The sequence below is a fragment of the Symphalangus syndactylus genome, chromosome 11, assembly GCF_028878055.3.
Source record: "Symphalangus syndactylus isolate Jambi chromosome 11, NHGRI_mSymSyn1-v2.1_pri, whole genome shotgun sequence".
NCBI classification, from domain to species: domain Eukaryota; kingdom Metazoa; phylum Chordata; class Mammalia; order Primates; family Hylobatidae; genus Symphalangus; species Symphalangus syndactylus.
In genome coordinates, this window is record NC_072433.2 from 54,515,979 (window position 1) to 54,582,262 (window position 66,284).

The window sequence follows — 66,284 nt, forward strand, 5'->3', positions numbered from 1 at the left end:
ACAAAAAATTAGCCGGGCATGGTGGCGGGTGCCTGTAGTCCCAGCTACTCGGGAGGCTGAGGCAGAAGAGTGGCGTGAACCTGGGAGGTGGCGCTTGCAGTGAGCCGAGATGGCACCACTGCACTCCAGCCTGGGCGACAGAGCAAGACTCCGTCTCAAAAAAAAAAAAAAAAAAAAAGAGAGAGATGGAGGTCTAGGCAGGGCTTGGTAGCTCACGTCTGTAATCCCAGCACTTTGGGAGGCCAAGGCGGATGGATCACCTGAGGTCAGGAGTTCAAGACCAGCCTGGCCAACATGGAGAAACCCCGTCTCTACTAAAAATACAAAATTAGCCATGCACGGTGGTGCATGCCTGTAATCCCAGCTACTCGGGAGGCTGAAGCAGGAGAATTGCTTGAACCCAGGAGGCGGAGGTTACGGTGAGCCGAGATTGTGCCACTGCACTCCAGCCTGAGCAACAGAGAGAGACTATGTCTCAAAAAAAAAAAAAAAAGTGCACACCTCTCTGGTTTTTAGTATGTGTACTACGTTACGCAGCCATCATCACTACTTCATTCCAAAATATTTAACATTTCCATCACCCCCAAAAGAAACTCGTTATATCTATTGCTGTAGTGCCAGTTCCTCAGCCCCTCACCATCCCCTGGCAACCACTACTTAGATGTACTTTTTATGTCTATGGGTTTGTTACTGTAATTTTTAAATTTATTAATGTCACCTTAATTTGGTTTCATTTCACACACAGTATATACGGCCAGGCCCCGTGGTTCACACCTGTAATCCCAGCACTTTGGGAGTCCAAGGCGGGTGGATCACTTGAGGTCAGGAATTCGAGACCAGCCTGGCCAACATGGTAAAACCCTGTCTCCATAAAAATACAAAAATTAGCTGAACGTGGTGGTGCACGCCTGTAATCCCAGCTACTCAGGAGGCTGAGGCAGGAGAATCACTTGAACCCGAGAGGCAGAGGTTGGAGTGAACCGAGATTGAGCCACTGCACTCTAGCCTGGGAGATGGAAGTGAAACCCCGTCTCAAAAACAAAAAAACAAAAACCCTCATATACACAAAATATCTTTGGAGGCCTCATTTTTAAAAACTGTAGTGGGATCCCAAGGCAAAACGTTTCAGAAACACTGATCTAAGATTTGTGTTTTTTGTTTTGAGACGGAGTCTCTGACGCCGTGGCTGGACTGCGGTGGCACCATCTCGGCTCACTGCAACCTACACCTCCCGGGTTCAAGCGATTCTCCTGCCTCAGCCTCCCGAGTAGCTGGGACTACAGGCGCGCCACCACCCCCGGCTAATTTTTGTGTTTTTAGTAGTGACGGGTTTTCGCCATGTTGGCCAGGCTGGTCTCGAGCTCCTCACCTCAGGTAAGCCTCCCGCCTCAGCCTCCCAAAGTGCTGGGATTACAGGACTGAGCCAACGCGCCCGGCCTGTGTTTTGTTTTGTTGTTCAATAGGGTGAAACATAATGCCTAAACCTGGGCCCTACCTACCTGGTGCTCAAAAGTGGAATGACCGTCCCTAGCCAACCTTTCAAAAAGGACAGAGAGCTACTCAACGGACCGCTGTACCCTTAAAGACTGGGAACCTGAACCGTGGGCGACTGGGACTGAATCACAGACTAAGCGTTTTCCACGCTTCGCCGACGTGCTGAGTGCAAAGTTATAAAGACAGGAACATCCAAGCTGCTCTCCTGGGCTGACATGGACGCGAGGGGACCTACAGTGGCCTTGGGCCCAGCAGGCAGCGAGTGCAACGTGACTGCCCACAGTCCAGCCCCTGAGGCCCAGATCTACAGAACCAACCAGACGTGATAGCCCTTTGGCTGGGGCTGCAGTCCCACGATCCACACAACGACCCTGGCTCCGCAGACGCGCCAACCACCCACGGAGGCAAGAAACTGCAGAAAGTGAAGGGCAACGGAGCCCAGTGCCGGGCGGCGCTCAGCAGCTCCCCCAGCGGTGGCCGCCAACAGCTCCGCGTAAGGGTTTGTATCGCAGCGCGCTTCCAGACATCAACCGCTGCGCGGCCCACGCGCGCGCATGCGTCCTGACCAGGGGAACCTTTTCCTGGGGACCCGGAGGCGAGCGCTGGAAGGCGGGATAGTGGCGACCCATACGCAGGAGCTTCCGGCGGCGCGTAGTCGTGATTGGTGGAGCCTGGGAGAGGGGGCGGGGCACCGGGGAATTCGAATGGGAGAGGCGGGCCCAAGGAGGGAGTGGAATGGCCGCGGGGGGCTCTACGCAGCAGAGGCGACGCGAGATGGCGGCAGCTTCAGCGGCGGCGACCTCAGGTACTTGAGCCCGGTCTGGGCAAGGCGGGCACCGACGTCTGGAGCTTAGTGGGAGTCATGTGTCGGAGTGTGGTCCAGGCTTTGCGGGTTGTCGCGGAGAGGCGGCCATGGCGCAGGGGCGGGGAGAGGGGGACGGTGAGAGTGTGGGGTCGCGAGCCGGTCGCCCCGCCTGGCTCCTGCCTTCTTCCTATTTCCTGCTCTCCCCTTGGGTCAGTAGACTCGGGTCTCCGGCCCAGGCTCTTGGCTTGAACCCCGCGCACTTTTCCTTTATGAGCTTCGGTTTCTTCGTCTGTGAAATGGGGTCATGGCCTCATCCCTGGAGATCACCTGAATAAGCAAGAGAAGAGTGGCGGACGCTCTAGCCACGAGGACGAGAAGAAGGGAGCCGGAGGCGTGTTTTGGGAAGGGTTCTGTATGGGACATGGTGTTTGGGTTGCAGAGACATCCCTGAGAGATGCAGGAGGGCAGGCTGAGGATCAGACCCGGCTGCTGCTGGGTTTGAGTTGACAGCGTAAGATGCTCTGCGATTACAGGAAAACGAAATAAAAGACTAAAGTTTCCTTTCACTCTAGCATGGAAGTGAATGCTATTTTAGGGTTGGAAAGGCTGTTAGGACACCCAAAATCTTGTATGTATTTGTTTACATGTGCCTCTCTAACCCGGAGACTTAATCCTGGTTAGTGATGATGGCGTGCGCCATAGTAATTCATTGGAGCCCTCGTTAGCCTCGTGGGGAAACAGACATTTAGGAGAATGCCTAACACATGTAGAGCTCTTGCTATGTGCCAGGCACAGTTGTAGGCATTTTATGGTGGTGAACCATTTATTGACAACACAATGCTATGAGGTTGTTACTATTACTGTCTTTGTTTTACACAGGAAACTGAGGTTAGTTTGTTCAGAGTTAACACAACTAGTAAATATTGGGGCTTGAATTCGCTCTCAAGGAGTATGAGTGTAGAGCCTCTGCTTTTAACCATTATGCCCAAGTATATGCTATCCCTGCTGGCTGAGCACAGTCTCCCTTTACCCTTCCAAGATGCACTGTGTCCAGTGCATGGTAGATATGAAAATGCCTGAATGAATAATGTCCCTTCCTCGAGGAATTTACAGTCTGTTTCAGTAGAGTGTCACATATGCAGATGTAATACGAAACACAATGAGAGATGTGTATAAACTGAGTGTGTGGAATCTGAAGTAAACCCTTGAGTATTCTGGGAGGACTTCATTAAGGGTGTGAGTGATACTTGAGATGGGTTTCAAAGGTTGGATAGGAGTTTGCCAGGCCTTGACTAAGAAGACAAGAACAGCAAGTGTTTTCTTATTTATGATGTAAAAGAGGCCAAAGATGCTCTCTTAGCTCAATTTCCTCATCAATAAAAGGGAGAAGAGTGAATGAAATTTAGGAATTGTGAAAGAAGGGAAAATCAATAATTGCTAGCCTGGTCCAAGCTCAAGGTTGCTTTTATCATGAGAGGGCTAGACTCTTGTGCTGTAAATAATTGTTTACATGTGGCCCTCCCCTCTTCCCTCCTACCCTGGACTGTGAGCTCTGGGGCAGGAAGGGCAGTGAGCCACTTTCATGATGGAAATGAACAAGCCAGTGATTAGTAGTTTATTCACTAAATCTTAATTTTTTCAGCAAATACTTCTTGAGGGCCTACTCTGCGCCAGGTGTTGGGGTTAGAAAGGTGAGCAGGATAAAACTTGTTCTCACAGTTGGCAGTCAGGTGGAGAAAGTGACAAACACGCAATAGTGGGGTGTAACAAATGCTTATGGAGGGGCTAACAAGAGCTGTGGGTGCACCTGATAAAGCCTTAATGTCTACCAGGAAAGGGTTTTTGGCTTTGTTTTTTAAGAGGAATTAAAATGTGTTTACCTCAGTCACTCCAGGGTGGGGTGGGGAGCAGTGCAGATATTCTAGGGAGAGAGATTAACGTAGACAAAAATCCAAAGGTGCAAGAGAACTTGGAGTTTTGTAGGAAGTGAAGGAAATTCATCACGACTGGTAACTTACACTGCAAGGAAGGAAACAGAGGGAATGACTAGAGGGCAGGGAGACAACCTTGCTACCACCAGCAAGGAAGGCTGTAAAGACCATGATCTTGGGCAGAGGTAGTGCAGTGGGAGTGGAGAGAAGTGGACTTGTTCAAGAGAGATTTAAAGAGATAGACTTGACAGATGTTAATGATGAACCAATATGTGAGGTAAGAGACGTTGGAGTTAGACTCCCACTTTTGGGGTTGGTGCCATTCATTTACATCAGAGATCAAAGGAGGAGGCTGCAGAGAGATGGGGAAGGAGGGTTCAGTATAGGACAGGTGGAGTTTAAGAGGAGCCGTCTGCCAGGCTCACACCTGTAATCCCAGCATTTTGAGAGACCAAGGTGGGCGGATCATGAAGTCAAGAGATCGAGACCATCTTGGCCAACATGCTGAAACCCTGTCTCTAAAATTAATCAAAAATTAGCTGGGCGTGGTGGCACGCACCTGTAGTCCCAGCTATTCGGGAGGCTGAGGCAGAAGAATCGCTTGAACCAGGTAGGCGGAGATTGCAGTGAGCCAAGAGCGCCACTGCACTCCAGCCTGGCGACAGAGTGAGATTCTGTCTCAAAAAAAAAAAAAAAAGGAGCCGTCAGGGCAGCCGTTCAGAACGTGGGTCTGCAGTTGAGAGCTCTTGTGCAGAATGTGCAATAGGACTTATCAGCTGTAAGATGTTACTGAAGCCAAGAGGGCGGGTGACCTGCCTGTGAAATGAATCTGAGTGGTCTCAGCTCGGGGCAACTTTGTCCCTCACAGGACATTTGGAGATGTCTGGAGAGATTTTTAGTTGTTACAACTTGAGGGTGAGGGTGGAGAATGCTACTGGCATCTAGTAAGCGTGTGCTAACAGTCTAAATGCACAGGACAGCCCCACAACAGGAATTAGCCAGCCCAAAATGTCAGTAGTGCTGAAGTTGAGAAATGCTGGTCTAGAGAAAGGATAGACGGATCCTAGGATGAGGAGTGAACAGAAAACTAGGTAAGACAACCAGGAAGGTGGGGGGCATGGAAATGAAGGGAAAAGCGTGTTTCCCAAGAGTGTCGCATACTTCTGGGAGGTCCAACAGGATTGAGGCTGAGTATGCCTACTGGATCTAACATTAGGGAAGTCATGGGTGACCCTGCTGAATAGTGAGGGCAGAAGCAAGTTGTGGGGATGGAGGAGCGGGTAGCAAGAGAAAGGGTGTAATAATAACAGCTAAGGACTGAGCAGTTGCTGCCAGGCACTGTGCTAAACATTGTATGTACATTATTACTTTGAATTCTCATATTCTTATGAGATGCAAAGATGAAGGGGCTAAGGAGGCTGAGGAGGATTCAATAAAGCACTTTGGAGTTAGATCTTCATTTGAAGCTGTCACTCACTAGCTGTTGACTCTGGGTCAGTCAGCTAACCCCTCTATACTGAGGTTTCCTCATCTGGAAAATGGGAGATGGACATTAAAAAGCACTTACTGGCCTTTCACCAAATACCAGATAATGTTCTAAGCACTTTTACATGAATCACCTTAATTACTCTCCTAACAACCTAACAAGGAGGTATTTTTATTCCCATTTTGCAGGTAAGGAAATTGAGGCACTGGGATGGAAAATAATTTCCCTAGGTTACTTAGCTAGCTGTAAATGGCAGAGCTGGGATTTCAACCCAGGCCATTTTACCTTGAATAATGAACCTACCTACTATGTGCTAGTCACTGTGCTGCCACTTTATCTGGCACTTATTTTAATTATCTTTTTTTTTTTTTCTGAGACACAGTCTTGCTCTGTCACCCAGGCTGGAGTGCAATGGTGCAATCTCTGCTCACTGCAACCTCCACTTCCCGCATTCAAGCAATTCTTGTGCCTCAGCCTCCCAAGTAGCTGAGATTACAGGCGCCCACCACCATACCTGGCTAATTTTTGTATTTTTAGTAGAGGCAGGGTTTCACCACCAGGCTGGTCTCGAACTTCTGACCTCAGGTGATCTGCCCACCTTGGCCTCCCAAAGTGCTGGGATTACAGGCATGAACCACTGCGCCCGGCCAAATTCTCAAAAAGCCCAAGGCCCACCCCCAACCTTATTTTGCAGACAAGGAAACCAAGGTCCAAGGTCACAAGCTAATAAATGTCAGAGCTGGAATTGAAGTCCAGTTCTGTCTGACCAGAGTCTACACTCTACCTCATCACGGACTTCCCCTTTCCCTTAGATTGATCACTGAGCTTCCTTAAGTGCTTCTACATCGGCCATCTTTCTGTTCTCCCAAAACATCCTGTGAAAGCAGGCAGAGGAAGGTCCTGCACACATTTTTGACAAGTCAGTGCACCTCAGTTTTCCATCTGCACACGTGCATCTGCAGGCTTTTACCTGCTTGCTCCTGACTTTCAGGATTGCCACGAGGAAAAAATGAGAACTAGATGTCTAAGTGCTTTGCTACCATAATGTGAGAAATGGTATTAGTAGCCCCATTTATCAGATGATGGAATGGAGGTTCAATTTTTGAAACAGGCCATCTGCTTATGGGCATGCCTTACTTAGGTGTAAGATTCTTTGTGGGGGTCATCTGTCTGCCTTTTTGTCTTGCTGTTTCTGTTGGCTACATATACCAGCCAGCCTTTTGCCTTCTGTGAGGCCTATGGCTCCTAGCAACCAGCTGCTACCACCAGCAAGGAAGGGAAAGAGCTGCCAGGAGCTTTCTCAGTTGGTACATAATAAGGAAGCAATACAGCATCCTATTAAAAGCAGATTCTTAGAGGGGTAGAGATCTAGGTTTGAATTCCACTGTGAGCTACAGTATGTTATCCTCCAACATAAAATAGAGTAATACTCTCCTTAGGTATTTTCAGCTCATTTAACCCCCACAAAAATAGAGGCCTTTTCTTTTTTTAAGTTTTATCTTCATTGTGTTTTCTGATGATAAAAATAATTCTAAAAAAAAAAAAAAAAGATTTAATCATCTGAAGCAAATTCAGGGTTAAGTTTACATGAGAGAAGAATTGCACGTCGGTGGTTTTTGCAGAACCCACATAATTCCCCATCAAGAGATCATCATCATTAACAGTTTGCTGGGGTGGGTGGGTCTGTGAGTATACATACATCTCAATACATATTAGAAACCCCAGTTAAGAAATGGAGGTACAGGCTGGGCGGGGTGGCTCACGCCTGTAATCCTAGCACTTTGGGAGGCCAAGGCAGGCAGATCACTTGAGGTCAGGAGTTTGAGACCAGCCTGGCCAACATGGTGAAACCCTGTTTCTACTGAAGATACAAAAACTAGCCAGGAGTGGTGTTGGGGACCTGTAATCCCAGCTACTCGAGAGGCTGAGGTGGGAGGATCGCTTGAACTTGGGAGGTGGAGGTTGCAGTGAGCTGAGATCATGCCATTGCACTCCAGCCTGGGTGACAGAGCAAGACTGTCTCAAAAAAAAAAAAAAAACACACACACACACACACACACAGAAAATTCTGGCAGTTCGCTATCTGGTTTAGGTTTTGGTCAGATGTCAACGCTTTTAATCCTTAGAACAACCTTGTGAGGTGCTGGTCTACTTCACCCTTGGCAATTCAAAACATGTCCTGGGCCAGGCATGGTGGCTCCTGCCTATAATTCCAGCACTTTGGGAGGCTGAGGTAGGAGGGTCGCTGGAGCCCAGGAGTTGAAGACTAGCCTGGGTAACCTAGTGAGACTCCATCCCTCTCTCTCTCTTTTTTTTATTTTTTTAAGTGCCCAGCATCACCTGGGAGCTTGTTAGAAATGCAAAATCTTGGGCATCACCCCAGGGAGACTGAGACCAAATCCACTTTTCACAAGATCTTCCAAGTTATTTATGTATACATTATAGTCTGAGAAGCCTGCTATACACCCGCTGGACTTGCTTGTAGAGCAGGGAAGGCACTGAGGCCAAGCTTAGGGGTGTCCACAACATGACCAGGGCAGAATGAGCTTCTCCAACATGAGCTGTGGCCCCTGGCCCACCCAGCAAAGTTGGTCCCTGCTTCTTCTGCTACCACCATACTTCATGTCTAAAAGTGATCTTCTCTCCTCCAGGAGCTGGTCGCTGTCGGCTAAGCAAGATTGGAGCTAGTCGTCGTCCACCTCCAGCTCGCGTAAGGGTGGCTGTGCGACTGCGGCCATTTGTGGATGGAACAGCTGGAGCAAGCGATTCCCCCTGTGTGCGGGGCATGGACAGCTGCTCTCTAGAGATTGCTAACTGGAGGAACCACCAGGAGACTCTCAAATACCAGTAAGGTTCAGGCCACTTCTCTTCCCTCATGCCATCACCTCCCTCTCCTAGGCCTGCCCACGTTATCACTTCCCCAGAGAGTTTCTCCGACCTGCCTCCCCAGGATCCTTGCTCCCTTCTTAGCACTGCTTTGTTCCCTGAGCCTTCACTGTTCACTTAGGAAATGTTGACAGGTGCCCCCATGATGGGCCCTCCCTGGGATACTGTAGGGAGAGATGAGAGGCTGAATCAAACATACGTTACTGTGCACAGAGAGGGAGGAGCAATGAGGGTGAGCAGGTGAGCCCCAAGTAGAGGCTGGGGGACATATGAGGAGGGTTGGGGGAACACAGACCAGCCAGCCAGCGTACCCAAGCTGCAGCTGGGTAGTGTCAGAAGACCACCCAGATTTGGGGACAGAACTCACGAGGGCAGCTACTTTATAATCCTACTGGGGATTTAAAGTTCAAACTCCTTGGCCTGTTTTTCTAGGCAGGGGCTGGCAAACCATGGCCTGCAGGTCAAATCTGATCAGGAGTAAGATTTTCAGTAAATAAAATTTTATCGTTTATTTACATATTGTCTATAGCTGCTTTCTGAGTACAGTGGCAGAGTTGAGTAGTTGTAAAAGGAACACATGGCCCACAAAGCCTAAAATATGTACAATCTGCCTTTTTACAGAAGTTTGCTAGCTCCCATACTAGACTGTTAACAATTTGGGCTTCAGTTTCTTTCCAGCCTCATTCCCTCAACATATACTAAACTCTCTGCTGTGGCCTAAGCTGCAGCTTCTCCACCAGAATGCAGTGAATAGGTGATTAGTGTATGGAGTCTAGTCCAGTCGTAAGCAGCATCCTCTATTTTCCCCATTATGGTGTAAAATACAATGTTCTACACATGTAGCCATTTGAAAAAGATTGGGAAGCCTTGCTTTTGTGCTATTCTTGATTCTCAGAATTTCTTTCTTCGGTCAAAATCTTCCTTCCTTGAGCAGAATCAGTTACTCCTTTGAGAGTGTGTTCTTATCTTCGTTTCCTAAGTCACAGCGAAGAGTGGATATCTATTCTACCAGACTGCAAACTCCAAGAGCAGGGATATCAGATCCATCTCTGTATTCCTAACATCAATAGAGAGATGAGGACGGAGTAGGTGTTAGGTGGATGCTTTTTAAGGTCTTTGTACAAGAAAGGGGATAGAGACGTTCTCTTAAATCCAAGGTCCAGATGAGAGTAGAATCCCTTACCCACCCCCACCCCACTCCACCCCTTACACACACACACACACACACACACACACACACACACACACGCACGCTAATTTGTTTCTTCCTGCAGGTTTGATGCCTTCTATGGGGAGAGGAGTACTCAGCAGGACATCTATGCAGGTTCAGTGCAGCCCATCCTAAGGCACTTGTTGGAAGGGCAGAATGCCAGTGTGCTTGCCTATGGACCCACAGGAGCTGGTGAGGGAGCCAGAAAAGCAGCAGCTATGGGTCAGAAAGGGCTGGGGAAACGGAGAGGAAAACCTCACAGTTTTCTCCACTCTCTTCCCAGGGAAGACGCACACAATGCTGGGCAGCCCAGAGCAACCTGGGGTGATCCCGCGGGCTCTCATGGACCTCCTGCAGCTCACAAGGGAGGAGGGTGCCGAGGGCCGGCCATGGGCCCTTTCTGTCACCATGTCTTACCTAGAGATCTACCAGGAGAAGGTGAGGCCCCTCACTGGTTGGGAGAGGAGCAACAAACGGTCAAAGTAAGACCTGGTTCTAGAACATGAAGCTCTGCTGTAGCAGGGAGGTAAGGTGAGACCTAGAAAGACAGAGACTGGGGTAGCAGATGGTACAACTCTGAGAATAGAACAGAGAAAGGAAACTGATCCCCAGGAAGAAACAGCCTCTCTATGGAGAATTGCCCTTCCCCTTCACTGCTTACACAGGTATTAGACCTCCTGGAGCCTGCATCGGGAGACCTAGTGATCCGAGAAGACTGCCGGGGGAACATCCTGATTCCGGGTCTCACCCAGAAGCCCATCACTAGCTTTGCTGATTTTGAGCGGCACTTCCTGCCAGCCAGTCGAAATCGGACTGTAGGAGCCACCCGGCTCAACCAGCGCTCCTCCCGCAGTCATGCTGTGCTCCTGGTCAAGGTGAGGCCACAGACGGGTGAGGACCTGGGAAGCCCAGGAGCCTGAGCTAAGCATGAGACCTTTGTTCTTACCCCCAGGTGGACCAGCAGGAACGTTTGGCCCCATTTCGCCAGCGAGAGGGAAAACTCTACCTGATTGACTTGGCTGGGTCAGAGGACAACCGGCGCACAGGCAACAAGGGCCTTCGGCTAAAAGAGAGCGGAGCCATCAACACCTCCCTGTTTGTCCTGGGCAAAGTGGTAGATGCACTGAATCAGGGCCTCCCTCGTGTACCTTATCGGGACAGCAAGCTCACTCGCCTATTGCAGGTCAGACCCACCTGTCTCAGGGAAGAAGGGGCTGCAGAAGGAGGTTCTCAGGCCTGCTGTGGGGTGGGGAATAGCAGTTGAGGCATAGGAAGGCTGGGCTTCTGACCCACCCACTGCCTGGTCTCACCCTCAGGACTCTCTGGGTGGCTCAGCCCACAGCATACTTATTGCCAATATTGCCCCTGAGAGACGCTTCTACCTAGACACAGTCTCCGCACTCAACTTTGCTGCCAGGTCCAAGGAGGTGATCAACCGGCCTTTTACCAATGAGAGCCTGCAGCATCATGGTGAGAACTGGGGGAGGCAGGAGTGGAAAGGCTGGGTCTGGAAATTAGGGAGTTTGTTGAAACCACCAAGCATCAGCACAGAGGCTGACCATGCCCAATCCCTCTCTCCGCCCCATCCTCCAATCATCTAGTCTTGGGACCTGTTAAACTGTCTCAGAAAGAATTGCTTGGTCCACCAGAGGCAAAGAGAGCCCGAGGCCCTGAGGAAGAGGAGATCGGGAGCCCTGAGCCCATGGCAGCTCCAGCCTCTGCCTCCCAGAAACTCAGGTGAGCAGTGGGGCCTTGGGTGTATCCCCTTCCTGATGTGTGGCTTGGCAGCAGAGCTGCAATGCCTGTCAGATCCTTGAGCAGAGAGCTGTGATCTTGTTCCTCTCCCATTAAATTCACCCTATGCCAGGTGCGGTGGCTCACTCCTGTAATCCCAGCACTTTGGGAGGCTGAGGTTGGGTGGATCACCTGAGGTCAGGAGTTCGAGACCAGCCTGGCCAACATGGTGAAACCTCATCTCTACTAAAAAATACAAAAAGTAGCCAGGTGTGGTGGCATGTGCCTGTAATCCCAGCTACTCGGGAGGCTGAGGCAGGAGAATCCCTTGAACCCAGGAAGCAGAGGTTGCAGTGACCTGAGATTGCGGCCATTGCACTCCAGCCTGGGCGACACAGCAAGACTCCGTCTCAAAGTAAATAAATAAATTCACCCCCGGCTGGGTGCGGTGGCTCACGCCTGTAATCCCAGCACTTTGGGAGGCCAAGGCGGGCAGATCACCTGAGGTCAGGAGTTCAAGACCAGCCTGGCGAACATGGTGAAACCCTGTCTCTACTAAAAATACAAAAATTAGCCGGGCATGGTAGTGGGCGCCTGTAATCCCAGCTACTCGGGAGGCTTAGGCAGGGAGAATTGCTTGAATCTGGGAGGTGGAGGTTGCAGTGAGCCAAGATCATGCCACTGCACTCCAGCCTAGGTGACAGAGCAAGACTCCATCTCAATAAATAAATAAATTCCCCCCAAATTCTACTCCATGGAATCACTAAAGTCTAAGATCAATCTCTCCTCAGCGCTGCTGCCTTGGGGACCTAAGGAGGCCTCCTCCTGGGGATCCTTTCCATTTTCCAACCCCTTTAGCCCTCAGCAGAACTTCTCACTTTGGGACAGCTGTTTCAAGGATGAGCATTTTTGCTTCTGGTTCAAGGAGTGATCTGGATCAGATCTTTCAGATCCATGAGAGCAAAGCAAAGGAGACTTGGAAGAGCTGTCTTGCTGAGACCACCTGGTGTGTGTGTCAGTGCCCAGCTTCTCCACAACTCTCCGGGGAGCCAGCTGCTGTCCTAACTGCTTCTACCCTCAATCCAGATAAAGCCTCTAAACTAAGTCCTTTGTGTCACCTCCTGCCCCAACTCCGATCACCCCACCTCATGGCCCAGTATGTACTAATCCTCAGGTCATCCCTGTTCAGGGGTCTTGCTTTCTGTGTCTGGCCACTTAGCCCTTGCGCTGTTCCCTCCACCCCCCAAGAGCCAGTTGCAGTTTTAACTTTGCCCTGTTTCTACCCCTAGCCCAAATAAAGCCTGTGAACTACTAAACAGAGGTCACCTGAGGAGGCCAAGGGTTAGTGCCCACTCTGTCCCAGAGGGCTACTGTAGTTAAGGAAGATGCCACACACAAGAAGATGCTTGTGCACTCATGACCCCATCTCTCAGTCTTGTCTTTTCCCAAACCATCTGTCAGCACTCCCCACTGCTGTGTGCACCCAGAAATGTGCACAGGTAAGCTGTCAGACAGGCACTCTGAGTAAGGGGAAGCTCAGAGTTGGGCACATCAAACCCAGCAGACCCAGAGCTTGGGGGCCTTACAGGAGAGAAAGTCAGATGGGAACATCAGTATGTGATACCAGGTGGAGAATTCAGAATCAGGAAGGAGTAGCTGCTGCTGCTGCTGTGAGAGCCAGGAAGAGATGACTTCTAGTGTTTGCCCACATATGTTCTGATCCTGTTTTTCCAAGGCACTAGCATGGAAAGCACAGGAGTGTCCCTGTCCTCCAGGAGCCAGTTCACAGCATAGGAAGGGAGATGCATTGTTAAGCTGGGCGTCATGGGAAAGGTGGCATCAAACTGACCTGGAAAGATCATTGATACAGATGTGAGGAGGTGTGGGGCAAGATTCCAGGCAAAATAAATGAATGTTAGATGTTGCTGACTGGGCGTGGTGGCTCACACCTGTAATCCCAGCACTTTGGGAGGCCAAGGTGGGTGGATCACTTGAGCCCAGGAGTTCAAGACCAGCCTGAGCAACACAGGGAGACCCCATCTCTACAAAAAATAAAAAAATTAGCTGGGCATGGTGGCATGCACCTGTGGACCCAGCTACTCAGGAGGCTGAGGCGGGGGATTGCTTAAGCCCCAGGAGGCCAAGGCTGTAGTGAGCTGTGATCTCAACACTGCACTCCAGCCTGGGTGACAGAGCAAGACCCTGTCTCAAAAAAAAAAAAATAAGCCTTACCATGCTGAGAGTCAGTCAGGACTCTGCTTGAACAGGCCTTCCCTGCTGCCCACAGCAGGGAAGCTTGGCAGCTGAGGTCTTCAGTGGATTTCAAAGCCCTGCTAAAGATGGCATCCTCTGTGATGTTTTCTGCAACTGCTCCTCCAAATGGACAGGCACTGCCCTGGCTGTCACCTTATCATGGTCTCTTGATTTCCTCAGTAGACAGTGCTTCCAGGGCAGGGCAGTGTCTTAGATCTCTCATACCTGACACTCAAGTGTTGGCCTGATTGCCTGGCATCCCTGAGCAGTCACTTCACCTGATGAAGACACTGCACCCAGAGAAACTGGATGCCTAGCAAGTTAACATTAGGTTCTGGAGCTACAGGATATACCAAGTTAAGGTGTGGTGAGGGGAGTCCTGCTGCTGTAGGTGGTGATGAGGGAGGAGGTAGGTGGGGAGCAACTTCTTTTTCTGCTCAGCCCCCTACAGAAGCTAAGCAGCATGGACCCGGCCATGCTGGAGCGCCTCCTGAGCTTGGACCGTCTGCTGGCCTCCCAGGGGAGCCAGGGGGCCCCTCTGTTGAGTACCCCAAAGCGAGAGCGGATGGTGCTAATGAAGACAGTGGAAGAGAAGGACCTAGAGATTGAGGTAGGTGTTTTAGGGATGTGGGAGCTGGGATTCCTGTTGGCGTTGAGAAGCAATCCTTGGATCTTCAGACAGGGAAGGACACTCAGGCTGGACTAGAGTCCAGTTTTCTCCCAACACCGGAAGTTCTCCAGCTTCTGCTTGAATGTCCTGAACGTGGTTGAACTTTGACAAACAATTAAGATCAGATGTGAGGGGGTGAGAAGAAAAAGTTCAAAGTAAAAGCAACAAATGTTAAACATTACATTTCCTAAAGCCCAGCTCAAGTAATTGAGGACTGTGCTTTAAAAGCCTTTCCCTTCAATATTTGCAGAGGCTTGTTCCACCTCTGGGCAGCCCCCTGATCACAGAAAGCCCTTAATTATGTTAGGCTCCACCTGTCTCCTGGTAACCTCCCATTGGTCCTAGCCCTGCCCTCTGGGGGCTCAGAGCCTTGCATACTCACCCTGGTAACCCACTGCCCTTCAGGCTGCCCTGGAGTTGGGTCTGGATCACATCTCCCTGATCCTTTCCAACAGAGGCTTAAGATGAAGCAAAAAGAACTGGAGGCCAAGGTGTTGGCCCAGAAGGCTGAGGAAAAGGAGAACCATTGTCCCACAATGCTCCGGCCCCTTTCACATCGCACAGTCACAGTGGCAAAGCCCCTGCAAAAGGCTGTGGTGATGCCCCTACAGCTAAGTAAGTTTGACTCCAGGGGCTAGCGGGGCCAAGGCAGCTGAGATCCTATAAGGGAGGAAGTGTTAGGAGCAGCTGTCTCCATGTCATTCATGTTCTCCCACCACATACCAGTCCCAGGGAGGGGTGAGGAGGCTCTGAGGCAGTGCAGGGGGTACTCTGCCCTCGGGCGTTTAGTACAGTGGGATGGACAGACAAGTAGAGGATTGAAGATAATCCAAGACTGACTGAAATTCCTTTAAATGCGGGTATAAAAAAGGTCATGTGGAAACACAACAGGTTAACTCTGGGTGGAGGGGAGCTGGGGAATCAGAAATGGAAGAACCAAAGGGCTACCAGGGAGGGTGAAAAGTACCCTTTGCCCTGACTCCAATTCTCAATTCCTACTTTCAGTTCAGGAGCAGGCAGCATCCCCAAATGCCGAGATCCATATCCTGAAGAATAAAGGCCGGAAGAGAAAGGTGAAAGTAGCTGGGGGCTTAGGCTACACCTGGAGCCCAGAAGTAAGGGGGAGTAGGCTCTAGGGGGAGGAGCGTTGCACCTGGGGTTAAACGAACTGGGTGATGGCCGCCAGCTATTAACAGACCTCAACTTGCTTACCCCTGGAATGTGGTGATGGTTGGTTCCTTGCAGGGTATTTAGGGTGGAAGGCAGTGATGTGGATGTACCTCGCACAGCAGATGTTGCACTGTGTAGCCTGGCTTCTGCCCTCTACAAGCTTAAGAGGGAAAACTTAGGGAACTAAGTACTCAAGCATGAAACCACACACACTCATACCCAGAATCGAACACCACTAGAACTACCCAAAAACTGAGATGGTTGGGGGAGTTATCATTTATTCATATTACTTTCTCCCATGTACTTTTGAAAGACAGTTTATTTCCCTTTTAGAGATGAGGGACCAGATTTAAGAGCTTATTTTGTGCTTTACATTCATTAACTCACTTGATCTCCACAGCAACTCCATGAGAAGGGGTGCTAATATTACCACTGGGTACTAAGTAGTACCTCTCTTTCACTAGTTGTATAATGAGAATTAAGAGTGATCTGAGGGCGGGATTTTGGACACACTTGACAGGAGAGGAAGAGGCTGGAGCGCAGGAGGTAGCTGGTGCTGGGCTTCTAGTCTTGGCAGAGGAGTCCAAAGCACTTGGCTGCCCTGCGTGTCACTCATCTCCCTTTGCCTCCCAGCTGGAGTCCCTGGATGCCCTAGAGCCTGAGGAGAAGGCTGAGGACTGCTGGGAGCTACAGATCAGCCCGGAGCTACTGGCTCATGGGCGCCAAAAAATACTGGATCTGCTGAACGAAGGCTCAGCCCGAGATCTCCGCAGTCTTCAGCGCATTGGCCCGAAGAAGGCCCAGCTAATCGTGGGCTGGCGGGAGCTCCACGGCCCCTTCAGCCAGGTAGTAGCCCACTGGACTGGGGAAGGGTGGGGGAGACCGGGTACCCCCGAGACCCTGTCCCCCATCGATCCTGTCCCGCCAGGTGGAGGACCTGGAACGCGTGGAGGGCATAACAGGGAAACAGATGGAGTCCTTCCTTAAGGTGAAGTCACGGCCCTGCCCCTCCTCTGCCTGTCCTGCGCCCCACGCCCCTCTCTAACGTCGCTGTCTCCCTCCTGTGTTGCAGGCAAACATCCTGGGTCTCGCCGCCGGCCAGCGCTGTGGCCCCTCCTGACCATCGTCTACTCACTCCGCCTTTTTAAATCTTTGTATAACCCCGTGTTGTGTAAATACAGTTTTTGCTCCGGTGTTTCCGCCTGATTTTTGGAGCTGCGGGGGCGGGACAGGGGTGTGACCGCCTCGGGGTGGGCCGCGAACAAGGCAGGCGACTTCACTGGGCGCCATCTTCGGTGAACGACTCAGCGCAGGATTGTAAATAAACCGCCGGGGTTGGGCGGAGAGGACGGTGGCCTGCAGGACGCAAAAAGCGGAAGCCGAAGCATGAAGCCTGCGACCGTTAGGCGGGCGCGCGCTCAGGGATTAGCCACGCCCCCGGCGCGCGCTCCCCCATTCTCCCGCTCGGCAACGACAGCGGCCTTATGCGCGTGCGCGCGAAATAACGGCCGCTGGCGGAGGGAGGGGGGGTGGAATCGTTGGAGGGGGGAAGAGGAGAGAAGCCGGCTCGTCTCCCGCGCGCCCACCACCTGCGCCATCGTCAGCCAATCAGCAGCCGTCTCAGGGGTCTCGCGCTCGGGGCGACTCGGGCTGCTGGGTGGCTCCCCCGTCCCTCCTCCCGCCAGAGTCCCTCTCGCGCTTGCCCCTCCCGCTGGCCACGCGCGCGCTCGCGCTAGCGCTCGCGCCCGCTCCAGCCTCTTGTGTGTCCTCGCGCCCCCCGCCCGCCCTCCCCGCGCGCAGTGTGCTCCGCTCCCCCCACCCTCCACCTCCCCCCTCCTGCCCGCCCCGCACACCTCCTCCCCGGGTTCCCCCTCCCCCACCGCCGCCTCCTCCTCCTCCCGCCCCAGGGTGAGCGCGAGCCACCTCCCTCCCTCCCTCCCTCCCTCCCTCCGCCATGGATCCCAGCAACTGGAGCAGCTTCATCTTCCAGGTAACAACCCCCTCCCCCCGCCCCCACCCCCCTGCCCACACCCCCTCCTGCCCGCCCTCCCTCCCGTCCCACCCCCCCCCCCGCGCGCCCGGTGCGCGCGCAGCTGTCCCCCTCCCTCCCTCGCGCCCTCCCCCGCCCTCCCCGAGGCGCCGGCTGGGCGCGCGCGCGGCGGGGGCCGAGGCTGCTCCCTCGCTCCCCCCACCCCGCCCCGCCAGGCTCCAACCGCCGCCGCCGCCGCCGCCGCCGCCGCCCGGGCCCCCGCCCCCGGCCCCGCGGGGCCTCCCGCCCCCACCCAGGGGGCGTCGCCGCCGCCGTCGCCGCGGCGCTCCTCGGCCCGCAAGGCGCCCTCCTTCCCTCCCTCCCTCCCGCCGGCCGGGGTGCGCGGGCGGCGGGGCGGCCCGCGGGCCATGCGTTCGGCGCGGCCCAGCCCGGCCGGCCGGGGGCGGCGCCCCGAGCCCGGGCCCCACGCGGCCCGCGCCCCCGGCCCCCGCTGAGCCCCGGGGGCCCCGCTGCGGCCGAGGCCATGTTCCCGGTGTTTCCTTGCACGCTGCTGGCCCCCCCCTTCCCCGTGCTGGGCCTGGACTCCCGGGGGGTGGGCGGCCTCATGAACTCCTTCCCGCCACCTCAGGGTCACGCCCAGAACCCCCTGCAGGTCGGGGCTGAGCTCCAGTCCCGCTTCTTTGCCTCCCAGGGCTGCGCCCAGAGTCCATTCCAGGTGAGTAGGGCCGGCCGCGGCGGCCCGGGCTGGGGGGGCGCCCGCCCGCACCCGCGGCCCACTCGGCGCCTTCTCTCCGCAGGCCGCGCCGGCGCCCCCGCCCACGCCCCAGGCCCCGGCGGCCGAGCCCCTCCAGGTGGACTTGCTCCCCGTGCTCGCCGCCGCCCAGGAGTCCGCCGCCGCTGCTGCGGCCGCTGCCGCCGCTGCTGCCGCCGTCGCTGCCGCGCCCCCGACCCCTGCCGCCGCCTCCACGGTGGACACAGCGGCCCTGAAGCAGCCTCCGGCGCCCCCTCCGCCACCCCCGCCCGTGTCGGCGCCCGCGGCCGAGGCCGCGCCCCCCGCCTCCGCCGCCACCATCGCCGCGGCGGCGGCCACCGCCGTCGTAGCCCCAACCTCGACGGTCGCCGTGGCCCCGGTCGCGTCTGCCTTGGAGAAGAAGACAAAGAGCAAGGGGCCCTACATCTGCGCCCTGTGCGCCAAGGAGTTCAAGAACGGCTACAATCTCCGGAGGCACGAAGCCATCCACACGGGAGCCAAGGCCGGCCGGGTCCCCTCGGGTGCTATGAAGATGCCAACCATGGTGCCCCTGAGCCTCCTGAGCGTTCCCCAGCTGAGCGGAGCCGGCGGGGGAGGGGGAGAGGCGGGTGCCGGCGGCGGCGCTGCCGCAGTGGCCGCGGGTGGCGTGGTGACCACAACTGCCTCGGGGAAGCGCATCCGGAAGAACCACGCCTGCGAGATGTGCGGCAAGGCCTTCCGCGACGTCTACCACCTGAACCGACACAAGCTGTCGCACTCGGACGAGAAGCCCTACCAGTGCCCGGTGTGCCAGCAGCGCTTCAAGCGCAAGGACCGCATGAGCTACCACGTGCGCTCACATGACGGCGCTGTGCACAAGCCCTACAACTGCTCCCACTGTGGCAAGAGCTTCTCCCGGTGTGCACGGGGCCTCGGCCGCCTGCTAGGCCATGGGGAGGGAGGGACGCGACGGAGGTGGCCTGGCCGTGGCTGGCGGGGAGGGAGGTGGCTGCTGAGGCTGGGGAAGGGGAGCCCCTCCCAGGGCGGAGGGAGGTAGCCTCTCCCGGTTACCAGGGAGCAAGGGGTGGTCCTTTGTCGAGGAGGTGGGCCTTGGGGTTGACGGAAGCTTCGCGTGGGAGGAGGCGGCGGCGGCGGCGGCGGCGGCTGGGCTCCAGGGGAGGGATTTCCTGCTGAAGTGGCGCTGTGACGGCCTGGGCTCCGGGCGGAGGCTCAGGGATCCTCGGAAAGGCCTGTGGTGCAGTTTGGTGGATTTGGGGCGCACCACCTCCGCCCTAACCCCAACCCCAACGTGTCCCCAGGCCGGATCACCTCAACAGTCACGTCAGACAAGTGCACTCAACAGAACGGCCCTTCAAATGTGAGGTAGGAAATCCGCCTCCTCCTGTCCTGGTTTTCATGATTTTGATCCTCATGGTAGCTGTCTGAGTTCAGCCTCTCAGACCCCCTTTTTCTCTCTCTTCTTTTTGGCTTTTCATTCCATTTTCTCATCCCTTCTTCAAGGCCTCATCATGTCACTCCCATTTCCTACAGATCAAAGATCCCCAAGGCTCTGATTCCTTTAACCTCTTGCTCCCCCCTCCCCAGCCCGCCAAGCTTTAACTCTCCTGTGACACCCCCCACGCCCCTCCCCCCTCCCCAGAAATGTGAGGCAGCTTTCGCCACGAAGGATCGGCTGCGGGCGCACACAGTACGACACGAGGAGAAGGTGCCATGTCACGTGTGTGGCAAGATGCTGAGCTCGGCTTATATTTCGGACCACATGAAGGTGCACAGCCAGGGCCCTCACCATGTCTGTGAGCTCTGCAACAAAGGTACATGCCGAGGGCTGCCGGGAGGGCCAGGGGCAGAGGGTGGGTGCCTGGCCAGACGCCCTGCCACGGATACGGGCTAAGGGTGCTGTAGCCAAGAGCTCGTGGCGTCTAGATTCCTCCAAGAGGTCAAGGGAGCAGCGGGGGGACACCTGAATGAACATCGTTAGACTCTAAGAAGTCCTGGTTGGAGGAGATGATCTGCCAGAGAGGTTGAACCTCCTGGTCATGTGTGGGGAGAGCAGGAGTGGAACTTGGTTGCTCTGGGGAAAAAGTAGTCAAGAAAGCCAGTTTTAGGGGTCACAAGGCAAGGTTTCCGCCGCGCAGCCACAAGGTCTTGTCTCCAGCTCCTGGGGCAGGTGGAGTACACGGGCCGGGCTTTACCAGCACGCACCGTGCACGGGTAGCAGAGAAAGCTGCCTTCAGTCAGACTCACCGGTTAAGTGGGTTGAGACCGCGGGGCACGGGAGGGAAGGGGACACAGCCGTCTCTGCTGAGGGTCAACCCTGCAAGTGGCTAGGAGTCAGTGTCCTGTCCTGGGAGAGGTCTCCCGGCCATGGAGAGTGAGCTTTGTAGGTACCAAGGCTGAGAAGCGGGCACCACGCAAGCCAGGCCCCAGGCTCAGGGAGGGGCTGTGCCTACCAGCCCCAGCAGAGCAGTTGGCCCCAGGCTACCAAGGATGCCGTGGGAGGAGGACAGGGCCATCTGAGGAGGGCATCCCCCGCCTAGGAGATCAGCCCCGTCTCTGGGGTCTCCGCCTGGCTGACCCCCGCCCCATCCCAATCCACCCCCCAATAGGCTTCACCACGGCAGCATACCTGCGCATCCACGCGGTGAAGGACCACGGGCTCCAGGCCCCGCGGGCTGACCGCATCCTGTGCAAGCTGTGCAGCGTGCACTGCAAGACCCCTGCCCAGCTGGCCGGCCACATGCAGACCCATCTGGGGGGGGCCGCCCCTCCTGTCCCGGGAGACGCCCCCCAGCCACAGCCCACCTGCTGAGGGGGACCCCGCACCCACCAGGCAAGGCGTGGGGCATGGCTGGGGGGCGGGATGGGGGGTGTGGGGGACAAGGGGGCTCAAAGGGCCCAATAGGGGATCTCAGGAAGGCGAGGGATGCCCATGTACCACTCAGGCTAGGAAGATTTCTGGGCTCAGGGAGGATTCTTGAGGAGAACTGCTCTGTCTGGGTGAGAATGCAGGCTGAGGCCTCTGGGGACCAGATAGGAAGTGAGCAACGGCTGTGTCCCAGGGGAAGCAGGCTGGGAAGGTGTGGGGTGAGGGCAAGGCTCTTGCCATTCAGATCGCACTGTGATCCGTGATGTTTCTCTTGTGCAGGTACTGGTGAGGTTTGTCCAATGGCGGCGGCAGCGGCGGCGGCGGCAGCAGCGGCGGCGGCGGCAGCAGCAGTAGCAGCCCCTCCCACAGCTGTGGGCTCCCTCTCGGGGGCGGAGGGGGTGCCTGTGAGCTCTCAGCCACTTCCCTCCCAACCCTGGTGAGCTCCAAGTTGGTTGCGGGGGAGAGGGGAGAATGGAGTAGAGTCCCTTGGTACAGGCTCCTCTCCCCCCTCTTTTCCCACCAACTCCTATTTCCCCACCAACCAAGGAGCCTCCAGAAGGAAACGAGAAAGAAATGTTTTCTTAGGGGAATTCGCTAGGTTTTAACGATTTGTTTCTCCTGCTCCTCTCTTCTATCAGACCTGACCCCACACAAACCTGTCCCCTCGGTTGTGTTGAAGTCCCCTGGACAGTGGGCAGGGGTGGCAGAGGACACGAGCAGCCACTGCCCGTACTCCCTCTCCTCTCTGTAAGCCCATGCCCTGTCTTCCCAGGGACTTGTGAGCCTCTTCCCTCAACGGTCCTCTTCTCTCCCCCTGCTGTCTGCAGCCCTTCCCCGGGGAGTTGGTGCTTTCTTTTCCTTTTTTTTTTTTTTCCAGGGGGAGGGAGGAGAGGAAGGAGGGGGATCAGAGCTGTCCCAGAGTGGGAAAGCGGTGAGGTTTGAGGAGGGGCAGAAGCAGGGCCGGCAAAGGTTGTACCTTCATAAGGTGGTTGTGGGGGGTTGGGGTCAGGCCCTGAACATCGTCTTACTTGAGAATCTGTCAGGGGAAACAGTCAAGGGGAGCAGAAGGAGGAGCCAGGAGGGCCAGAGGCAGAGAAGAGATGGAGTCTTAGGGGCCAGGGTGAGCGAGGGGTCCAGGGCCTAGAGGTGCTTCCTGGGGGCGGGGGAATGCAGCCAGTGTCCCCCTCCCCTCTTCCACCCCAGTTCCAGCCCTGGTCTTGTCTTCTCATCCCTCTTCCCCACGACAGAAGAAGTTGTGGCCCTGGCCATGTCATCGTTTTCCTGTGACCCCCGCATGTACCCCACTCTCCACCCCTTCCTTTTGCGCGGACCCCATTACAATAAATTTTAAATAAAATTCTGTTTCTGGCTCTGGATTGAATGAATTGCCCTCACTAAGCAACTGCCCCCACCCCGAAGGGTTTCTTCTCGGCTTGGTGTCTGTCAGTCCAGCCTTGCTCTGCCCTGTGCGGCTGTGGGGTTCTGGCTCCGCCCTCCCCAGGGGCAGCCTTACTGGCGGCAGCACAGGCATAGGGCGGGGCCAAGGCTGTGGCTGTGGAGAGCAAGTTCCAGGTCTCTGGGGGAATTCCCAACCCGGACAGGCCCAGAATAGCCCCTGGAGGTTTGAAGAGGCCCCGTCAGAAACCCAAACAGAGCTGCCAGACGGGAATGCCGCCCTCCCCCGTCCGCCCCCATGGCCGCTGCTCAGCCCCCAGCCGCATCCCTCCCCGCGCGCGTCACGGCCCTGAGGCCATGGTGGGTGGATGCGGCTGCGGAAAGGCTGGGGAGTCCGAGCCCTAGGACTGGGAGCAGCGAGGTAGAGAATGAAAGCTGCACCTGTCCCTCATCCTGGGCATGGGCCACCCCGTGTTTACACGAGCTTCTCTGCCCAGCCCCTCCTGCCCCTTGGAATTCCCTTTCCTGTCCCCGCTCCGTCCTTTCCAGGGCCCCTTTTTTGAGCCTTCCAGCGCCAGTTTCTGCGGCTCCTTTCTGCAGGCTCCATTCTCTCCAAACCCCACCCTGCTCCTCCTCCGCAGCATCCCCGCGTCTTGCCCCATCTTCCTTGCCCTCCTCCTGCTCGTAGGGGCGCCTCCACCCGGTCCTGCCTGTCTCACTGGTCCCGTCTCCTCGCAGAACCCTCTCCGTTTTCCCCAAACCCTCGTCTCTTCCAGGGATCCCGGTGACCGTTGGCGGGAGGGGCCGGGGACTTAGGATGGAGGCGTCCCTCCTGGAGGCGCGCGTGGGAAGGGGCAGGGAGGGGCCGCGAGTGGTCCCCGGGCCGGTTGCCTGGGTAACGCGTGGCTCCCTTGGGCTGGCGGGAGGGGCCGGAGGCTCGCGAGGGGCGGGGGCGGCGCGCGACGGCGGCGGAGCGTAGGGGAGGGGACCGGAGAGGAGGGGATGAGCACACGGGAGGGGAGAGGAGGGAGACCCGCCGCCTCCCTCCCTCCCTAGCTGACTTGCTCCCTCCCGGGCTGCGGCTGCTGCAAAAGCCAGCAGCGGCAGCGGGAGCTGTCCGGAGGCCGGCGTCGAGGTGAGACCCGGGCAGATTGAGGCTGCGGGTAGGAGTGGACCGACCGACGGCCGACGCCGGGCGGACTGCACGGGAATGCGGGTGTCTAGAGGGCTGGTGGTGGTGCTGGGCGGGCTGAACCATCGGGAGGAGGCGCCAGCCCACCGAAGGCGAGGGAAGCCCCGGGAGAGGGGCTGACAGGGGATCGGAGGAGATAATCAGGTCCCCCAGAGAGGGGCGGGAGCGTCCTCGCCCTAAACGCGCAGCAAGAAAACCCGCACCGCCTGGGAGCCCAGGGAGGAGGGGAGAATGCAGAGGGAGTGGAATGCGAATGTCGGGTCCTCTGCCCAGTCGGCCTGTCGGAGTGCTGTTTGCACAGCTCGTTGATTTTGGGGTGCTGGGATCTGAGAGTCTGGATCTTGTTGGATGGACCCAGGGAGAGACCCTGGAGAAGGTCCTGCTTACAAAAGGGTTAATCTTCCCCAGGGCTCTCCAAGCAGAAGACTTTGAGTAGAGCACTCCTCCCCCAGGGATGTCCCACCCTAAGGCAAAGGAAACCCCAACTTTTCTTCCTCTCCCTAGAGGGAGTGCAAGGCCGGCCCCGAGACAGGAATGTGGCCCAACTGGGCCTGCAGTGCTGAGCGCCCTCTTCCCTCCTCACCCCAAGCCTATCTCCTCCTCTTCCAGGGTTTGCGGCTGTCTCTGCTATTCCATCCTCCCCATAGGGGCTGTCTCCCCTCTCCCATCTCAAGATGGCAGCCAGCAGCTCTGAGATCTCTGAGATGAAGGGGGTTGAGAAGAGTCCCGAAGTGCCAGGCGAAGGGCCTGGCCATGCTGAAGCTGAAACTGGCCCTCCCCAGGTCCTAGCAGGGGTACCAGACCAGCCAGAGGCCCCGCAGCCAGGCCCAGACACCACTGCGGCCCTTGTGGACTCAGGGCCCAAGGCTGGGCTGGCTCCAGAAACCACAGAGACCCCGGCTGGGGCCTCAGAAACAGCCCAGGCCACAGACCTCAGCTTAAGCCCAGGAGGGGAATCAAAGGCCAACTGCAGCCCTGAAGACCCATGCCAAGAAACAGTGTCCAAACCAGAAGTGAGCAAAGAGGCCACTGCAGACCAGGGGTCCAGGCTGGAGTCTGCAGCCCCACCTGAACCAGTCCCAGAGCCTGCTTCCCAGCCAGACCCCCAGCCAGATTCCCAGCCTACCCCCAAGCCAGCCCTTCAACCAGAGCTCCCTACCCAGGAGGACCCCACCCCTGAGATTCTGTCTGAGAGTGTAGGGGAAAAGCAAGAGAATGGGGCAGTGGTGCCCCTGCAGGCTGGCGATGGGGAAGAGGGCCCAGCCCCTGAGCCTCACTCACCACCCTCAAAAAAATCCCCCCCAGCCAATGGGGCTCCCCCCCGAGTGCTGCAGCAGCTGGTTGAGGAGGATCGAATGGGAAGGGTGCACAGTGGGCATCCAGGATCTCCCCGAGGTAGCCTGAGCCGCCACCCCAGCTCCCAGCTGGTGGGTCCTGGGGTGGAGGGGGGTGAAGGCACCCAGAAACCTCGGGACTACATCATCCTTGCCATCCTGTCCTGCTTCTGCCCCATGTGGCCTGTCAACATCGTGGCCTTCGCTTATGCTGTCATGGTGAGCCCCATGGGACCCTGGCCCAGGCCTGCTGTGGCTCCCAGCTTCCCGCCAGCACTGCAACAGAGCCCCTGGAGTAATCATGCCTTCCTTCCCCTCTCCTCTCTGCATGGATCCCACCTCCCCAGTTCCAGGGCCTTTGTTTGCCTCTCCCTAGGACCTAACCCTCTAAGCCACCACTGCCCTGCCCCTTTGGGTGGGAGGGATATGGAAACACATATGTCACACAGACTCGCTGACCTGTGCCCTCCTCCCCCTGCCCCTCCACTCCTCCTTCCTCCCTTACCCGCCATCTATGGGGCTGGCCTCTCTCTCTTCTGGATGACTTTTCCACCTGATCCCTTCTGGGCTGGCTTCTCCTGACCCCGGCCATGTGCCTCCACCCCTCGCCCTAACCCCAGTCCCGGAACAGCCTGCAGCAGGGGGACGTGGACGGGGCCCAGCGTCTGGGCCGTGTAGCCAAGCTCTTAAGCATCGTGGCACTGGTGGGGGGAGTCCTCATCATCATCGCCTCCTGCGTCATCAACTTAGGCGGTGAGTGGGGGCTTGGGACAGGCAGGGGAGGAATGGAAGGGTTGGCAAGGGCAGCTTTACTAACCCCTGCCCCTGCTCTCTCCTGTCTGTCCTCCTTACCTCTCCTTTGTCTCTCCTTGTCTCCCCCTCCCCCCTGTCTGTCCTTCCCTCTCCTCTCCCACAGTGTATAAGTGAGGGGCTCTGCCCCGCATCCCAAGACTTTTCTTCCTGTTGGGAGCTGCCTTGGGCCCATCCCTCCCCTGGGGGGAGCCCAACTGATGGCCCTGGCCCCCACCCCTAAGGACCAAGGGAGCCTGAGCGGCCTTGTTTACAGCTTCTGTCCTGCTCCTGCATCTTGCCAGGCTCCTCTGCCAACTGTAGGCCTCCCTCATCCCTGCACTGGTTCCAACCTCCCTGCACTAATGCCTGCATCCCCTCCTGCCTCTCGGCCCCCTATCCCTGCACTTCTGGAAACCTCCCTGCACTCTGGAAACCTCCCTGAACACCTCCCCAGCTCTGCGCTCTCAGCCTCCCTGCATCTCTCCTGGCTTCCTTGCACTTCTTCCAGCCTCCCAAATTCTCTGGACCTCCACCCTGGCCTCCTCCTCCCAACTTTCATTGTCTTGGCATCTCTCAACCCTAAGTCCTCTCTTTCTTCCCTTTACCATCTCCCCTTTCCTCTCCACGTCCCGCCCCCTTCCTCTTCCTGCCTCCTCATCTCCCTTAAGCATCCTCTTCTCCAACCTCCCGTCACCGTTTACTCTGCAAAAATGACAGCACTTAGATGAGGCTTGGGGGCGGGGAGCAGTGTTGGGAGAGGGCTCCCCAACCCCGGGCTCGGACTGTTCTCTGCTGGGACTACCCAGGGTCGGACACCCTAGGGTGCCTTGCAGGTCGCAGGGCTGGCAAGCCGGGCCTCGTGTGGGGACTCGGGTGAGGGTGGCCAGCACTGGTTCCGAACGCACGCAGGGGAGAAGGAAGGGACGCGGCGCTGACCCTTCCAGGTCAGCTGGAGTTGACCCGCCCACCTGGGCTTTTCAACCCCAGTCCGCGAGTTTCTTTCTTGAAGGTGTCGGGGCTAGATTCATTCACGTGCTTCGTAACGAAATAATCCAAAAGATAGGACCAAAGCGCCCACTGGCAGGAGCGAGGGCGGGGCGGCGCGCTCTATAATTATTTTCTAAGATGACGGGGAGGTTTGTTGCACGCGACAGCCCGCTGAGGAGGCGGGGACCGAGCTACAACGCGGTTCGGATTTGGCGGGTTTTTTTTCCTACAAAAAAAAAAAAAAAGTCCGGGGGAAAAAAAAAACTAAAATTCTTAAAAAAAAAAAAAAAAAAAGGCTATTATCAAACTGATTTCTCCCTTTTTGTATGCCGGATGCTGCATGAGTCTGAAACACCAATAAACGGAGACTGCATGAGACTCGCCTCCAGTCTCGGTTAGTTCCTGCGTTCGTCCCGCCGGCCCGGCGGTGCTGCCTCTCTTCTGGCAGAACCTTACTGGGTGGTATACGCATGCGCCTTCCCGGTGGCCATCTTTACTGTGGGCTGAAGCCTGTGCGCCTACTCGCGCATGTGCAAGCCTTCCCTCGCTTTCCTCTTCCAAGTAGCCTTGCCTAGAATGGAGCCTCCCGCGCCATTTCTGTGCGCCTGCGTAGTGTGACCCTGCGCAGTCTGGGAGGCGGGTCTTAGCTCCAGGTGCGTACGGCATCTGACTTGACGTGGCCCACAACTGAGAGGTCTGGGGACAGGGCGCCGCGTCCAGGTGTGGAGAGGGGCGGCGTGCCCCCTTTCCCTCTTTCGGAAAGTTTCTGCGGGGCCCGGGAGCGTCGGAGTACTGGACCTCGATCCCCGGGGCGGGGTCCTTGGTGGGGACTGAGCGCCCCCTCCCGGGGACGGGCGGTCTGGCCGCGGAGTTCCCTGCGGGAGCCTGATTGGCTGGAGACGGTCCCGAACCCCCAGGGGAGCCCGATCCCTGGGGGACCCTGGCTTCGGACTCCAACATCTGTCGTCGCAGGGTCCCTGCCCTAGTGGCCTATGTCCCTTGCTCGGGGCCATGGAGACACTGCGGCCACCACGGCAGCGCCTCTGTCTGAAGAAGGGGAAGTGACCTCCGGCCTCCAGGCTCTGGCCGTGGAGGATACCGGAGGCCCCTCTGCCTCGGTCGGTAAGGCCGAGGACGAGGGGGAAGGAGGCCGAGAGGAGACCGAGCGTGAGGGGTCCGGGAGCGAGGAGGCGCAGGGAGAAGTCCCCAGCGCCGGGGGAGAAGAGCGTGCCGAGGAGGACTCCGAGGACTGGTGCGTGCCCTGCAGCGACGAGGAGGTGGAGCTGCCCACGGATGGGCAGCCCTGGATGCCTCCGCCCTCCGAAATCCAGCGGCTCTATGAACTGCTGGCTGCCCGCGGTACCCTGGAGCTGCAAGCCGAGATCCTGCCCCGCCGGCCTCCCACGCCGGAGGCCCAGAGCGAAGAGGAGAGATCCGATGAGGAGCCGGAGGCCAAAGAAGAGGAAGAGGAAAAGTAAAGGCACACCCTTACACCTTGTTCCGAGGCTGCTCCCCTGATGGCGGGAGGAAATAGGGAGGGGAAAATGCGGGACCCTGGAACCTTTGAAAGTGGAGGGAGGGAAGCCAGCGGGGGAGGAGGAACGGGCAGGGGAGAAGCACACGTGTGGGTGGGAGGGAGGACCGCCCTCACCCTTCACTCTGTTCACCTGTCCCAGACCACACATGCCCACGGAATTTGATTTTGATGATGAGCCAGTGACACCAAAGGACTCCCTGATTGACCGGAGACGCACCCCAGGTACAAACGAAGAGGGGACAGTTGGGGGAGGTGAAGGGCCTCGGCTCAGTTACCCAAGATCCGGCGCCACTACAGGCTTTTGCTTGCTGCCTCAGCTGCCACACAACTTACAGCGCAGGAGAGAGTATTCACCCAGTAGCACCATCTTTATGACTTAGATTACTACCTTGTCTTCCTTTTTTTTTTTTGAGATGGAGTCTTGCCCTTGTCCCCCAGGCTGGAGTGCAATGGCACGATCTTGACTCACTGCAACCTCCGCCTCCTGGGTTCAAGCAGTTCTCCTGCCTCAGCCTCCCGGGTAGCTGGGATTACAGACGCATGGCACCACGCCGGGCCAATTTTTGTATTTTTAGTAGAGACAGGCATTCACCATGTTGGCCAGGCTGGTCTTGAATTCCTGACCTCGTGATCCGACCATCTCGGCCCAAAGTGCTAGGATTACAGGCATGAGCCAATATGCCTGGCCCCTTGTCTTCAAGAGACAATTATAGTACAAAAAATTAGCCGGGCATGGTGGTGGGTGCCTATAATCCCAGCTACTCAGGAGGCTGAGGCAGGAAAATCGCTTGAGCCCGGGAGGTGCAGGTTGCAGTGACCTGAGATCACACCACTGCACTCCAGCCTGGGCGAGAGAGTGAGACTCCTTCTCAACACAATTATAGATAATTCTTTTTTTTAAAAAAAAAAAAACTAGTCATTGATTCTGGAAAATTACAGATAATTCTATCATGTTTTCCATTCCCAGAAGTCCAAGTCCTGACCTTTCAATATTATCTAGATCCGCATCTCTCTACTACCATGTACATCCTCTAATCACACCAGTGGCCCCATTTCCCACCCCACATGCCTTCCTAGAATTTACCCTCAGAGTCATTCCTTTTTTACTTTTCTTTCTTTTTTTTTTTTTTTTGGCGGGGGGAGAGACAGAGTCTTGCTGTGTTGCCCAGACTGGTTGGTCTTGAACTCTTGAACTTAAGTGATCCATCCGCCTTGGTTTCCCAAAGTGCTGACATTACAGGCGTGAGCCACTGCACCCAGCCTAGAGCCATTCTTGATTTCTCTCTCTTTTACCTGAACATTCACACCAGCAGCAAGTCTTGGTAGCTATAAGATGTACATTTCCAAGTACCTCTGCCAGCCTCCACTTTCTTTTCCTTTTTTTTTTTTTTTTTTTTTGTTTTTGAGAAGGAGTCCCGCTCTGTCACCCAGGCTGGAGTGCAGTGGCGCCATCTCCGCTCACTGCAAGCTCTGTCTCCCGGGTTCACACCATTCTCCTGCCTCAGCCTCCCGAGTAGCTGGGACTACAGGCCCCCGCCACCACGCCCGGCTAATTTTTTTGTATTTTTAGTAGAGACGGGGTTTCACCGTGTTAGCCAGGATGGTCTCGATCTCCTGACCTCATGATCCACCCGCCTCGGCCTCCCAAAGTGCTGGGATTACAGGCATGAGCCGCCGCACCCGGCCTAGTCCCCACTTTCAACACCACATCCCCATCCAAGCCACTGTCTTTCTTGCCTGGATAGTTGCAGTAGCTCCTAACTGGGCTCTGCTTCCAGTTTCTGCAATTCAGATGAACCTTTTAAAATATAAATCATGTCACTTTTTTTTTGTTTGAGACGAAGTCTTTCTCTGTTGCTCAGGCTGGAGTGCAGTGACATGATCTTGGCTCACTGCAATCTCCACCTCCTGGGTTAAAGCGATTCTCCTACCTCAGCCTCCTGAGTAGCTGGGATTACAGGCACATGTCAACATGCCTAGCTAATTTTTGTATTTTCTAGTAGAGAGGGGGTTTCGAAATGTTGGCCAGGCTTGTCTTGAACTCCTGACCTAAAGTGATCTGCCTGCTTCAGCTTCCCAAAGTGCTGGAATTACAGGTGTGAGCCGCTGCGCGCAGCCATAAATCATGTCACTTTTCCACTTAAACTTTTCCAAGGGATTCCATCTTGCCAGGAAAGAGCATGTCAAAGGACAATCCAAGCACTTTTTCCGCCACCTCCAGTTCTCTGCACTGTTTTTTTTTTTTGGGGGGGGGGTTCCGGGGAGACAGAGTCTAGCTCTGTCACCGAGGCTGGAGTGCAGTAGCGCGATCTTGGCTCTTTGCAACCTCCACCTCCTGGGTTCAAGCCATTCTCCTGCCTCAGCCTCCCGAGTAGCTGGGATTACAGCCACCCGCCACCACGCCCAGCTAATTTTTTATGTTGGCCAGGCTGGTCTCGAACTCCTGACCCCGTGATTCGCCCACCTCGGCCTCCCAAAGTGCTGGCATTACAAGCGTGAACCACCATGCCCGGCCTGCACTCCTCTTTGAACAGAACTCTGTTCTTGTCCTGGGGCCTTTACCCTTGCCATTCCCCTGTCCGGTATGTTCCTCCCTGTTCTTCACATTACCTGTGCCTTCCTGTCAATCAAGATCTTTGCTGCTCACCCTCTGAGGTCCAACCCTGAACCTCAGGTCCTCCAAGACAGAGACCTGGGGACCTGCATGTTTAACCAGCTCCCCAAGTGATGAGTGAGGTCCAGGCAGGTCTGGTGCACACCACCTCCATCCCTTCCATGTATCTTACCTTCCCCTTCTCCAGGAAGCTCAGCCCGGAGCCAGAAACGGGAGGCCCGCCTGGACAAGGTGCTGTCAGACATGAAGAGACACAAGAAGCTGGAGGAGCAGATCCTTCGTACCGGGAGGGACCTCTTCAGCCTGGACTCAGAGGACCCCAGCCCTGCCAGCCCCCCACTCCGATCCTCCGGGAGTAGTCTCTTCCCTCGGCAGCGGAAATACTGACTCCTGCTGCTCCTGCCTCTAGGGTGCAGTGTCCGTACCTGCTGGAGCCTGGGCCCTCCTTCCCCAGCCCAGACACTGAGAAACTTAGGAAGAAGAGAGAAACCTCAAGCTCCCAAACAGCACGTTGCGGGAAAGAGGAAGAGAGAGAGAGAGTGTGAGTGTGTGTGTGTGTGTGTGTGTGTGTGTGTGTGTGCGTGTGTGTGTGTTTTCTATTGAACACCTGTAGAGAGAGTGTGTGTGTGTGTTTTCTATTGAACACCTATATAGGGAGTGTGTGAATGTGTGTTTTCTATTGAACACCCATTCAGAGACCTGGACTGAATTTTCTGAGTCTTGAAATAAAAGATATAGAGCTATCATCTCTTCAAAGGAGGGGCTATGGCTATAGCTCAACAGTTAGGCCCCACTTGAAGGGAGAGGCAGAATTGTATTCACCCAGATTGGAAAATGAAAGCAGATGGGCAGAGGCGCCCTCAGTTGGCACCTGTCCCATCTCGGGCCCTCCAACCCCTCCCAGTCCCACTCCAGTGCAGCCAGCTGGCTCCAAGGCAGAAACTCATGAGCACGCAGGGAGCAGTGTGCCTTCAGCTGCAGCAGAAGCAGCCCAGAAGATAAGATGAGAACCAGCTGCACGGGCCCTTTAACTCCCAAGCCCCACCCCTGGGCTTGGCCTGCCTTGCCCTGCTGGGAAGTGATCCCCAAGGCAGGGTGAGAGTTCCCCATCCGAGGCGTTTGTTGCAGCTAGCTGCACTTCTAGATGTGAGTACATTGTACTAGCCCCCCAAACCCCAAGTCAGGGGCAGATCTTTGTATCTCTTGAGGCTCTCTTTAGTCCTGTCTTGCTTCCAAGGGCCTTGCTTCTGCTGGGGTAGGGAAAACATGTCTGAATCAGAGTGGGGAAGGAGGATGGGTGGTGGCTTTGCTTTTGGAGGTTTCACTTTCCAATAGTTGGAGTTTTCTGGGTTTTGAAGTAAAGGCAGATTAACTCACCAACACCAGTCCACCACCCCCCTGCAACTCTCAGGCCTCTCTCTGACTTCAGGGTCCCATGTGGGAAATCAGGTGGGGAACCTTACAGGGTCATTCAGACCCCATCTTAGCCCTAGATCGGTGCTTGCTTTACTCACCTGCACTGTCCTGGGGACCTGGGCTCTGGCCTGTCACCTTGAGCTCCAAGAATGTGACCTGTACCCATTCAGGCTCCTTAACTCTGATAGATGAGGGTTTCTTACTGCTCCACGCAGGGCTGGGCCAGCTGTTGGCTTCAATCGATCATTCAGGAAGTCATTAGCAGAGTGATTTCCAGAAGGCATAGAATTTAGTGACCAAGGTTCTTTCCTTTTTGGGAGGAGAAAGTGAAAACTAGGATGCTCAGCTGGACCCACCAGCCTGAGATTCTGGGGATTTTAGAGCTGTCCCTTGGGAGCCAAGCACTTGGGGGTGGAAGTGATAGCGAGGCTGATGGCCCATGTGTTCTTAGCTCTCTGCCTGGGTGGCCCCTGGGTGATGGGGGAGAGGCTGGCTGTCACGTGGGGTATCAGGTGGCTCTGCCAGAAACTCCCTTGGTACACCAAGCACTGGGTTGGCCCTGGGGTGTGGCTGTTTGGGCAGGACAGCCCTCTGTATGTAGCCTTGAGCAGGTAGGGGGGCCACCTTGAGTGGGTGGCCCAGGGACAGCCTCAGGGCTCCAAGGTAACGGGGTGCTCAGGTTATCTTGGGTGCTGCCCTCCCAGGTTCTGGGGGAGCAGAGGCTGGGCACTAGCCCAACTTACAGGAAACACCTTTGAACTGCCATTGGCACCATCTGGGCAGTACACAGATCCTCTAGTCCTTGTTCTCGGCTTAGAATCTTTGTGTTTCTGCCTGCGAAGCCACTGCCTCCTAGTTCGTGGTCTCTACAGTTATACCCAGGTTGGACTTCCAGCTCCATCCTTTGATAACTCTGTGCTCTTGGGCAAGTTTCTTAACTTGCAGGTTCTTGTGATGAAAACATGAGTTAATTGAGGGCACTTAACACTACCTGGCACAGATTAAGCTCATCGGAAGTGGGAGCTGTTACTTAGGGGCGTTTGCCTAGAACACAGGGTCCAGAGGCTCTTTCCTGGAAACTTAGACCCAGTGAGTCAGAAGTGAGGCCTGCGAAAAGCAGCAGGAGTGGGGTTAAGAATTCCAGCCCAGGGCTGGATGCAGTGGCTCAGGCCTGTAATCCCAGTACTTTGGGAGGCCCGAGTGGGAGGAAGGCTTGAGGCCAGGAGTTCCAGACCAGCCTGAGCAACATAGCGAGACCCTGTCTCTGTGTGTGTGTGGATGGTTTTGTTTTTTTTTTTTTAAGAATTATAGCTCAGTCCTATGATTAGGCAAGTTGAGAAAATATTGATGAAGATCAGGGGTTCTGAAGGTCTAGGCGGTTCTTGACTCTGGTTACTGGTGTTAATTGGCAGGAGTGGGAGGAGGGAGGACAAGTGGAGGTCTGGGCTGGCTGAGCTGTTCTGTCACCCCCTCACCTCCCAAAGGCCACCAGGCTGCTCCCCTTCTCACAAAGTGGCCCAGTTAGGCTGGAGCTCAGTTACAATTTCCTTGGGAAGAAAAGTTCCTAAAACTGTGCTGCTTTAAAAAAAAAAAAAAAAAAAAAAAAAAAAACAATTTATGAGACAGATTCTCAATTTCCATTAATTGTCTCCTAAAGAGGGTAAACCAGGAAGCCGCTGGGTGAAAACAGGCTGTTGGCAATTCCTGAGTCATGTGACCCATTCTCTAAAGACTAGAATATTTAACTTAAATCAGTGAGAAACTCCATGAAGTTGTGTCCTTGTTTATACCAAACTTCATGTGCCTTTTCCTGAACCTGAAGCTGTGGGAAGGTCTGGGGGCAGGGCCGGGTCACCGACCTTACCTCCAACCTCAGGACTGCCTGGAGCAAGAGCCCTGGGGTTGGGGACAAAGGAGGCTGCCTGGACCTGAGTAAGAGAAGGGGCTGGAGGAGAATGAATGCAATTCCCCGCCCTTGACGAGCAGCCTGCAATTAGAGCTGTATTTTTGTTTTTGAGACAGAGTCTGGCTCTGTCCACCAGGCCGGAGTACAATGGCGAAATCTCAGCTCACTGCAACCTCTGCATCCCTGGTTCAAGCAATTCTCCTGCCTCAGTCTCCCGAGTAGCTGAGACTACAGTTGCCTGCCACCATCTACGGCTAATTTTTGTATTTTGAGTAGAGACGAAGTTTCACCATGTTGGCCAAGCTGGTCTTGAACTCCTGAGCTCAGGCAATCCGCCTGCCTCGGCCTCCCAAAGTGCTGGGATTACAGCCACTGCGCCCGGCCTGAAACTGATCTTTATCCTCCACCCAGTTCCTACTGTGCACCAGAGACCCTCCAGTCTCTAATACCTTTGACTTGAAGAGCAGTCTTTTGAGATGGCCTCACTCTTGCCCAGGCTAGAGTACACTCGTGTGCTCCATTTACGGCTCACTGCAGTCTTGGCCTCCCAGGCACAGGCGATCCTCCCACCTCAGCCTCCAAAGTAGCAGGGACCACAGGTGTGCACCACCACACCTAGCTAATATTTTTTATGATTTTTGTAGAGACAGGGTCTCCCTATGTTGCCCAGGTTGGTGTTGAACTCTTGGCCTCAAGTGATCCTTCCATCTTGGCCTCCCAAAGTGCTGGGATTACAGGTGGGAGCCACCAAGCCTGGTCAACAGTCACTTTTATTCTCACTTCACTGGACAGGAAGGCTCAGAGGCTAGTAAGTGGCCCAGGAGCGTGCTGGCAGTGATAAAACCTGCTGGAGTGACATTTTCCCACTGGCTCTCAATCCTGGATATATATTAAGAGTCAGAGGCCAGGTGCGGTGGCTCACGCCTGTAATCCCAGCACTTTGGGGGACTGAGGCAGGCGGATCACGAGGTTAGGAGATCGAGACCATCCTGGCTAACACAGTGAAACCCCGTCTCTACTAAAAATACATAAAAATTAACTAGGCGTGGTGGCGGGCGCCTGTAGTCCCAGCTACTCGGGAGGCTGAGGCAGGAGAATGGCATGAACCCGGGAGGCAGAGGTGCAGTGAGCCGAGATCGCGCCACTGCACTCCAGCCTGGGCGACAGAGCGAGACTCGTCTCAAAAAAAAAAAAAAAAAAAAAAAAAAAAAAAAGGGGGAGAACTTTTTACAATAGCAATGGGTGAACCTCACCCAGATCAATTAAACAGAATCACCGGAGATGGGTGGCTTTTAAAAAAAGGTCTCCAGAAGGCCTGGCGCGGCAGATCACGCCTATTATCCTAGCCCTTTGGGAGGCTGAGGTGGGTGGATCACTTGAGGTCAGGAGTTCGAGACCAGCCTGACCAACATGGCGAAACCCTGTCTACTAAAAAAATAATTACCTGGGTGTGGTGGTGTATGTCTGTAATCCCAGCTACTTGGGAGGCTGAGGCAGGAGAATTGCTTGAACTTGGGAGGCAGAAGTTGCAGTGAGCCGAGATAGCGCGACTATACTGCAGTCTGGGCAAGAAGAGCGAAACTCCATCTCAACAACAACAACAACAAAGAACTCAGATTTCCAGATGACCAGTGTGTAGCCTGGGCCAAGAGTCTCTGATTTAGACCAAAGCTGCTCAGACTTTAATGTGCATGCAAGTCATTGAGGGTGGAGTTAAAATACCAGTAGATTCAGTGGCTCTGGGGTGAGGCCCCAGGCTGCGTTTCTAACAAGCCTCCAGGTGGTACCACTCTGCTCACTGCAGACCCCGTAGGCAGTGTGGTCACTTGGTCAGTTGCTATTTAAGACTCACTAGGGGTCGGGTGTGGTGGTTCACACCTGTAATCCTAGCACTTTGGGAGGCCGAGGCAGGCAGATTGCCTGAGCTCAGGAGTTTGAGACCACCCTGGGGTGAAATCCCATCTCTACTAAAATACAAAAAATTAGCCAGGCTTGGTGGCATGTGCCTGTAATTCCAGCTACTTGGGAGGCTGAGGCACGAGAATTGCTTGAACTTGGGAGATAGGTGGACGTTGCAGTGAGCCGAGATTGTGCCACTTCACTCCAGCCTGGGCTACAGTCTCCAAAAAAAAAAAAAAAAAAAAAAAGACTCAGTATATCAGCTACTCACAGTTGACCCTGAAGAGCTCTGGGAAGTAGTGACTCATGACTCGTTTATTTATTAAGTTTTGCTGTAGCAGAAGTTTACTTTTGAGCCAAGAGTCTGATCCGGTCTCCCTCCCCCTTTTTTTTTTTTCTTTCTTTAAAGAGATGCGGCCTTGCTATGTTGCCCAAGCTGGTCTTGAACTCCTGGCCTCAAGCCATCCTCCCACCTGCGGCCTCCCAAAGTGTTGGGATTACAGGTGTGAGCCACCTCTCTCAGGCAAGAGCCCCTCTTTTAACTAGACAATGAACCTGGTTTCTGCTTCGGACAGGCTATTTAGTTCCTGCCCATTTACCCTCATGGTGGGAGGGACCCTGGTGGGATTTGGGGTGAAAGCTGGCTGTGGTTCTTGCAGGAGCCTCATGACACCTGAGGGAGGTGTGATCAGGCAAGACTGGGTGTCTGCACTGAGAGCCGACTAGGGCAGGTCCCAGAAGCAGAGACTGAAGGAAGTTGGGTTGATGAGTGGATCTGGGGAGTAGGGGCCAAGGCTGAGGGCTGGGCAGAGCCTTCCAAAGGTCTACACAATCCTTGCTATTGTCTTTTGAGGGCCCTGATCTATTTTAAGTAAAATGCTCTAACTGCGCATGTCATCTGGAAGGAAACCACAAAAACCTCAATCTGAGACTTGTCACCAATGTGCTGCCTGAGTCAAAGGGTTTCCCTGGCTCACCTCCATGGATGGCAAGGGTAGAAGGCAAGACCTGTCCTGGGTGGTCTAGGCAGAAGGCCCAGGTTTAGGGCATGGCAGGTGGGTGGTCAGGGAGGTGAGGTGGGGTCCTGGTGCTGATGCAGGGGCAGTTGCCGAGGGCTTGGCCTCAGAACAAGGCAGGAGTCCAGCCGTGAGGATGACTCTTGCCGAGTCACTGAGCTGGGCGAGGCATTCAGACCCCCTGACTGGGCCCAGCTGGGGTGGCAGATGGTGGAGAGGCCTCAGCTGTGGGGGGTGTTGGGGAGATTATCCATTGATGAGCCAAATGGAGGCTGTTCCCAGAGCCTGCTTCCAACCTTACACGGCCTTCTAGAGTTCAAATCTTCCCTGGGGGGCCTCAGAGCCCTGTCCATACCTCCGCTCACAGCCCCAGCCCTTCCTCTTCTCCCATCTGGTTTCCTGGCCAGGTTTCGGCCCTGCAGAGAACCCTCCAAGGGAGCAGTGGGAAAAGCTTCACTTGGCAGTGAAGCCCCTACTTGTTGTTCCATCCCTGCAGCTGGGGTGAAACAAGACTTGCCACTGACCAGTAAACAACTGAGGCTTCAACTGGCATGCCAGGTCAGGTTATATTCCCTAGATCCCTCACTGGATAGGAAAGTTGGGCCTCAGGCACTCTTCCCTCCTCTGCAGTCAAACAGAGTGCAGATGAAGAGCCAGGCTCTGTTCCCAGTGCTTTATGTGCTAACTCGGTTGATGATGTTATCCATTCTCATTTTGTAGATGAGGAAACAGGCACGGGGTGGTCAAGGGACTTGTTCAAATCACTGATCCCATAAGGGTGAGAGCCAAGATCCAGGCATCCTGGCTGGGCGCGGTGGCTCCACCTGTAGTCCCAGTGCTTTGGGAAGCTAAGGCTGGATGATTACTTAAGGCCAGGATTTTGAGACCAGCCTGGACAACAAAGACCTTATGCCTACAAACAATTAAAGATTAGCTAGGCATGGCGGTACATACCTACAGTCCCAGCTACTCGGGAGGCTGAGATGGGAGGATCCCTTGAGCTGAGGAGTTCAAGGCTACAGTGAGCTGTGATCGCTGCACTCCAGCCTGGGCAACAAAGTCAGACCTTATCTCAAAAAAAAAAAAAAAAAAAAAAAACAGCCCGGGCGCGGTGGCTCACGCCTATAATCCCAGCACTTTGGGAGGCCAAGGTGGGTGGATCACGAGGTTAAGAGATCAAGACCATCCTGGTCAACATGGTGAAACCCCGTCTCTACTAAAAAAAAAATACAAAAAGTTAGCCGGGCGTGGTGGCGGGTGCTTGTAGTCCCAGCTCCTTGGGAGGCTGAGGCAGGAGAATCATTTGAACTGGGGAGGCGGAGGTTGCAGTGAGCCGAGATTGCGCCACTGCACTCCAGCCTGGTGACAGAGTGAGACTCCACCTCAAAAAAAAAAAAAAAAAAAAATCCAGATCTAGGCAGTCCCAGCCCTCTGGACTCTAGGAAGTCATCTTTCCAGAACAGAGCCCAGTATTGTGGAGCAACTGGGGGGTGGAATCAAAGGTGAGCAGGACAGGGCAATAGGAAGAAAAGACAAGATTCCCATAAGAGTGGCGAGAGGAACAGAGCCAGGACATCAGAAAGCAAGCCCCTGTGTTCCCAAACCGCAGAAGAGGGAGCTCTGACGTTAGACAAGCCACCCTCCTACAAGTGAAGGGAAAGTAACTTTGAGCAAAAATGAGCAACAGAAAATGAGATCAAGGTCAGATCTCTTACAAAGTTGCAAGATGAAAGAATGAGCAGCGGAATAACCTCCCTGTAATGTGGAAAGTGTGTCAGGAAAACAGACCCAAACTGTAACCTCTTTCAGAATGAGGCAAGGCAGTGAGGAAACTATATGAAAACACAAAAACGCCGATCAGAGTTGTAAGCCCTGGCAGTCTGGGTCGGAATGGTTGCCCCGAACCACAGAACCATGATGCCTCTCTAGAAAGACAGGACCAGGCATTCCACCAGGGTTCTAGTCCCGACAGCACCACTAACTTGCTTGTGGCCCTAAAGGATTCATTGTCCCTCTCTGGATCTCAACTATTTAGAGCTCTACTGTCCAATATGGGATCAACCAGCCATATTTGGCAATTTAAATTAAAATTGGCTGGGTATGGTAGCTCACACCTGTAATCTCAGCACTTTAGGAGGCTGAAGCGGGAGGATTGCTTGAGCCCAGGAGTTCAAGACCAGCCTAGGCAACATAGCAGGACCTTGTCTCTGCAAAAAAAAAAAAAAAAATGAAAAAAATAGCTAGGCGTGATGGCACGTGCCTGTAATCCCAGCTACTCGGGAGGCTGAGGTGGGAGGATTGCTTGAGCCTGGAGGTTGAGGCTGCAGTGAGCCATGATTGTGCCATTGCATTCCTGCCTGGGCAACTGAACAAGACCTTGTCTCAAAAAATAATTTAAAAATGTAGTTCCTCAGATGCATTAGCCACATTTTATTTTATTTTTTTTTCCAAGACGGAGTCTTGCTCTGTCACCCAGAGCTGGAGTGCAATGGCAAGATCTTGGCTCACTGCAACCTCTGCCTCCTGGGTTCAGGCAATTCTCCTGCCTCAGCCTCCCAAATAGCTGGGATTACAGGCACATGCCACCATGCCTAGCTAATTTTTGTATTTTTAATAGAGACAGGGTTTCTGCATGTTGGCCAGGCTGGTCTCAAACTCCTGATCTCATGATCTGCCCACCTCAGCCTCCCAAAGTGCTGAGATTACAGGTGTGAGCCGGTATGCCCGGCAATTAGCCACATTTTAAGTGTTCAGGAGCCACATGTGGATGTGGCTAGTCCAAAGACAGCACAGATTTAGAATATTCTCATCATTGTAGAAAGCTCCATTGGACGCTGCTGAGTAAAAGGGGTTTTTTTGTTTTGTTTTGTTTTGAGATTAGAGTCTCGCTCTGTTGCCCAGGTTGGAGTGCAATGGCATGATTTCTGCTCACTGCAACCTCTGCCTCCCAGGTTCAAGCAATCCTCCTGTCTCAGCCCCCCTAGTAGCTGGGATTATAGGTACCTGCCACCATGCCTGGCTAATTTTTGTATTTTTAGTAGAGACAGTTTTTCGCCATGTTGGCCAGGCTGGTCTTAAACTCCTGACCTCAGGTGATCCACCTGCCTCGGCCTACCAAAGTGCTGGGATTACAGGCGTGAGCCACCGCACCCCGCCAAGTTAAAGGGTTTTTAAACAAGAGCCAGCAGTGCAATGGCATAGCTGTAAGGCAGCATGGGGCGGTGGGGACTGTGGTAGGTGGGAAAGCTTATGTTCCATCTAAATGGGGCAGCTGCTGCTTGACTGTAGGCTGTATTGCTGGTCTTCTAATTCAAGTGAAGCAGGAATTGTGATTTTGTGAAGACTCACAATTTCTAAACAAATTGAAGTTTTACAGATCGTGGGGCTCAAGTATAACTCCTCTTGGGCTGTATCCAGCCTTGATTGTAATCTGTGGCTCCTGCCTGTTTTTCCTCGGCCAGGCCACTCCCTTCTTTCCCTCACTTGTATTTTTCACCTGGGGTTGGAGGCTGGGTAGATGGTGGAATTGATGAGGAATCACTTTTTTTTTTTTTTTTTTTTTTGAGACGGAGTCTCACTCTGCCTCTCATAATGCTGGGATTACAGGCATGAGCCACTGTACCTGTCCTGCCCAGACATTTTTGAGGGCATCACCAGACAAAAGAGGCTCCTCATTGGCCAGGTGTGATGGCTCATGCCTGTAATCCCAGCACTTTGGGAGGCAGAGGCAAGAGGATTGCTTGGGGCCAGGAATTCGAGACCAGCCTAGGCAACATAATGAGACCTCATCTCTACAAAAAAAAAAGAAAAATTAGCCAGACATGGTAGCATGCACCTGTAGTCTCAGCTACCTAGGAGGCTGAGGCATGGCTTTTGTGAGCTATGATCGCACCACTGCACTCCAGCCTGGGTGACAGAGTTAGACTCTGTTAAAAAAAAAAAAAAAAAAAAAAAAAAGTCTGACCTGAGTCTCTTAAGGATGAGGCTCTAGAGCACCTAGTAAACTTGGTCCTATTTGTGTGACTCAAAGGGACATGTCCAAAGTCCAAAGTGCTGGGGGCAGGGGTGGGGCTTAGGTAGGGCATGTGACATTCCTGAACAGGCCAAGCACTGGGTGAAACCACTCAGGATTCAGAAGCAGGTGGGATGGTGTGGGTGGAACATGATAATCATCCCCCTTCTCCTTCCTTTCCACCCTACCCTTGCTCACAACTGCAGGAGCTGAGGGTGGGAGAGAACTGGGGAGGAGGGGGCCAGAGTGATTTGCAGTGTTACTAATGCAGCTGGTTCTATGGAAGCCTCAGTTCCATCTGGGATCCCTTTCATGAGCAGTGGACTAGGTCTTCACATTTAGCCCAGGATTACTAAAGCATAGGAACGGGGGAGGAACATAGACACAGCTCATGCAAACATTCCTTTTGTTTGTTATGGCCAAATCGTAACCACTGGACTACCTGAGACATACAGATATTCTTTGGCTATGGGCTGACATTTGAATACAGCTGGGGTCTCAGGATTCTCTGAAATAAAGGGCTGCCTCCCTCTGGAGGAGCCAGGCAGCTCCTCAGAGCGGCTGCCCATTGCGTGCTGGACAAGGCCACGTCACCGCCTCCATGGCTCCCCAGTTTCCCAGCTTGCTGTATCTCTCCACCTTAGAGACTGGGAGCACTTTGATCTGAAGCTCTTTGCAGTGCTGGTGGCAGTGTAGGGGGAAGTAGTTGATGGGAGTGAGGGAAAGGAATTGGCAAGGAACCCTGGGCCTCTGTGGCTCACTGCATCAAGCAGTTCTTGGCAAAGGTAAGGTCAGGATGGGCTGTGTCGTCTTGGGTGGGGTGAAGACAGGGAGCAGTGGGCATGCGGATGCGGACAGGGAAGGGTGCAGTGGCCTGGCTGGAGGAGGTAGGGCCGTATCCCACCCAGAGCCTGTCTCCAGATTCATGCCTGCCCCACCCCAGGCTCCCCAGGTTCATCCTGTGTCCTCTCCCCTACCTAACAGTCATCTTCTGGTGAGCCCTGGGCTTAGGAGTCACTATGGCAACTGAAGAGTTCATCATCCGCATCCCCCCATACCACTATATCCATGTGCTGGACCAGAACAGCAATGTGTCCCGTGTGGAGGTCGGGCCAAAGACCTACATCCGGCAGGACAATGAGAGGTGGGTGTGGGGGCTGGGCTGTGGGGGATCCTCAGGGATGTGGGGGCCCGTTAGTCTGGCTGGCATAATGGTCCTTATCCTCCTCCCTGTTCCCAAGCAGGAGTGGCCCTCGCTTGGGTGATAGAGAGGTTGCTCTCTCATTTGGTGTCCTCTTTGGTAGTGGAGACCTGGTCCCAGGTCCTCACACCTCTTCTCATCTTCCTGCAGGGTACTGTTTGCCCCCATGCGCATGGTGACCGTCCCCCCACGTCACTACTGCACAGTGGCCAACCCTGTGTCTCGGGATGCCCAGGGCTTGGTGCTGTTTGATGTCACAGGGCAAGTTCGGCTTCGCCACGCTGACCTCGAGATCCGGCTGGCCCAGGACCCCTTCCCCCTGTACCCAGGGGAGGTGCTGGAAAAGGTACCTGGTTTCCTCACTCCCTATGCCCCACCCTACCTGTCCTCCACCTACCTCGGGCTCTGTACTGCTGCCTCCTTCTTCTTTTTTTCTTTTCTTTTTTTTTTTTTTTTTTTTTGAGGCAGAGTTTCGTTCTTGTCGCCCAGGCTGGAGTGCAGTGGCATAATCTCTGCTCACTGGAAGCTCCGCCCGGGTTCAAGTGATTTTCCTGCCTCAGCCTCCCAAGTAGCTGGGATTACAGGCACCTGCCACCACACCCAGCTAATTTTTGTATTTTTAGTAGAGACAGGGTTTCACCATGTTGGCGAGTCTGATCTCGAACTCCTGACCCCAGGTGATCCGCCTGCCTCGGCCTCCCAAAGTGCTGGGATTACAGGCATGAACCACCGTTCCCAGCCTGTACTGAGTTCTAAAGGGAAAACAAACCACGGCAGTGGGAGGGGTGGGGAGAGGCACTTGCTGGCTCTCACCAAGGGTGGAATTGACTCACTGTACTTCCACTCACCTCCAGCCACCCCCATCCTCCACACATGCCCCAAACACACCTGCTTCTTTTCTGAGAGCTGTTGGCCCATCTCACCTTCCCAGGCTCCAGAGCCTACCAGAAGTGCCCAGCCAGTCTGGCATTGAATGATGTGTGCCAAAGTTAAGCAGTTCATTCACCCAGTGCCAGACACTGGTGGGCAGTGCCAAAGCAGCAGTGACAAGCCCAGGCCTCAGGCTGTGCCTGTTCTAGGAGAAGCCATCACAGGCCTGAATCTATAGCCAGGCTCTTGTCCCCGTTGGCCTCAGGCCTGGGCCTGAGCAGATGGGTGTCCCACCTTCATCTTCCTTCCTTTACCTGTTCTTCCACCTTTACCTTCTGGCCATTTAATGTTTGTTTTTTTTTTGTTTTTTTTTTTTTTTTTTAGTAGAGATGGGTTTTCACCGTGTTAGCCAGGATGGTCTTGATCTCCTGACCTCATGATCCGCCCGCCTCAGCCTCCCAAAGTCCTGGGATTACTGGCGTGAGCCACCGCGCCTGGCCCCATTTAATGGTTTTTTTTACTGACTTTACTAACCAGTGCTGCTTGATCCTGAAAGCATAATAGCAGGACATGGGGAACTTTTAGAGACATTCATGTCCACTTAGGTGCAGACAGTTTGGGGGAAGAAGTGTGTGTGTAGAGAGAAAATGAAGAATAATTAAGACAATAACCCTTAAGGAATCCAAGTGAAAAGTATATAGGGATTCTTGTACCTTTTTTTTTTTTTTTGAGACGGAGTCTCACTCTGTTGCCCAGGCTGGAGTGCAGTGGCATAATCTCGGCTAACTGGAAGCTCTGCCTCCCGGGTTCACGCAATTCTCTTGCCTCAGCCTCCCGAGTAGCTGGGACTACAGGTGCCCGCCACCACACCCGGCTAATTTTTTGTATTTTTAGTAGAGACAGGGTTTCACCATATTAGCCAGGGTGGTCTTGATCTCCTGACCTCATGATCCACCTGCCTTGGCCTCCGAAAGTGCTGAGATTACAGGCGTGAGCCACTGCACCTGGTCTTTTTTTCTTTTGGATCTCCCCCTGTTGCCTAGATGGGAGTGCAGTGGGGTGATCATAGCTCACTGCAGCCTTGACCTCCTGGGCTCAAACGATCCTTCCACCTCATTCTCCCAAAATGCTGGGATTGCAGGTGTGAGCCACCGTGCCCTGCCTAAGCTTTCATTTTAAATATGTTCAGCCGGGCACAGTGGCTCACGCCATTAATCCCAGCACTTTGGGAGGCCAAGGTAGACAGATCACTTGAGGTCAGGAGTTTGAGACCAGGCTGGCCAACATGGCGAAAACCCATCTCTACTAAACATACGACAATTAGCCAGGCATGGTGGCATTCGCCTGTAATCTCAGCTACTTTGGAGGCTGAGGCATGAGAATCACTTGAACCTGGGAGGCGGAGGTTGCAGTGAGCTGAGATCGTGCCACTGCACTCCAGCCTGGGTAACAGAGCAAGACTCTGTCTCAAAAAAAAAAAAAAAAATTAGCTGGGGGTGGTGACACACGTGTAATCCCAGCCGCTCAGGAGGCTGTGACAGGAGGATCACATGAGCCTGGGAGATTGAGGCTGTTGTGAGCCATGGTTGTACCACTGCAGTCCAGCCTGGATGACACAGGAAGACCCCGTCTCCAAAAATTAAAAAAAGCCAGGTCTTCCTTTGAGCCCCAGTTTCAGTTCAAAGGGCCTTCTCTAACTTCTCCTTCATCTGAACTCCTGAGACAGGGTCTTGCTCTGCCGCCCAGGCTGGAGTGCAGTGGTGCAGTCATAGCTCACTGAAGCCTTAACCTCCTAGGCTCAAGTGATCCTCCCACCTCAGCCTCCTGAGTAGCTGGGACTACAGGTGTGCGCCGCCACCATGCCTGGCTACGTTTTTTTTTTTGTAGAGATGGGGTCTTGCTATGTTGCCCAGGCTGGTTCTTGAATGTCTGAGGTCAAGCAATCCTCCTACCTCAGCCTCCCAAAGTTCTGGGATGACAGGTGTGAGCCACTGTGCCCGGCCTCCACCCTGGTCTTATTTCAGGACATACGGAGATGGATGTTGTGGACCCGCCTCCAGAGCATCAGGCGTGGCCCTGGGGTCACAGCACTGATTGTTCTGTGTCCCCACCTTCTTCCCCACTAGGACATCACACCCCTGCAGGTGGTTCTGCCCAACACTGCCCTCCATCTAAAGGCACTGCTTGATTTTGAGGATAAAGATGGAGACAAGGTGGTGGCAGGAGATGAGTGGCTTTTCGAGGGACCTGGTAAGTTCTGTCTCCATAGGGCTCCCTGCCTTCCTGCCATAGCCCTGATACCTTCTGACCATCACCTTCCCTCCCCAGGCACGTACATCCCCCGGAAGGAAGTGGAGGTCGTGGAGATCATTCAGGCCACCATCATCAGGCAGAACCAGGCTCTGCGGCTGAGGGCCCGCAAGGAGTGCTGGGACCGGGACGGCAAGGAGAGGGTGACAGGTGGGGTCATCAAGGGGTGATGTTGGTGGGTGGGCAGGAGGGGTCCCCACTGCAGGGGAAGCAGGGGAAGGTTGAGGAAAGCCTCCTGTAGCCCCAGAGAGGCGCTTTCCTGGTATCTGTTGAAAGCTATCGAGGGCCGCCCACTGCTCTTCCTTCCCCACCCCCGCTTCATGCTGTTTCCACTTGGGTTGGAAAATGTGACCATGACCAGGTGGATGTGGCTTTTCCTTCCCCCACCTTCACCATGAGCTGTGGGCAGTGGCCATGACTTAACCTGATTCTGGATCAACAAAGCAGATGTTCAAATACAATTGACAAATGTAGGCCAATAGGTACAGTGGCTCACACCTGTCATCCCAGCACTTTGCCAAGGTGGGTGAATCGTCTGAGCCCAGGAGCTTAAGACCAGCCTGAGCAACACAGTGAGACTCTGTCTCTACAAAGAACTTAAAAATTAGCCTGGTGCTGTGACATACACCTGTGGTCCCAGCTACTCAGAAGGCTGAAGGGGGAGAATTTCTTGAGCCCAGGAGGTGGAGGCTGCAGTGAGCTGTGATTGTACCACTGCACTCCATCCTGGGCAACAGAGGTACTACCCCGAGGTACTACTATTCCCACTTCCTTTTTTTTTTTTTTTTTTTTTTTTTGAGACGGAGTCTTGCTTTCTTGCTCTGTCGCCCAGGCTGGAGTGCAGTGGCGCAATCTTGGCTCACTGCAAGCTCCGCCTCCCGGGTTGACGCCATTCTTCTGTCTCAGCCTCCCAAGTAGCTGGGACTACAGGCGCCCGCCACCACGCCCAGCTAATTTTTTTTTTTGTATTTTTTTTTTAGTAGGACAGGGTTTCACCGTGTTAGCCAGGGTGGTCTTGATCTCCTGACCTTATGATCCACCAGGCTCGGCCTCCCTAAGTGCTGGGATTACAGGCGCAAGCCACCGCACCTGGCCATTCCCACTTTCTATATATCAAAACTGGGATGCAGAATGCAGGTTGCTTGCCCTGGGGTGTGGCCAGGCAGGTTGAGGCTGGGACCTGCATCCAGGCACTCTGGCTTCTCCAGTAAACCAAAGGATATCCACAACTCTAACAGAGGCAGTTCTGTTGCCTGTTTTAGCGGAAGGACAAAAGTTGGTCTTTGGAGCTTAGAGAAGGCAGAACAGGCTGTTGGCATAGCAGCAACTTGGGCATCTTAGGAGGCCAAGGTAGGCGGATCACTTGAGGCCAGGAGTTCCAGACCAGCTTGGGCAACATGGTGAAACACCATCTCTACAAAAAATACAAATATTAGCCGGGCGTGGTGGCACATGCCTGTAATCCCAGCTACTCAGGAGGCTGAGGCATGAGAATCACTTGAACCCAGGAGGCTGAGGTTGCAGTGAGCTGAGATCGCAGCCTGGGCAACAGAGGGAGACTCCATCTCAAAAAAAAAAAAAAAGCTTTTAAAATTCAATTGGGGTGGGGGTTTGTTTTCCTCTGGCCTCAAAAGAATGAATAAGAGGACTGCAGTCAGGACCTTGAGCCTGGGGTCAGTGCCATCTTTTTGCCTATGAAATCTGTCAATCCCCTGTGTCTAGGCTGCAGGGAGGGGTAGGTGGGGAGCAGGCTGGGGGACCCTTGTTCCTTACCCTCCACTCTTGGCCCAGGGGAAGAATGGCTGGTCACCACGGTAGGGGCGTACCTCCCAGCGGTGTTTGAGGAGGTTCTGGATTTGGTGGACGCCGTCATCCTTACGGAAAAGGTTGGTGCTCTGGGGGCTGTGGTTTAAGGGACCTGGGGTTAGGGAACCCTCCAAGTGGCAGAGAATGGTGGTAGAATGGCATGAGAGTAAAAGAGAAGTAATAATTTTAGGGTCACTTAAAAAAATTCAGAGATCAGATTGCCTGAGTATTCTGGATCATCTGAAGGGTTAAATAGTCTTTCTGGGGCTGGGGACAATGGCTCACATCTGTAATCTCAGCAATTTGGAAGGCTGAGGCAGGAGGATCCCTTGAGGCCAGGAGTCTGAGACCAGCCTGGGCAACACAGTGAGAACTCATCGCTACAAAAAATTTAAAAATTAGCTGGGTGTAGTGGAGCATGCCTGTAATCCCAGTTACTCCAGAGGCGCTGAGGCAGGAGAATCGCTTGAACCCCAGAGGCAGAGGTTGCAGTGAGCCATGACCATGCCACTGCACTCCAGCCTGGGCAACAGAGCGAAACCCTGTCTCAAAAAAAACAAAGCCGGCCGGGTGTGGTGGCTCATGCCTGTAATCCTAGCGTTTTGGGAGGCTGAGGTGGGAGGATCACCTGAGGTCAGGAGTTCAAGAGAAACCTGGCCAACATGGCGAAACCCCATCTCTACTAAAAATACAAAAATTAGCTGGGCGTGGTGTCACGCACCTGTAATCCCAGCTGCTCAGGAGGCTGAGGCAGGAGAATCGCTTGAACCTAGGAGGCGGAAGTTGCAGTGAGCTGAGATCGCACCATTGCACTCTAGCCTGGGCAACAAGAGTGAGACTCCGACTCAAAAAAAAAAAATCCCTGGATTGGTAGAAATTGTCTCTGAGATCTGGGAGCATTGGGAGAGTTTGGTGGCCAATGGGGCTCACAGATCCCCTGAAGTTGGAGGCAGGTCACTCAAGTACCCAACACCTTGCTCTGCAGACAGCCCTGCACCTCCGGGCTCGGCGGAACTTCCGGGACTTCAGGGGAGTGTCCCGCCGCACTGGGGAGGAGTGGCTGGTGACAGTGCAGGACACAGAGGCCCACGTACCAGATGTCCACGAGGAGGTGCTGGGGGTTGTGCCCATCACCACCCTGGGCCCCCACAACTACTGCGTGATTCTCGACCCTGTCGGACCGGATGGCAAGAATCAGCTGGGGCAGAAGCGCGTGGTCAAGGTGAGGTCCCTACACCTCCCACAGAGGACTGCCCCGGGAGATGTATGCCCTCTGTGGCACGAGGCCCTCTGCCCTCTCTCCCTTCTCTCCTCCAGACGCACATTCTAGGAACACCTTCTGTGCCTTTGCATGCTTAGTTCTTACACACCTGAGACACTGGCCCATTTGATTCCTGGCAGCCTCTGACTTACCCCTCAGACCTGAAGTTAATTCCCCTTCTGGGAAGGCCTCCTGGCTACCCCCTGCCTGAGGCTCTGAAACTCTGATACAGTCATGTGCCACTTAACGATGGGGATACATTCTGAGAAATAGTCCTTAGATGACTTTGTCTTTGTGCAAAAGACTGCACTTATGCAAACCTAGATGGCACCTGGGCTAGATGGCATAGCCTGCCCCTAGGCTGCCAACCTGTGCAGCACGTGACTGTCCTGAATACTGCAGGCAGCTGAACACAATGGCAAGTACTTGTGTATCTAGCCATAGAAAAGGTAAGGTAAAAATACAATATTAAAGCTTCATTATAGGCCAGCACAGTGGTTCATACCTGTAATCCCAGCACTTTGGGAGGCCAAGGCAGGTGGATCACTTGAGGTCAGGAGTTCCAGACCAGCTTGGCCAACATGGGGAAACCCTGTCTCTACTAAAAATACAAAAATTAGCCGGGTGTGGTGGCAAGAACCTGTAATTCTAGTTACTCGGGAGGCTGAGGCATGAGAATCACTTGAACCCTGGAGATCCAGCCTGCAGTGAGCCAAGATCGTGCCACTGCACTCTAGCCTGGGAGACAGAGTGAGACTATCTCAAAAAAAAAAAAAAAAAAAAAAAAAATCTCCATTATAATCTTACGGGACCACCATGTGCAGTCTGTAGTGGACTGAACTATCATGCAGTGACTATATTTCACATCTTTAATATCCTGGTGTTCACTTCGCTTTGTCATCTTTTGTAAAATAAACCTCTTGGTTTACCCTCTCCCACCCCCTACCTCATCCCCTCTCTGAACTACATGTGGGAATACCAGGAGTTGCCAAACTCATTCTGTAAAGGGGGCTGGATGGTAGATACTCCAGGCTCCGTGAGTCATTGTTTCTGTGGAAGTTCTTCAACTCTGCTGTTATGTCAGGAAAGCAGCATGGGCAGTACATAAACAAGTGAGTACTGCCATGCTCCTGGAATAGTTTATTTGCAAAAACAGGAGGCAGAAAAAGTAGAAATAGGCCAGGCACGGTGGCTTACACCTGTAATCCCAGCACTTTACGAGTCCAAAGCGGGTGGATCACTTGAGGTCAAGAGTTAGAAACCATCCTGGCCAACATGGCGAAATCCCTTCTCTACTAAAAATACAAAAAAATTAGCTGAGCATGGTGTCAGGCACCTGTAATCCCAGCTTCTCTGGAGGCTGAGGCAGGAGAATCGCTTGAACCCAGGAGGCGGAGGTTGCAGTGAGCCGAGATCACGCCACTGCATTCCAGCCTGGGTGACAGAGCAAGACTGTCTCAAAAAAAAAAAAAAAAAAAGTAGAAATAACCCAATGTACATGTATAATGAATGGATAAAAAATTGTAGCATATCCATACAATGGAATATCATTCAGCCATAAGAAAGAAATGGCAGGCCAGGCGCAGCAGCTCATGATTATAATCCCAGTGCTTTGGGAGGCCGAGGCAGGAGGATTGCTTGAAGCCAGGAATTTGATTTGTTTTGTTTTGTTTTGAGACGGAGTTTTGCTCTGTCACCCAGGCTGGAATGCAGTGGCGTGATCTCGGCTCACTGCAAGCTCCGCCTCCCAGGTTCACACCATTCTCCTGCCTCAGCCTCCCGAGTAGCTGGGACTACAGGCGCCTGCCACCACGCCCGGCTATTTTTTTGTATTTTTATTAGAGACAGGGTTTCACCGTGTTATCCAGGATGGTCTCGATCTCCTGACCTCATGATCCGCCCGCTTCGGCCTCCCAAAGTGCTGGGATTACAGGCCTGAGCTACTGCACCCAGCCCGAAGCCAGGAGTTTGAGACCAGCCTGGGTAACATAGTGAGACCCCATTTTTACAAAAACTTTTAAAAATTGGCCAGACATGGTGGCACACTTGTAGTCCCAGCTACTTGGGGGCTAAAGTGGGAAAATCACTTGATCCCAGGAAGTGGAGTGTATAGTGAGCTATGATTGTGCCACTGTACTCCAGCCTGAGGCAATAGAGTGAGATCCTGTCTCTAGGAAAAACAAAAATAAATGACATATGTGCTACAACATGGATAAAGTTGAAAACGTTATGCTAAGTGAAAGCCGGCTGGACGCAGTGGCTCATGCCTGTAATCCTAACACTTTAGGAGGCTGAGACGGGCACATCACCTGAGGTCAGGAGTTCAAGACCAGCCTGGCCAACATGGTGAAACCCCGTCTCTGTTAAAATACAAAAATTAGCTAGGCATGATGGTGGGTGCCTGTAATCCCAGCTACTGCTCGAGAGGCTGAGACAGGAGAATCCCTTGAACCCGGAAGACAGTAGTTGGAGTGAGCCGAGATCCCGCCACTGCACTCCAGCCTGGGCTGCTGAGCCGAGACTCCATCTCAAAAAAAAAGAAAAAAAAAAAGAAAAAAGCCAGACATCAAAGACCACATATTGCATGATTCCATTTATATGAAATGTCCAGAATAGGTAAACACATAAAGAAAATAGACTAGTGGTGGGTGGGGTGGGTGGGGAGTGGCAGTAACTTCTAGGTACAGGATTTCTTTTCAGGGTGATGATGAAAATACTCTAGACTTAACATAGTAGTGATGGTTGGACAACTTTGAGTATACTAAAACAACTGAATTATGAATTTTATACTCTAGATGGGAAAATTTCATATGTGGATTATATCTCGAAATTTTTTTAAAAAACAGGCGGTGCTGGGCATGGTGGCTCACGTCTATAATCCCAGCACTTTGGAAAGCTGAGGTGGGTAGATCGCTTGAGTCCAGGACTTTGAGACCAGCCTAGGCAACATAGCAACACCCCATCATCTATGAAGCACACAAAAATTAGCCGGGTGTGGTGATGCGCATCTGTAGTCCCAGCTCCTTGGGAGGCTGAGGTGGGAGGATTGCTTGAGCCTGGAAGGTTGAGGCTGCAGAGAGCTGAGATCATGCCACTGCACTCTCCAGCCTGGGCAACAGAGCAAGACTGTCTCAAAAAAAAAAAAAAAAAAAAAAAAAGGCAGAATCCAGATTTGGCCTGAAAACCAGAGTTTGTCGAGCCCTAGGTTACACCATCTCTAGAGAACAAAGCCTGGGAGAAAGAAGAAAAAACAGGTTGATTTTTAATGGTTTAGCTTGCGTGGATCCAGGTCCTGACAGTTTATGGAATCTTTCAAGGACACGTTTCACGTTTGGCCAGATGAGATTTGGCAGGTGTTTGTGTACAGCCTCACAGTCCAGACAGTGCCTCACCGTATTTTGATGTGGGGGTGGGGGCGGGCTTCTGGGGCTCTTGTCCTCCACACAGGCCTGAGACAGCACGGGACTGGGGAGGTGCCATTGGAGGCACCCGCAACCCTAAGGGCACTGACCCTAACTTCACGTCTCCCCACTAGGGAGAGAAGTCTTTTTTCCTCCAGCCAGGAGAGCAGCTGGAACAAGGCATCCAGGATGTGTATGTGCTGTCGGAGCAGCAGGGGCTGCTGCTGAGGGCCCTGCAGCCCCTGGAGGAGGGGGAGGATGAGGAGAAGGTCTCACACCAGGCTGGGGACCGCTGGCTCATCCGCGGACCCCTGGAGTATGTGCCATCTGCCAAAGTGGAGGTGGTGGAGGAGCGCCAGGCCATCCCTCTAGATGAGAACGAGGGCATCTACGTGCAGGATGTCAAGACCGGAAAGGTAATGGCTGGGAGTGAGTGGCAGTGCTGCCACGTGGCCTTGGCCTTGGTGGCGACTTCCTCTGGGTGTGTGGGAGAGGTGGGCAGGGACTTCAGCAGCATGGAGAGCCATATCAGGTGGGCTGTCTGGTTGGGGGAGGACACTGTATGGAGTGTTTGCCATCCTTCTGCGTTAAATATCTCATTTGAAGTGTTAGAACCGACCGGGTGCGGTAGCTCACGCCTGTAATCTCAGCACTTTGGGAGGCCGAGGCAGGCAGATCACCTGAGGTCAGGAGTTCGAGACTAGCCTGGCCAACATGGTGAAACCCTGTCTCTACTACAAATACAAACATTAGCCAGGCGTAGTGATGGTCTGAGTAGTCCCAGATACTTAGGAGGCTGAGACAGGAGAATTGCTTGAACTGGGAGGCGGAGTTTGCAGTGAGCCGAGATCACACCACTGCACTCCAGCCAGAGCCACAGAGTGAGACTCCATGTCAAAAAAAATATTAGAACCTCCACTAAGAGGACAAGTGTGGGTTTAGGACAGGGACCCTTTCCCACAGCAGACCTGGTTCCCAGCATAAAGGTCTGATGGGGTGGCCAGGGAACAGGAAGGACCTCCTCCCTCATGCCCATATCCCAGTGGAATCTTTCATTTTTGCTGCTTCACCTAAAACCTTGACCTTGATTTGACCTCGGGCCACATCTCCAACCTCTAAGAATCCAAGCTGGAAGTCCAGCTTGGAATCCAGGGGAGCATCCGTGTACACAGCCTACTTCACCATCCCCAAGGTGCCCTCCAAACTGCCCCATGAAGGAAGATTCTAGAAATGACATTGAGTACCTTCTCTATGCCAAGAGCTGTTTGAGCTAGACATGTGAGATGTCATTCACCCCTAGACCCTGCAAGGTAGCCACCGTCAAGTCCACTTGACACATGAGGAAACTGAAGCCCAAGGGGTGAGGTAGTTAGCCCACGATGACAGGGCCAGCAGATGGCAAACCCGGGGTGGAGCCTGGCCTCCCCGTAGAGAAGGTGTTTAACCTCGCGCTGCGCCTTCCCTGGATGGGCTGTGCTTCAGGACAGCTGGGCAGATCTTCCTCCCTTCCACCCTTACGGGCAGCGTCCCTCCCTGTCCTTGTCCCAAGGTGCGTGCTGTGATTGGAAGCACCTACATGCTGACCCAGGATGAAGTCCTGTGGGAGAAGGAGCTGCCTCCCGGGGTGGAGGAGCTGCTGAACAAGGGGCAGGACCCTCTGGCAGACAGGGGTGAGAAGGACACAGCTAAGAGCCTCCAGCCCTTGGCACCCCGGAACAAGACCCGTGTGGTCAGCTACCGCGTGCCCCACAATGCTGCGGTGCAGGTGTATGACTACCGAGAGAAGCGAGCCCGGTGAGTGCTGGCAGGGCGGGGTGTAGGGGGTGGCTCTCCATGGGTCTGGCTCTGACCCCCGGCTGTCTCTGCAGCGTGGTCTTCGGGCCTGAGCTGGTGTCGCTGGGTCCTGAGGAGCAGTTCACAGTGTTGTCCCTCTCGGCTGGGCGGCCCAAGCGTCCCCATGCCCGCCGTGCGCTCTGCCTGCTGCTGGGGCCTGACTTCTTCACAGACGTCATCACCATTGAAACGGCGGATCATGCCAGGCTGCAACTGCAGCTGGCCTACAACTGGTAAAAACGGGGATAGGGCACGGGGGTGCACTCCTGGAATCCCAGCACTTTGGGAGGCTGCGGTGGGAGGATCGCTTGAGCCTAGGAGATCCAGGCTGCAGTGAGCCATGATGGCCCCACTATACTCCAGCCTGGGTGACAGAGCAAGACCCTGTTTCTTTGTTTTTTGTTTTTCGTTTTTTTGTTTTTTGGTTTTTTGTTTTTTGGTTTTTTGTTTTTTGGTTTTTTGGTTTTTTTTGAGACTGAGTTTCACTCTTGTTGCCCAGGCTGGAGTGCAATGGCACGATCTCGGCTCACTGCAACCCCCACCTCCCGAATTCAAGTGATTCTCCTGCCGCAGCCTCCCAAGTGGCTAGGATTACAGGCATGTGCCACCACGCCCCGCTAGTTTTGTATTTTTAATAGAGATGGAGTTTCTCCATGTTGGTCAGGCTGGTCTCGAACTCCTGACCTCAAGTGATCCACCTGCCTCGGCTTCCCAAAGTGCTGGGACTACAGGCATGAGCCACTGCACCCGGTCAACCCTGTTTCAAAACAAAAAAAACAAACTGGGTGGTGAGCAGTGGGTGAGGGTTCCTGCTGGGTGAAGCCTAGGAACCCCAAGAAAAGGAGGGTCCCCTCAAGTGCTGGTGCTGGGCTCCTCATGAGGGCAGGACACCTCATTCAGTGCCGAGGTCAAGAGGGAACCCGGGAGTTCACGCAAATCCAGGGAAGGCGTGGGCTCACCTACTGGGGTCAGGACTCAGGGATCCAGTAGCAGGACACTACCCCAACTAAGCTCCCAGTGTGCATGCAGCCAAATGCGTAACTGTCGGGCTGTTAAAAGATGCATGGGACACAGCTGGTGGGAGTGGGCAGTGCGAGGGGGCGGTGAGAACACAAGCTCTGAAACTGACTGCCCTGGCCTGTGCCCCAGCCCTGCTGTTTGCAGCCTGTGGACCTGGGCAAGGGACAGGGTGCTTTCCTCAGTTTCCCCATCTGTAACATGAGGAAGACAGCATTACCTCCTTCACAAGGCCATTGAGAAGATGCAGTGAGCGTTAGAACAGTGTCTCTATTGGTCAGCGCTCAATAGCAGCTATTAGGATTGGGTGAGATAAGTCATGTACAGAAACAGTGTTCATGACTGGGTACCGTGGCTCACACCTGCGATCCCAGCACTTTGGGAGGCCGCAGTAGGAGGATTGCTTGAGGCCAGGAGTTTGAGACAAGGCTGGGCAACGTAGCAAGACTCTGTTTCTACAAAAAAATTTTATAAACTAGCTGGGCATGGTAGTACATGTCTACAGACCCAACTATTTGGAAGGCTGAGGTGGGAAAATTGCCCGAGCCCAGGAATTTGAGGCTGCAGCGAGCTGTGATTGTGCCACCGCACTCCAGCCTGGACAACAGAGGCCCACAGAGACCCTGTCTCGAAGGAAGGATGGAAGAAGGAAAAAAAGAAAGAAAAGAAGTCAGGGGTGGGGCTCATGCCTGTAATCCCAGCACTTTGGGAGACTGAGGCAGGCAGATCACTTGAGGTCAGGAGTTTGAGACCAGCCTGGCCAACATAGTGAATCCCTGTCTCTACTAAAAATACAAAAATTAGCCAGGCGTGGTTGTGGGCACCTGCAGTCCCAGCTTGTAGTCCCAGCTACTCAAGAGGCTGAGGCAGGAGAATCTCTTGAATCTGGGAGGCGGAGGTTGCAGTGAACCCAGATTGCGCCACTGCACTCCAGCCTGGGCGACAGAGCAAGACTGTCTCCAAAAAGAATATTCAGTACTCCCAAGCATGTCCCTCACCTCTTAGCTGAGAGCAGCCAGTGCCCTGATGGCGGCAGACAGCTGATGACATATTCCCAGGCACTATAGCATCATAGTTAAGAGCACAGGCCCCAGAAGCAGCTGCCTGGTTCAGCTTTCTGGCTTGTCACATGTTATATGGCAAGTCTTGGGCCAGCCACTTGACTTCTCTGGACCTCTACTTCTTTATCTGTAAAATGGGGGTGATGATCATTGCCATCTCATAGGGTGGCTGAGTGGATTAAAGGAGAACGTGTTAAGTTTTTAGGACCTTACCAGGCATACATTAGCATTCTCTATTGTGAGAGACCCTGCCTGGCCACACAGGGTGGGTGTCGAAGTTCTTCTCGGAGAGAGTTGCTGGCTGGGCGTGATCACACGTGTAGTCCCAGCACTTTGGGAGGCTGAGGTGGGAGGGTTGCCTGAGCCCAGGAGTTCAAGACCAGCCTGGGCAACATGGCAAGACCTTGTCTCTTCTAAAGAGAGATTCCTGGGTGAAAGCAGCTTGCCCATTCTGGGCCTGTTTGTTTACAGGCACTTTGAGGTGAATGACCGGAAGGACCCCCAAGAGACGGCCAAGCTCTTTTCAGTGCCAGACTTTGTAGGTGATGCCTGCAAGGCCATTGCATCCCGGGTGCGGGGGGCCGTGGCCTCTGTCACTTTTGATGACTTCCATAAGAACTCAGCCCGCATCATTCGCACTGCTGTCTTTGGCTTTGAGACCTTGGAAGCCAAGGGCCCTGACGGCATGGCCCTGCCCAGGCCCCGGGACCAGGCTGTCTTCCCCCAAAACGGGCTGGTGGTCAGCAGTGTGGACGTGCAGTCAGTGGAGCCTGTGGATCAGAGGACCCGGGACGCCCTGCAACGCAGCGTGCAGCTGGCCATCGAGATCACCACCAACTCCCAGGAAGCGGCAGCCAAGTAAGTGAGGCTGGGAGCTTGGCTGCCTGTAATGCCCATGGCAGGCCACTGCCGGGAACTGGATAACCTGGCATCCCTTATGGACTGCCTGCTGCCATCCCTACCCTCAAAGATCTATTCCCTACCCAACAGATCAGGTGACCCACTTAAAATGTGAATCAGGCTGGGCGCGGTGGCTCATGCCTGTAATCCCAGCACTGTGAGAGGCTGAGGCAGGAAGATCACTTGAAGCCAGGAGTTTGAGGCTGCAGTGAGCCATGATTGCGCCACTGCACTCCAGCCTGGGCAACAGGCCTGGGAGACTGACCCTGTCTCAAAAGAGAAAAAAAAAAAGCACATATCAGATGCAGCTCCTGCAGCCTCACATCTTGCATGTGATAAAACCTAAACTCCTTCCTGCAGGTCCAGCCAGCCTCCCCTGATTTGCCTTCTAGCCTCCCCCTTCCATGTTCCTCGTCCCCGGAACATGTTCCAGCTGACATGTTCCAGCCCCACTGGCTTCCTCTGCTCCTTCAATGCACAGCTTGGACCCACCTGAAGGCCTTTTGCAATGGCTGTTCCTGCTGCCCAGAAAGCTTTTTCCCCGCCCCCCACCCCCGAGCTCCCTTCCAGGCAGGCTTCTCCTGGTTTCAGCCCAAAGATCCCCTCCTTGGGGAACACTTTTCTTTCTCTCACAGCTGAATAGCACCCTCTTTGCCTGGTCTCTCCCACACTTGTCAATGTCTGAAATCCTCCTTGTATACTTGTTTTTTTTCCCACTCGAGTGAAAGTAGGGGCCGCAGTCACGCCTGCATTTGTCCAGCCTAGAATGACACTGGCTTGTGGCGCGTATACCATTCTGGGTTGAGTTGCGTATCGGGTGCCTTCTAGGGGCTGGGGTCTGTCCTGGGCACCGGTTTGGTTGGTGGTCGCTGCCCTTGGCGCTCCTGTTCCTGCTCTGGCCCCTGGCCAGCCTCTCACCTGTGTTCTGTCTCCTCCAGGCACGAGGCTCAGAGACTGGAGCAGGAAGCCCGCGGCCGGCTTGAGCGGCAGAAGATCCTGGACCAGTCAGAAGCTGAGAAAGCTCGCAAGGAACTCTTGGAGCTGGAAGCTCTGAGGTGGGTTGAGAACTAGAGGAGGAGACTGGCAGGGGCTGAGGGTCTTAGGACAGCAACTGGTGTGGGCAGCGGGCCGGGGTGGGGTGTCGATGAGACAGTGCACGGCTACAGCATAAGTCAAGGCTGTTGGGGGACTGGGCTGTCTCCTGGGTCTTACCTGACTCTGCCTTCTCCCCAGCATGGCCGTGGAGAGCACTGGGACTGCCAAGGCGGAGGCCGAGTCCCGTGCAGAGGCAGCCCGGATTGAGGGAGAAGGGTCCGTGCTGCAGGCCAAGCTAAAAGCACAGGCCTTGGCCATTGAGACGGTGAGTGGGAGGAGGCATTAGGAAGGGGTGGCCTTGAGGCCTGGAAAAGGCCCATTCCCTACAGTCCCTGAGACTGTATAGGACACCAGGTCCCCCAACATAAAGCCCTATCCAAGTACTTTGTATTTGCAAAGTCCTTTGCCTTGTAGGATTCATTGACTCCATTGCTGGAAGGTAAGGATTAGAACACCCATTTTGCAGCTGGGCACTCATGCACTGGCCACTTGGCACAAGCGCCGCGTGTGCTTCACAGGCATGATCTTATTTAATGCTTGAAATCCCATTAAGAGGCTGGGTGCAGTGGCTCACGCCTGTAATCCTAGCACTTTGGGAGGCTGAGGCGGGTGGACCACCTGAGGTCAGGAGTTCAAGACCAGCTTGGCCAACATGGTGAAACCCCATCTCTACTGAAAATACAAAAAATTAGCTGGGTGTGGTGGCATGCGTCTGTAATCCCAGCTACTTGGTAGACTGAGGCAGGAGAATTGCTTGAACACAGGAGGTGGAGGCTGCAGTGAGCTGAGGTTGTGCCACTACACTCCAGCCTGGGCAACAAGAGTGAAACTCCATCTCAAAAATAAAGTAAATAAAAATAAATGTAAAAAGAGGCCTAGTGTGGTGCCTCATGTCTCTAACCACAGCACTTTGGAAAGCTGAGGTGGGAGGATCATTTGAGGCCAGTTCAAGACCAGCCTGGGCAACATAGCAAGACCTCATCTCTACAAAAACAAAATTTTTTAATTGGCTGGGTGTGGTGGCACGTGCCTGTAGTCCCAGCTACCCAGGAGGCTGAGGCAGGAGGATCCTTTGAGCCAGGAGTTCAAGGCTGCAGTGAGTCCTGATCTGCATTCCAGCCTGGGTCAAAAAATAAACAATGCTGGATTTTTCCCCTTCCAGGAGGCTGAGCTCCAGAGGGTCCAGAAGGTCCGAGAGCTGGAACTGGTCTATGCCCGGGCCCAGCTGGAGCTGGAGGTGAGCAAGGCTCAGCAGCTGGCTGAGGTGGAGGTGAAGAAGTTCAAGCAGATGACAGAGGCCATAGGCCCCAGCACCATCAGGGACCTTGCTGTGGCTGGGCCTGAGATGCAGGTGAGAGTTGGGGAAGGTGTGTTGGTTTCAGGACCAACCTTAGAACCAGGAAGGCAGAGCCAAGGCGGAAAACACAACATCTGGAAAGATGGTGGGGAAGGGAGTGGTGAGTGACCTGTCCCTGCATCGTGGGTCTTTCACACAGTGTCATGCTGCATCAACATCAGGCACTGTACTAGACCCAGCAGTAAGCCAGAACTCCAGAGGAGACAGGAAATGGATGGGACGCCAGTCTGACAGGCGTTTCCAAGGCAGTCAAGCAGGGTGGTCAGATGCAGGGGAGGTGACCCTTCAAACCAGCTGGCTTAAGGAGGGTCACTCTGAAGTGGCCAGGGTTTGACGCCCATCTCAACTTCCTCCTGTTCTCACCCTCCAGGTAAAACTGCTTCAGTCCCTGGGCCTGAAATCAACCCTCATCACTGATGGCTCCACTCCCATCAACCTCTTCAACACAGCCTTTGGGCTGCTGGGGATGGGGCCCGAGGGTCAACCGCTGGGCAGAAGGGTGGCCAGTGGGCCCAGCCCCGGGGAGGGGATATCCCCCCAGTCTGCTCAGGCCCCTCAAGCTCCTGGAGACAACCACGTGGTGCCTGTACTGCGCTAACTCCTGATTAATACAATGGAAGTTTCTGGGCATTTAAAATTTCAACACTTTTCTCTTGTCTGACGTTGGTTGGGGTTACCAGGGAGCTTAATGGTGGGGAGGGGAGGTGTCCCTGACATCTTTTTTTTTTTCGAGCTGGAGTCTTGCTCTGTCACCCAGGCTGGAATGCAATGGCGCGATCTCTGCTCACTGCAACCTCCGCCTCCCAGGTTCAAGTGATTCTCCTGCCTCAGCCTCCTGAGTAGCTGGGATTATAGGCACATGCCACCATGCCCAGCTAATTTTTGTATTTTTTAGTAGAGATGGGGTTTCACCATGTTGGCCAGCCTGGTCTCGAACTCCCAACCTCAGGAGATCTACCTGCCTCGGCCTCCCAAAGTGCTTGGATTACAGGTGTGAGCTACCACGCCCAGTCGACATCTTTAGATAGTTACAGGAGACTATTCTCCTCCGTAAAGGAGAGAGGACCCCGCGGCAGGGGAAGGATGAGCTGGAAGTCACCCAGTAGGAATGTGGCCCCAAAGCCTTGTGCACTGGGCTTCCTAGAGCCCAGATAGGGGCGATGATGCCACCGGTGGGGGCATGGGGCCCACACTGGCAACAGCTCACCACCTGTTTTCCAGGAGCCCAGCTGCCCAGTAGCTCTCAGCTGTGGCAGATGCAGCCCAGCTTCCCATCGGGGAGGTGCCCTCTGGCGCCACCTGCTGGTAGTACCCACAGCACCAGCAGACATGCCAGGTTTGCACCCGGTGCTGTGCGCTTGTCCCTTCCCAGGTGGGGGTGTCAGGTTGGGGAGGAGGACCCTGCCTAGGGCAGTAGGAATTGGGCATCTCCTTGAGCTTCCAGTCTGGCCTATCTGGGAGTACTGAAGGAGGAGTGCCCTTATCCCACCTTCTCCCCCACAACCAGTAAGGGGTCCTCATTTGAGACAAGGATCCAGGTGCAGTCAGCCTGGGTGCACCAGCCCTTTGGGGCCAGGTAGAGTTGTAGGTGCCAGGCCTGCCCCGTCTCTGCCGAGGAAGTAAAAAAATCGTAGGGGCCGAGTGCAGGAGCTTAGGCCTGTAACCCTAGCACAGCACCTTGGGAGGCCAAGGCACAAGGATCACTTGAAACTAGGAGTTTGAGACCAGCCTGGGCAACATAGCAAGACCCCCATCTCTCCAAAAAGAAAAGCAAAAGCCAGATGTTACAGCATGCATCCGTGTTCCCAGCTACTCAGGGGGCTAGGGTGAGAGGATTGCCTGAGCCCAGAAGTTGGAGGCAGCAGTGAGCTATGATCATACCACTGCAGTCCAGCCTGGGTGACAGAGGGAGACTCTGTCTCTATAAAAATAAAAAATCCTTAAAGCCTCCCTAACTCCCTCATCTTCACCTTCCCGTAATATTTAGTGGAAAAAGCCCGATCCCCCCCTTAAACCACCTCCCTCCCTCTCTGCCCTGCCCCTGACCAGCTGAACGTTGCTGGAGGAGGAACACCCCACCGAGCTGACTGATCTTATTTTAAACTCATGGGAACAAATTTTGAGGGAGGTGCAGCTTCTCTGACTGTGCTGCTCTGTCTTGTGTGCGATCCGCTTCGAGACAACCATTCACACCACCTCTCCTCTCAGCCTCCTACACCCCTGCCCACTTTCTCTCACCTCTTTGAGAAAATAGAAGCAAATTGGGTAGGAAGGCCCTTCCCAGCAACAAACCTAACAAACTGCTGGCATCTAGACTCTGTCCTGCCTCCTCTTCCCACTCTGGGCTCCTCCCCTTGGGCTCTAGGAGAGAGGGCTGCATTCCTTCACTGATTGCCCTCCTCTCCTGTGCTGTCTTTTTTTTTTTTTTTCTTGAGACTGAGTCTCACTCTGTCGCCCAGGTTGGAGTGCAGTGGCGTGATCTCAGCTCACTGCAACCTCTGCCTCCTGGATTCAAGTGATTCTCCTGTCTCAGCCTCCCAAATTGCTGGGACTACAGTCATGCACCACCATGCCCTGCTAATTTTTGTATTTTTAGTAGAAATGGGGTTTTGCCATCTTGTCCAGACTGTTCATGAACTCCTGACCTCATGATCCGCCTGCCTTGGCTTCCCAAAGGGCTGGGATAACAGGTGTGAGCCACTGTACCCAGCTGATATGCCATCAATTTCATCTTCTCTCCTGTATCATCATCATCAGGATATAGACATGTCAACTCTGTCCATATAAAACAACTCCCTTAACCCTATGAGCCCCTCTAACTTCCACCTCTCCGTTTTCCATCACAGCCAAATTTTTCTAGAGTTCTCTGTGGTCTCACTTTCCATTCCTCATCTCTCATTATCTCTTCAAACCACTCCAGATAGGGCCAGGCGTGGTGGCTCACGCCTGTAATCCCAGCACTTTGGGAGGCCGAGGCGGGTAGATCACCTGAGGTCGGGAGTTCAAGACCACCCTGGCCAACATGGTGAAACCCTGTCTCTACTAAAAATACAAAAATGAACCAGGTATGGTGGTGGGTGCCTGTAATTCCAGATACTCGGCAGGCTGACGGAGGAGAATTCCTTGAACCTGGGAGGCAGAGGTTGTAGTGAGCGAGATTGCGCCATTGTATTCCAGCCTGGGCAACAAAAGCGAAACTCCAACTCAAAACAAAAAAACCACCTCAGTTTGTTTCTGTCTCTGCCCCTTACTTTATGGAAACTGCTCTATTCGGCATCACCAGTAATGTCCCGTTGCTAAATCCAGTAGTTGATCGGTCACCTGGCACAGTTGGCCATTCCTCCCATGCTGGACTTTCCTGACGTCACCTGTTCTAGTTTTCTTTCTCGCTTCTCTCAGTAGGTTCCCTGAGGCCCGCTTCTCATGGTGACATTCTTGTCCAGTCGCATGACCTTAGATGGTCTCTATACCACTGACCTCAGAATCCATTACTCCAGCTCTGACCTCACCCAAGAGCTCTGGACTCATTTCCAATCCATGCCTTGATGTCTCCACATGGACCTCAATTGGTGATCAGGCTTTGGCTCTTTTTTTTTTTTTTTTTGAGACGGAGTCTTGCTCTGTCGCCCAGGCTGGAGTGCAGTGGCGCAATCTCGGCTCACTGCAAGCTCCGCCTCCGGGGTTCACGCCATTCTCCTGCCTCAGCCTCTCCGAGTAGCTGGGACTACAGGCGCCTGCCACCACGCCCGGCTAATTTTTTGTATTTTTAGTAGAGACGGGGTTTCACTGTGGTCTCGATCTCCCGACCTCGTGATCCGCCCGCCTCGGCCTCCCAAAGTGCTGGGATTACAAGCGTGAGCCACCGCGCCCGGCCAGGCTTTGGCTCTTGCCAATGAAATGCAAGGGGAAATGACATCACATGCCCGCTCTTCCCTTTTCCATATAAATGGGTGACCAGCAATGTTCCAAGTGAAGGCTGCTCCAACCGCCTGGGTCCCAGGGAGAAAATGGCATGAGGTGCAGCCACAGCTGACCTGCAACAGACATGTGGCAGGAGTGAGAAATGTTTGCTGTATTAAGCAACTGAGATTTGGGGGGTTTTGTTACCACAGCATAACCTAGCCCATCCTGACTAATTTGTGTACCTCACAGGATTGTAAGATCCCATAGGTCATAGGGGAAACTGCTCTAAATTGTATGCACGGGGCCAGGTGCAGTGGCTCACGCTTATTATCCCAGCACTTTGGGAGGCTGAGGTGGGTGGATCACCTGAGGTTGGGAGTTCAAGACCAGCCTGGCCAACATGGTGAAACCCCGTCTCTACTAAAAATACAAAAAAAAAAAAAAAAAAAAAAAAAGCTAGGCATGGTGGTACACGTCTGTAATTCCAGCTACTCAGGAGGCTGAGGCAGGAGAATCATTTGAACCCTGGTGGTGGAGGCTGCAGTCTGCCGAGATCATGCCACTGCACTCCAGCCTGGGAGAGGGCAAAACTCTGTCTCAGAAAAAAAAATATGCACGAAGAGGGACCCAGCACAGGCCATAGAGTGGGGAAGACAGGACTTGCTGGAAATACAGTGAGCTTCTGTCTCAAAAAAAAAAAAAATTTTAGATTAATTTTTTTAACTTTAAATTTTTAAAATTTAAATTATTAGGTTTAACCTCTTTTTTTTTTTTTTTTTTTTTTGAGACAGGGTCTTGCTCTGGCTTGGTGGTTAAATATTTTGAATTTCATCCCAGGGGCTTAGGGTTGCCCCAAGCAACCTGTTTTCTGAAAGAAACCTGAAATGTACATTGAATTTTTTTTCTTTTTAGACAGAGTCTCGCTTTGTCGCCCAGGCTGGAGTGCAGTGGCATGATCTCGGCTCACTGCAACCTCTGCTTCCCAGGTTCGAGCAATTCTTCTACCTCAGCCTCCTGAGTAGTGGGAATTACAGTCATGTGCCACCACGCCTGGCTGATTGTTGTATTTTTTGGTTTTTTGGAGACAGAGTTTTGCTACTGTTGCCCAGGCTGCAGTGCAATGGCACAATCTCCGCTCACTGCAACCTCTGCCTCCTGGGTTCAAGCGATTCTCCTGCCTCAGCCTCCTAGGTAACTGGGATTACAGATGCCTGCCACCACACCCAGCTAATTTTTGTATTTTTAGTAGAGATGAGGTTTCACCATGTTGGCCAGGTTGGTCTTGAACTCCTGACCACAGGTGATCTGCCCGCCTCGGCCTCCCAAAGTGCTGGGGTTACAGGCATGAGCCACAGTGCCTGGCCTTAGTTTTTTATATCTTAAAAATTGGGCCTATGTCTAATCCAAAAAAACTGTTTTTAGATTAAATTAGCCAGGCATGGTGGCATGTGCCTGTAGTCCCAGCTACTCAGGAGGCTGAAGCAGGAGGATCACTTGAGCTCAGGAATTTGAGGCTGCAGTGAGCTATGACGGCACCACTGGACTCCAGCCTGGGCAACAGAGTCAGACCCTGTCTCAAAAAACATACATACATAGAGAACAGTGTGATCTCTGAAGAAGTTCAACACAGCCTGTTTTCCTCTAGCACTAGAACAAATGGCTTTTCTTTGGCTGAATACCAAAGTAATTGATGTGTTGAAGGACCCCTTTTATAAGAAAAATCTGTGTCTTTCAACAGCGAACACATTCAGCATGGTAAGATGCTGTTTACCGAATCAGTTTCCTCTTCCACTTAGGCCCACAACTAATCTGTGTCCCAGCTTCCCTTGTCCTTAGACACTGCCATGTGACCGAGTTGTAGCCAATGGAATGGAAGTGGAAGTAATAAGTGCTAATTTCCTGTCTTTCCATAAAAACTTGGCTCCTGCAACCTCCATACACATCATCTGACTACATGATGCAAACAAGCCAGGCAGTCCCAGGAGCCACGTGTTGAAAATGGCAGAACTACAGAACAGGAGATGCCCAAATCCCTGAATCACCACTTGCAGGAGAGCTGTCTCCCAGTCAGCAGCATCTGATTAAGATTTAATATGAGTTAGAAATAATGTTCTTCCTTTTTTTTTTTTTTTTTTTTGAGACAGTCTCACTCTGCCGCCAGGCTGGAGTGCAGTGGCACGATCTCGGCTCACTGCAACTTCTGCCCCCTGGTTCAAGTGGTTCTCCTGCCTCAGCCTCCCGAGTAGCTAGGACTACAAGCATGCGCCACCACACCCAGCTAATTTTTGTATTTTTTGTAGAGATGAGGTTTCACCATGTTGGCCAGGCTGGTCTCGAACTCCTGACCTCAGGTGATCCCCCACCTCAGCCTCCCAAAATGCTGGGATTATAGGTGTGAGCCACCACGCCTGGCCAACTCTTTAACTTTTTTGTAGCAATGGGGACTTGCTATGTTGCCCAGGCTAGTCTCAAGCTCCTGACCTCAAGTAATCCTCCTGTTTCAGCCTCCCAAAGTGCTGGGATTACAGGCGTGTGCCACCACAACCAGTCTAGAAATAAACTATCATGTTTGAGGCACTACACATCTTGAAGTTTGTTACAGTAGTTAGGGTTACTTTTAATCACAGAAGGAGAGCCTCGAAGACTGAAGACTGCCTAGAGGAACAGCAGATGTACAGGTACTGATCTCCTGCCCTCCGAGGTGGAGTCATTGAGTGGAACAAACAAATGAAACTTCTTACATAGTGGCGTGGTGATCATTCATTTATTCTGAAGGCATATAGCTGAATTCCAGAAGGCTATTACTGCACATATAACGTGACTCCACTATGTTCCCTAGATCAAATACAGAGACTCCAGGGCCCAGGTCAGCTCAGCCTTTCCCCACTCCCCACCTCCGGATCAAGGGCTCTGCAGGTTCCAC

The 66,284-nt window shown here is 53.8% G+C and overlaps 5 protein-coding genes and 1 long non-coding RNA gene across 18 annotated transcripts; 5 read left to right on the forward strand and 1 right to left on the reverse strand.

Annotated features, from left to right (window-relative positions):
* Positions 1 to 2,097: 2,097 nt before the first annotated feature.
* Positions 2,098 to 16,833, forward strand: KIF22 (kinesin family member 22). Its single transcript, XM_055233066.2, has 14 exons — positions 2,098 to 2,299; positions 8,368 to 8,563; positions 9,877 to 10,004; positions 10,096 to 10,250; positions 10,478 to 10,687; positions 10,765 to 10,995; positions 11,129 to 11,282; positions 11,414 to 11,549; positions 14,241 to 14,409; positions 14,925 to 15,084; positions 15,475 to 15,542; positions 16,273 to 16,485; positions 16,568 to 16,627; positions 16,712 to 16,833. Exons 1-14 carry the CDS (start codon positions 2,230 to 2,232, stop codon positions 16,757 to 16,759), a joined length of 1,998 nt encoding a protein of 665 aa, XP_055089041.1. The 5' UTR covers positions 2,098 to 2,229; the 3' UTR covers positions 16,760 to 16,833.
* LOC129457670 (uncharacterized) lies at positions 15,898 to 19,679 on the reverse strand. Its single transcript, XR_008649345.1, has 2 exons — positions 19,431 to 19,679; positions 15,898 to 16,995 (listed from the first exon to the last, which is right to left on the reverse strand). It is a non-coding gene; the product is annotated as an uncharacterized lncRNA (long non-coding RNA).
* On the forward strand, positions 17,164 to 22,622 carry MAZ (MYC associated zinc finger protein). 6 transcript variants are annotated; one of them, XM_055233068.2, is made up of 7 exons: positions 17,164 to 17,629; positions 18,258 to 18,344; positions 18,427 to 19,277; positions 19,679 to 19,742; positions 20,020 to 20,191; positions 20,987 to 21,210; positions 21,526 to 21,663. In XM_055233068.2, exons 1-6 carry the CDS (start codon positions 17,594 to 17,596, stop codon positions 21,187 to 21,189), a joined length of 1,413 nt encoding a protein of 470 aa, XP_055089043.1. In that variant the 5' UTR covers positions 17,164 to 17,593; the 3' UTR covers positions 21,190 to 21,210; positions 21,526 to 21,663. The 6 variants fall into 6 exon arrangements, with proteins under 6 accessions (XP_055089043.1, XP_055089044.1, XP_055089047.1 ...); XM_055233069.2 differs by lacking the exon at positions 20,987 to 21,210 and having other exon boundaries at positions 17,167 to 17,629; positions 21,526 to 22,622; XM_055233072.2 differs by lacking the exon at positions 17,164 to 17,629 and having other exon boundaries at positions 17,867 to 18,344.
* Positions 22,623 to 23,701: 1,079 nt separating this feature from the next.
* PRRT2 (proline rich transmembrane protein 2) lies at positions 23,702 to 27,322 on the forward strand. 4 transcript variants are annotated; one of them, XM_055233077.1, is made up of 4 exons: positions 23,702 to 23,776; positions 24,443 to 25,386; positions 25,788 to 25,920; positions 26,084 to 27,322. In XM_055233077.1, the coding sequence occupies exons 2-4, from the start codon at positions 24,508 to 24,510 to the stop codon at positions 26,092 to 26,094; spliced, it is 1,023 nt and encodes a 340-aa protein (XP_055089052.1). In that variant the 5' UTR covers positions 23,702 to 23,776; positions 24,443 to 24,507; the 3' UTR covers positions 26,095 to 27,322. The 4 variants fall into 4 exon arrangements, with proteins under 4 accessions (XP_055089052.1, XP_055089051.1, XP_055089049.1 ...); XM_055233076.1 differs by having other exon boundaries at positions 25,788 to 27,322; XM_055233074.1 differs by lacking the exons at positions 25,788 to 25,920; positions 26,084 to 27,322 and having other exon boundaries at positions 24,443 to 25,781.
* PAGR1 (PAXIP1 associated glutamate rich protein 1) lies at positions 27,254 to 31,853 on the forward strand. Of its 2 annotated transcripts, XM_055233084.2 has the most exons (4): positions 27,254 to 27,340; positions 27,919 to 28,420; positions 28,623 to 28,705; positions 31,285 to 31,853. In XM_055233084.2, the coding sequence occupies exons 2-4, from the start codon at positions 27,939 to 27,941 to the stop codon at positions 31,482 to 31,484; spliced, it is 765 nt and encodes a 254-aa protein (XP_055089059.1). In that variant the 5' UTR covers positions 27,254 to 27,340; positions 27,919 to 27,938; the 3' UTR covers positions 31,485 to 31,853. The 2 variants fall into 2 exon arrangements, with proteins under 2 accessions (XP_055089059.1, XP_055089058.1); XM_055233083.2 differs by lacking the exon at positions 27,254 to 27,340 and having other exon boundaries at positions 27,426 to 28,420.
* Positions 31,854 to 31,901: 48 nt separating this feature from the next.
* MVP (major vault protein) lies at positions 31,902 to 60,101 on the forward strand. Of its 4 annotated transcripts, none has more exons than XM_055233064.2 (15): positions 31,902 to 32,243; positions 42,331 to 42,490; positions 42,698 to 42,893; positions 45,544 to 45,667; positions 45,746 to 45,877; positions 47,519 to 47,613; positions 48,519 to 48,755; positions 52,330 to 52,611; positions 53,745 to 53,989; positions 54,064 to 54,261; positions 56,578 to 56,964; positions 57,945 to 58,061; positions 58,240 to 58,366; positions 59,264 to 59,452; positions 59,829 to 60,101. In XM_055233064.2, exons 2-15 carry the CDS (start codon positions 42,366 to 42,368, stop codon positions 60,054 to 60,056), a joined length of 2,682 nt encoding a protein of 893 aa, XP_055089039.1. In that variant the 5' UTR covers positions 31,902 to 32,243; positions 42,331 to 42,365; the 3' UTR covers positions 60,057 to 60,101. The 4 variants fall into 4 exon arrangements, with proteins under 4 accessions (XP_055089039.1, XP_063468004.1, XP_055089040.1 ...); XM_055233065.2 differs by lacking the exon at positions 31,902 to 32,243 and adding an exon at positions 36,733 to 36,841; XM_063611933.1 differs by lacking the exon at positions 31,902 to 32,243 and adding an exon at positions 41,742 to 42,131.
* Positions 60,102 to 66,284: the final 6,183 nt, after the last annotated feature.

What these genes read in the sequence shown, in the direction of transcription:
- KIF22 (XM_055233066.2), top strand. Translation starts at nt 2,230, where the DNA reads ATGGCCGCGGGGGGCTCTACGCAGCAGAGGCGACGCGAGATGGCGGCA. An exon ending in AGAAGGACCTAGAGATTGAG is followed by an intron (nt 14,410 to 14,924) that starts GTAGGTGTTTTA and finishes CCTTTCCAACAG; the next exon opens with AGGCTTAAGATGAAGCAAAA. An exon ending in ATAAAGGCCGGAAGAGAAAG is followed by an intron (nt 15,543 to 16,272) that starts GTGAAAGTAGCT and finishes TTTGCCTCCCAG; the next exon opens with CTGGAGTCCCTGGATGCCCT.
- MAZ (XM_055233072.2), top strand. Translation starts at nt 18,153, where the DNA reads ATGTTCCCGGTGTTTCCTTGCACGCTGCTGGCCCCCCCCTTCCCCGTG. An exon ending in TGTGGCAAGAGCTTCTCCCG is followed by an intron (nt 19,278 to 19,678) that starts GTGTGCACGGGG and finishes ACGTGTCCCCAG; the next exon opens with GCCGGATCACCTCAACAGTC. An exon ending in AACGGCCCTTCAAATGTGAG is followed by an intron (nt 19,743 to 20,019) that starts GTAGGAAATCCG and finishes CCCCCTCCCCAG; the next exon opens with AAATGTGAGGCAGCTTTCGC.
- PRRT2 (XM_055233074.1), top strand. Translation starts at nt 24,508, where the DNA reads ATGGCAGCCAGCAGCTCTGAGATCTCTGAGATGAAGGGGGTTGAGAAG.
- PAGR1 (XM_055233084.2), top strand. Translation starts at nt 27,939, where the DNA reads ATGTCCCTTGCTCGGGGCCATGGAGACACTGCGGCCACCACGGCAGCG. An exon ending in AAAGAAGAGGAAGAGGAAAA is followed by an intron (nt 28,421 to 28,622) that starts GTAAAGGCACAC and finishes CACCTGTCCCAG; the next exon opens with ACCACACATGCCCACGGAAT. An exon ending in TGACCGGAGACGCACCCCAG is followed by an intron (nt 28,706 to 31,284) that starts GTACAAACGAAG and finishes CCCCTTCTCCAG; the next exon opens with GAAGCTCAGCCCGGAGCCAG.
- MVP (XM_055233064.2), top strand. Translation starts at nt 42,366, where the DNA reads ATGGCAACTGAAGAGTTCATCATCCGCATCCCCCCATACCACTATATC. An exon ending in GGCAGAAGCGCGTGGTCAAG is followed by an intron (nt 48,756 to 52,329) that starts GTGAGGTCCCTA and finishes TCTCCCCACTAG; the next exon opens with GGAGAGAAGTCTTTTTTCCT. An exon ending in TCCCAGGAAGCGGCAGCCAA is followed by an intron (nt 56,965 to 57,944) that starts GTAAGTGAGGCT and finishes TGTCTCCTCCAG; the next exon opens with GCACGAGGCTCAGAGACTGG.